Source organism: Tenrec ecaudatus, chromosome 2 (genome assembly GCF_050624435.1).
Source record: "Tenrec ecaudatus isolate mTenEca1 chromosome 2, mTenEca1.hap1, whole genome shotgun sequence".
NCBI lineage: Eukaryota > Metazoa > Chordata > Mammalia > Afrosoricida > Tenrecidae > Tenrec > Tenrec ecaudatus.
The window spans coordinates 293,612,521-293,684,609 of NC_134531.1; the positions used below are offsets into that span (position 1 = coordinate 293,612,521).

The following is a 72,089-nucleotide window of genomic DNA, read 5'->3' on the forward strand; positions in this document are numbered from 1 at the left end:
GTCTTTCTCAAACGCTCTACTTTTCTGCTGGCTTCGTCTTGTTTTAATGACCACACAGTACCCACAGAAAATATCCATGATTATGATTTTTCGGTTGTGTGGTTTTATAGACCCACCAGCAGGCGTGTCTTTCTGGTACTCAGCCTCTCGGGCACATGGTCCCCTGGCCTCTCTCTATTCTGGAAAGTGTTACAAAGCTCATTGAGCACTGATAAATGCCCCAAGGGCAATTTACTTGGCAAACCAATCTATCGACACAAGCTTTACTTATTCTGTGGACTGGGAAGCTCACTTCTCCATCTCAAAATCTTGCCACTTCCTCTTTGCTGTCTCATGGTCTCCATGCCGCAACTCTCTGGTTTCTGTCAACTTCAGCAGTTATTTGGGCTCACATAGAACCGGTATAGGACAAAGAGGCAATCTTTCAAAAAGAACAAGGGAATCAATGAAAATCATTTTTTGTCTTTATACTATTATGCTTTTTCCTTACCACCTTAGCATGATTTTGGTTTTTATTGTTTCTGTTGGACCTCCTAGCTGTGAAGCATAGGAGTGGATGCATAATGCTAATAACAGGGGCTAGAGGGGACATAGAGAAAGAATATAGGGGATGTAAGGAATATAGGGGTGGGGGAGGATGATAGGAAGGGAAAGGGATTTGGGGAGTACATAATGCAGGCGTAGTGGGGAGGAAGCACTAGAATGGGTTGTGATTGCATAATTCATTTTAAAGGTGCTATTACCATGTGGGGGAGATGCTCTAAAATTGATGTGGGGGTGAACAAACAATTCCCCTTGATATGACCAAATGACTGAACTACTGAATTATATGATATGTAAATTAATTTCCAATGAAACTGTTGGAAAAAATAAAGATAAAGAACACAGAGACACAAGAAGAACAAGGGACTACGGCCTGGTAAAATCAGGAAAAGGACGCATCAGGATTGTATCCTTTTATCATATTAATAAATTTGTGTGAGCAAATACTCTGAGAAACTGGACTAGACAAAGGAAAATTCAGCATCAGAATTAGAGGAAGAATTATTAACAACCTGAAATATGACCTGACCTTGTTTGCTGGAATAAAAAGACTGAAAACACTTGCTGTTGAATATCAAAGAGAATGGCCTACATTCTGGATGCAAATCAATGTAAAGAAAACCAACACCTTCATCACCAGACCAGTCTGCGACATCCTAGTGAACTCAGAAAGGATTGGAATTGTCAGGCAAGTTCCCTTTATTTGGATCCACAATTCATATTTACAGAAGCAGCAGTCAAGAAATCAAATATGTAGCACCTAACAATAACAACACATTTGATATGGCAAATTAACTTTGATCAGTCTTGGCTTCCTCATCTGCACGATTGAGATTATATAATAATATTGCCCCTTGAGTTGTCCATATAATTAAATTATATATTCAGGTTAAGCACTTTTCTCAGGGTCTGGCATTTAGTAAATGTTTATTAAATCTTGGCTTACATTGCTATGATTTTTACCAAAGTCGTTTGAATAGTCATGGAATACTGAGCTCCAATCAAAACCAGCTACCTTTATGGACTGACTTTGTTTCTGACCCTTCTACTTGTGCTTTGTTTTCTAAGCTCAGACTCTATCTTGCAGTGTGTTCATGCCTCTGCCTCCCATGATCACTGTCCAGTCTCTTGTATATAAATTGGTTCAGAAGATGAATTGGCTTCCTAGATCCGGGTTTCCACTTTGGATACAGTCAACTATACTTTCTCTGTAGTAGAAACTGTGAGTAAGTAGAATAGTTTCTCTCAGATAGTGTGAAGGGAATAGCAGGGTCTGTATTTTTTCGTGTTCCCGTCTCTCAATCTTGATGTTCCCTGCTTTCAGTGCCCCAATATAAATTTCCTGTTCCTCTATTCAAGTGTAAGCAAACCTTCAGAGGGAGATTTAAGCATATTTTCAAAACTAATCACATTGACTTTACTCTGCCAGAAATAAGCTCTTTAATATTACAGGGAAATGAGTTATGACTCCTTTTCTTGAATTGTGAGTTGATATTTGGGAGATTTCAAAATACTCTCAGTAAAAATCTTAAGACTTAGGGGTTTGTCTGTTTTCTAGCCATACATTTTTCTTTATGTTCTGTGCATTTTTATTGTTTGAAAACCTTTTTATTATAGATTACATATGCAATGGGATACCATACACCATATGTTTTAAAGATAAGCACAAGGATGGGCTGGCATACATCGCCTATGTACAGTTTTCAGTTGACTATAAAAGCTTATCAGGATACCCTTCTGGAACATTAAGCCTGACAACTGTCACAGGTGAAGCATGTATCCGTGCCTTATAACTCATAATTATCAGTGATTTATATATAGCTTCTTACACAATATTTAAAAGATTGCTTTTTAGCTTTTACATATACAGAATCACATTTAAAATGGTATGAAGATTTAAACTTCTATTTCTGGTCAAAATAAAAAAAACATCTTGGATTTGCCCTCCCTTCCACCCCCACCTGCTATGTCAATATATCCACCCATCCACCTGAAACAATTGAAAAACAAACAAACAAGATACGTCAAATAATGACATTGAACCTATTGGATATCCGGCAATGAAGGATAGTGATCCCTAGCAGATGAAGAACAAATTTAGCTAACTCTACTATTGCCTTTATTCATTATTTGGAGAAAATTTTCAGGCTTTAGTACAGGCTGATGAGTCTCAGGCATAATCACACCATCTGTGTGAATTGAGATGAAGCTCAGAGTTAGGAAAATCCAAGAAGACTAAAGTACAAATTGAAGAGTCCTGGAGATGAGTAAGCCCCAGAAAGATAACACTGCAGGTCTCAAAAGGGTCTAGAGCAGCGGTTCTCAACCTGTGGGTCACGACCCCATTGAGTGTCAAACCACCCTTTCACAGCCTGTGGGTCATGACTCCTTTCACAGGGGTTGCCTAAGACCATCAGAAAACATACATTTCTGAGCTGCTCCTCTATACATTTCCAAGCGGGTCCACCCAAATGCAGATATGTCCACATAGGCGTACCCAGCATGAAGATTGTTAGCCATGCTACACCATGCTTTAAGACAAAAGTTTCATTTATTTTTAATTAGAAATAAATATTTCACAACATGCAGTTCCATATTGTTTTTGTGATTACTCACTATGCTTTAATTATGTTCAATTTGTAACAATTAAAATACATCGTGCATATCAGATATTCACATTATGATTCATGGCAGGAAAATTAGTTATGAAGTAGTAAGGAAATGAATTTTATGGTTGGGGGTCACCACAACATGAGGAACTGTATTAAGGGGTGGTGGCATTAGGAAGGCTGAGAACCACTGGTCTACAGGGTTAGTTGATTAGTGCCTTGCATGTGAAGTAAACTACCCAATCCAAACTTAGGGAAGACCTATTTGAAATAATTAGAAAAAAGAATGCCCCGTCAGGACATGTTGTTTCATGCTGTTGAATTGGTGATGCTATGGAACTTCTCCATCAGCTTTTAGGCTGTAATCTTTCCAGGAGCAGACTGCTAGGCCTTTGCTATTATAGAACAGCTGGTGAGTTCAAACTATCACCAGCCTTTCAGCTAGCAGATGAGTGCATAGTCATGTGCTACCAGGCTGATAAGAGTGCCTGGTTCCAAGCATTGGAAATTGTCTTGATTTGGGGGAGGGGTGTGAAATTATATTAAAAGAGGCTTTGGTTTTACAATACAAAGTTTAAACACAAGACGCAAAAGGATCCAATTGAAAACCACATTGAAGAACAAAGCTGGAGAATATTTATAGCATGCCAAAAACATTCAACACAATGAAAAACTCATAATATTTGTTATCCAATAAAAAATTACCAGCCAGGAAAGAAGAGGAAAAATACAACCCACAGTGGGTTAGAAAAATCAATGGAACCAACCACTTGAAATATATTCAGAATTAAAAATGTGATATAATTACCACATAAAAATGTTGTTGTTATTAGGTGCCATTGAGTCGCTTCCCACTATAGCCACCCGATGTAGACCAGAACAAAACCTGCCTGGCCCTGCAGTGCCCACCCCATCATTCTTCTGTTTGAGCTCACTGTTGCTGCCACTGTGTCACCTCATTGAACCACTACAACACTGCATCCCATAATATCAGGAAGCCAGTGGAGAGAGATAACATGTTTAGAAGAGACTTGGATGATGTAAGAAAATACTCAGTTGACCCTATTGAGATTAAAACAAAATCAGAGACAAAAAAACTGGGTAAAATTAAAATTAATGGCCGATTTAAGAAAAAAAATTAGGAAAGTAGAAGACGTAACAAGAAAAGGACCCAAACTAAAATATAGAAATGATACTGAAAAAGTGAGAAAATATGTGAGCTATGAAAATAAAAGTGAGAAAATTGACTACTAATTGGAAAGCTTGAAGATGAGAGTGAAGAAAAATTTTTACAAAAAATATCAAAATTTTATAAATTCCATGAAAACTATAAATACACAGATAAAAGAAATGAATAAATCTTTAGTGTAAGGCATAAAAGATACACACAAAGGAACAATAAAATTAAGTTGTTCAAAATTAGTATTCTCTAAATATCAAAATTATATGTATGAAGAATAAATGAACGTTTGATGAGCAAATGTATACGAATATAAATGTATGAAGAATAAGTGATAAGTATGACATATTTCTTGCTAGAAATAGTACAAGTGAAAAGAGTGAATTAGTACCTGAAAATATCTACCTGAAAATTTTTATCCAGCAAATAAAGCTTTCAAAAATAAAAGCAAAATAAAGACTTTTTAAAACATAAAAGCAAAAAAGAATCTATCACCAGTAGCCCTACATGACAATAAATGTTAATGGAAGTCTTTGAAGCCCAAAGAAAATTATACCAAAGGAAGGCTCAGATTAATATAAATTACTGAACAGGGCTAAACATTGTAAATACACAGAAAAATAAAAAGACATTTACTAATTATCTTTTAAATATTGGCTATTGAAAGCTAAAAAAGAAGAAGAAATACCTTATATACTCGAATATAAGCTGAACTGAGTATAAGCTAAGGTACCTAATTATCACCTGGGAAACCAGAAAAACGGATTGACTCTAGTATAAACCTAGGGTGGGAAATGCAGGATGTGAATTAACACAGAGACCAGAGGGGAGAGACGGAGCGCAGCCACAGACACATCCTTACCAGTTCAGCCGCAGGTGTATGTGAATCACTAAGGGTGCTTCTGTGAATTGGAGCCATTCACGTCATAGGACGGCTCTGAGTGGTTAGATGTGAGTAAACAAACATTCAAAGCCCTGCAGTGTCAGGGGGCTTTGAATGAACAGCGGAGAAACGGCAGTCATCCGCGAGATGTTACACCTAGTTGGGGTACCACTGACCCATGTATAAGCCGAACCCCAGTTTTTCAGCACATTTTGGGGGGCTGAAAAACTCAGCTTATACACGAGTATATACGGTATGTAAAATATATGAAAATAATAGCACACAGACCAGGAAGCAAGGAATATAAGTTCACTGTTTTATGGTTCTTAAAAACTACACAAAGTACTATTTTCCTGTTTGGATTTAGACTGTGATAAATTAAATACATGTATTGTAAACCCTTAGTAGCAACTTACATAACACAAGAAAGACATGTAACCAGTAAGGCAGCGGTGGAGTTAAAATAGAATCATAAATCAAAAGTAATCAAGAACCAGGGTTTTTCATAAAAAGAGAGAGAGAGAGAAATAAAAAGATGACTAGGCAGAAAAAAGAGAAAACAAATACTAAGCCTCAAATCGTTTTTCATAGGCAATTTTTCAACAGTTTAAATGAAACTTCATAGCTCTACAGGTAAGTAGTTCAATCATCAAGAAGAGTTGCATAATCATTATCACAATCAATTTTAAAATACGTTATTCTTCTGTGTTCTCATTGTTATTCATGTAATTATTATTTTATTGTGTCAAAAATATACACAACCAAACATTGTCCAATTCAACAACTTCTACATGTGAAATTCAGTGCCATAGATTACACTTGTCATGTTGTACAACCTTGATTGATATCCCTTTTCAAATTATTCCACCACCATTAACCAACGCAATACCCCTAAGCAAAAGCACTACCTCCTTCGCCCATGGTACCCATTGGTCAAGTTTGGTTTCTTTTCCTTTTAGCTTTGTTCTTGATATAATATTCACATATCATACACTTCCATAATTAAATCACTTTTTAAAAGGGATATATACACATCATCAGTTCTAATGCAGTCAGCCCTCCCTCCCGCATTCATTGCTAGCTGCCCAAAGCCCCATTCCCTCCCTCCCCCAGACTCCATAAACCATTGTAGCAGCTATTGTCTCCACGCATCCAGTCTTCCTGTGCTTCATAAACTGGAAACCCTAACAGAAATAGTAAAAATCCCAAATAAATGAAACAGAAAGAAAAAATGATATAAAGATAAAAATTAACATAAAGTTCTGCTGTGAAACAAGCAAGAAGCTTTTGAGCCTAGAGCAAATTCAGGTTGGGTCGAGAGAGGTCAACTGATCAAGTGTCATAGTTTTACAATAACTTCTCTCTGATAGTAAAGTTGTCCCTCATTTTACACCCTTGATGAAGTCTTTGATATGCCTAAGTATTTTAATTTCACCAATAGGGCCCTTAAGTTTGTTCCAGTTTTCTCATTGATTATGCTTACAGCTCTGGGATTTACATTTAGGTCCTTAATCCATCCTAAATTCGTTTTTTGCATGGGGAGAGATACTGGTTTTGTTTCATTCTTCCATGGGCAAAGTTTTTTTTAATTATTATTAAATGTATAGAAAAATCCTTCACTTTAAGTTCCAAAAATTTCTTCACTTCTCCCATGCACCAGAGTGTACACACTGACTGAAGTCACCTACACTATCATTTATGTATATATATTTTACATATAGGTATAATTATATATATAATCTGGATGTTATTTGTCTTTTTTAATAATTAAAAAACTGTTAGCAAAATAATTCAAGTCATGTTTTAATTACAGAGAAAACAAATATGTATCACTTTCAGCAGCGATGAAAACAAGGGCTATATTTTAACTTAAATTCTAAGAATCCTGTAGATTCTTATTCACTTAATCACTAATAACCCATTTTTAAAAAGAAATTTTGAAAAGAACCTCAAATCACAAATTAAAAAACATGTGCTCTAAACTACGTTTTAGATAAACCCCTCAGGACCAATAATGAGAGTAGTGATACTAGGAGGGAAAGATGGGAGAGGAAAGGTGGAACCAACCACAATGATCGACATATGGGTGAAGGGAGATAGCGATCAGCGTAAGACATGACAAAATAATTATAATTTATAAATTATCAAGGGTTTGTGAGGGAGGAGGTGGGGGGAGGGGGAAATGAGGAGCTGATACCAAGGGCTCAAGTAGAAAGAAAATATTTTGAAGATGATTATGGCAACAAATGTACAAATGTGCTTGACACAATGGATGGATGTATGGATTGTGATAAGAGCTGTACAAGCCCCAATACAATCATTTAAATAAATAAATTTTTAAAACTACATTTTAGTTCTGCATAGCTATGCTTTTCGGTTTTTTCCAAACCCCAGAAAAATAGCTTTGGGGTTAATTTCTTAACAATATTTCACAAAGGAAGTCAGGAAAGACAGAGTAAGTGTATCAGGATTTGTTCTAGGGAAAGAAGAGAAGAACGTTTAACAAGTGACATGTTTTCTTTGACTCTCTCCTGAGTCTCTGTGGTAAACTCCTCTCTCCCTTCTCTGCACCCCCAGTTCAAATCTCACTCTCCATAAGAAAGTCCTTACTGAGAGAGCCTTGCAGCCTGAGAACTAAGTAGCCAAATGTCCTTGCAGAATTAATCAACTGGCACAATTCACTCGCCGTACCATAGCTGGCAGATACATAAACGCCCTGAGACAAAGCAAAGAGTCCTGGAGAGGAAAAGAGTCCGTGATGATTATAGAGTCAGGAAAAGACAAAGGACGGACTACAGAGAACCACTCTACTGGCCACTTTGAGGAAGTGACGCCTAAAACCTTATGCCGAGCTTCAACTCACAGTCAGACACTGAAGGCCTAATGAAGGGAAAAGAAAACAGAACATCTTTCAGGATGGCGCCCAGGATGGGCCTCTGGGATTGGAAGGCACTGAAAATGTGACTGAGGAACTACTTTCCCCAAGTAGACTCTCCCTACCATCATGGTGATCTGAATGGAGGAAAGCCTGTGGGAGTGGAGCCTTCAGGTTGCTCATTTGCTGATGGGGTACAATCCAAGGAGAGAAGAAACAATGGTAAAAATCTGATAACCGGAACTTGGCCTACATAAAGTATGGATGTAGGTAAGTCGTTGCTGTTAGATGTCATCCGGTCAGTTCCAACCCAGAACAACCCTCCACACAGTGGGACACAATACTATCAGCCTACACTATCCTCACAATTGTCCCCATGTTTGAGCCATTGCTCTAGTCACTGTGTCAATCCACGTCATTGAAGGACATCCTCTTTTTCAATTCCCCTTCACGTTATCAAGCATGATGTCCTTCCCACAGGGCCTGGTCTCTCCTGAAATGATTTCCAAAGCATGTAAGAAAAAGTCTTGCCACCTTTGCTTCTTGGAGAATCTTCACTGCAGTTTTTCCAAGACCAATTGGTTTGTCGATCTCTGGTACTTTCAATATTCTTCTCTAGCATAACCATTCAAATGTATCAATTCATCTTCTGTCTCTTTTATTCAAAGTCCAACTTTCAAATGTATCTGAGGCAATTGAAAGTAAAATGGCTTGGCTCACCATAATCCTCAAAGTACATCCTTAGATTTACATAATGCAATTTTTTGATCTCTTTACTGCTGCTTCCATGAGCATTGACTGTGGATCCGAGCAAGACAAAATTTTTTGACAACTTTAAACTTTCCTCCATTTCTCTTAATATTATCTATGTTTGGGTCCCGTTGTGAAGATTTTGGTCTTCTGTACATTGAGTTGTAAGACTTACTGAAGGCTACAATCTTTATCAGCAAGTGCTTCAATTCCTCCTCACTGTCAGTAAGCAAGGTTATGTCATCTGCATATCCCAGGTTGTCAATAAAACTTCCTACAATCCTGTTGCCACATTCTTCTTCATATAAGCCAGTTTCTCTTATTGTTTGCTCAACATGTGGACTGAACAAATATGATCAAAGGATACAACCCTGATGCACACCTTGCCTGATTTTAAACTATGCAGCATTCCCTTCTGATGTAGACACAACCACCTCTTGATCCATGTACAAGTTTCCCATGAGCACAATCAAGGGTTCTTGAATTTCCATTCTTCTCAAAGTTATCCATAATTCTTAAGGCCCACACAGTCGAACGCTTTTTGGACAGTAAATAAAACACAAGCAAACATCCTTGTGGTATTTTCTGCATCGAGCAAAGATCCATCTGACACAAGCAATGATATGTTCAACGTCCTCTTCTGAATCCAGCCTGAATCGCTAGACATTCCCTGTCAATGTACTACTGAAAATGTTGTTAAATGATCTTCAGCAAAAGATTGCTTGTGTGAGATGTCAGTGATAATGTTCTATAGCTTGAAGATTCTATTGGGTCACATCTCTTTGGAATGGACACAAATATGGATCTCTTCCAATCAGTTGGCCAAGTAGCTGTCTTCCAAATTTCCTGGCATAGACAAGTGAGTGCTTCCAATTGGAATATTTTTGAAATGTTTCAACAAGCTGGGGAAGCACTAGGAAAATTAGAAGTTGTCATAAATTAAATGGAACACATATAGATTCATATCCTAGGTATTGGTGAGCTGAAATGGAGTTCATTGACCATTTTGAACAAGAAAATAGTATGGTTAACTATTCGAAGAATGACATAATCAAGAGGAGCAATATTGCATTAATAGTCAAAAAAGGCCATTTCAAGATCTATTTTGAAATAACAATTTAGTATATGATAGTATTATATCTATACTCCTTCAAGAAAATACCATTGATACAACTATTATTCAAATTTATGTACCAAGCACCAAATCAGTAATGAAGATATTGAGGTATTATGCCAATGTCTTCCCTGTGAAATTGAACAATGAGGCACTCAAGATGCAATGATATCCACATTTTTAAAAAGATGTGTTGATAATTATTGGTGATTGGAATTCAAAATTTGGAAACAAAGAGGAAGGGACAGAGTTGGAAAATAAGGTCTTCTTAATAGAAATGGAACTGGAGATTGAACGATAGAATTTTGTAAGACTAATGAATTGTTAATAGCAAATACCTCTTTTCAACAACACAGTAGGTGTTCTTTGGATGGTGAACATGAACTTCTCCAAAGATGGATTACACAGAAATCAAATGGACTACATCTTTGAGAATAGGTGATAAAGAAGCTCAATATTAGAAGCTAAAACCAGGCCAGGAGCTGACTGTGGAACAGACCATCAATTGCTCATATGTTAGTCCAGGTTGAAGCTAAAGAAAACTTAAACAAGTCCATGAGAACAAAAGTATGACATTGCGTCTACCTCACTGAATTTTAAGAACAGCTCAAGAACTGAGTTGCTACACTGAACACTAATGGCAGAAGACCTAATGAGCTGTGAGAGGACATCAAGAACATCATTCATAAAATGATTTAAAAAAATAAAGGTCATCCTTCATGAAGAAATCCACAGGTTATTAAAGAGAAAAGATCAAAGTGGATGTCAGAAGAAACTCTAAAACTTGCTCTTAATCAATGGCAACTAAGGCAAATGGATGAAAGGACTAAGTTAAAGAGCTGAATAGATTTCAAAGGGAAGCTCCAGAAGACAAAGTAAAATATAATGGCATGTACATAGCCCTAGAGTTAGAAAACCAAAAAGAAGAAAATGTTCAGCATATCTGAAACCGAAAGAATTCAAGAAAAGCCTCAAATTTCAAGATGGAAAGATTCTATGAACAAAATATCGAATGATGCAGAAAGCATCCCATGGAGGTGGAAAGAATAGTCACTGCCCTAAAAAGAACTAGTCGAGCATTTTAGGAGGTAGCATAATAGCAATAAATGATGGTATGGAAGCAAATTCAGGTAAGAAATATTATTTGTTGTGATAGTTACATAATCTCTTGTCAATTTGAGACTATTAAGAGTGAATGGGGTTGGGTTTAGCCCGTCAATCAAGTCGTAGCTTGATGACCTCATTTGGAGGCATTAAGGAGATAAATAGCTCGCTGGAGGTGGGACACACGTTCACTCCCTGAGAGCATTCCTGTTCAGAAAACACGTGGAGCTACACTTGAGCCCTGGAGCTTCATGTGGAGACCCACGCCAGTGCTAAAATACTTGCACCACCACTGGATCCACAAGACTTTCCACTCACTGTCCTGTGATCATCCTGCACTCAGTATCATTGCATGAGACTTGTGAGTCTGAAGAGGACTTTAGAGATTGATATTAGATATATGGGCTCATATTGGGCTTATGGACTTGATCCGGACTGGGTTGGGATGTTTTCTCAATATCCAATTGCTCTTGTATATAAAGCTCTTATACACTTAGAAGTGTCTATTAATTTGTTTCTCTAATCAACCCAGACTAACACAAAAGGTGACCCAACAGAAGGCTCCAATTATAGCACAATGTCATTGATAACTCATGCAAGTGAAATTTTGCTAAAAATCATCCAACAAACATTGCAGCAGTACATTGACAGGAAACTGCCAGATAGCCAGGCCAGATTCAGAAGAGGACATAGAACAAGGGATATCATTGCTAATACAAGATGGGTATTGGGTGAAACAAGATAATACAAGAAAAATATTTGCTTATGTTTTATTGACTATACAAAGGCATTTGACTGTGCGGACCATAATAAATGATAGATAAATTTGAGAAGAGTGGAAATTTCAGAACACTTGATTGTGTTCATGGGAACTTGTACATGGATCAAGAGGCAGTTGTACAAACAGATTAGGGCCGTACTGAATGATTTAAAATCAGGAAAGTTGTGTCTCAGGATTGTTTCTTCTCATGCTTATTCTGTATGCTGAGTGAATAATCAGGGAAGCTGGATTATATGAAGAAAAGTGTGATATCAGAATTGGAGGAAGGCTAGTTAATAACATGCAATAGGCAGATGACACAAATTTGCTTGTTGAAAGGAGGATTTGAAATGAAGATGATGAAGGTCATCTACATCTTGATGATGAAATCAAGGATTGCAGCCTTCAGCATCTATTACAATACTGAAGTATTACAACTTAATATGTATTATATAAGTATATATTGTATGTATTATAACTCAACAGGTATGTATCACAACTTCATTACATATTACAACTCAATATAAAGACCAATATCCTCACAACTAGACCAATAGATAAATCATGATAGATGGAGAAAAGATTGGAGTTATAAAGCATTACATCTTTCTTGAATCTACAACCAATGTTCATGGAGATAGTAATCAAAAGACCAAACAAGGATTTCATTAAGTAAATCTACTGCACAAGACCTCTATAAAATGTTTAAATGCAAAGATGTTACTTTGAGGACTAAAGTGTGTCTGACCCAAGTCATAGTATTTTCAGTGGCTTCATATACATGTGAAAATTGGATACTGACTAAGGAAAAAGGAAGAAGAATTGATGCATTTGTATGGTGGTGCTACCATGAACTGCCAAAAGAACAAACAAATCTGTCTTGGGAGATATACAGCCACAATGCTCCTTAGAATCAAGTATGGCAAGACTTTGCCTCACATATTTTGGACACGTTATCAGGAGATACCAGTCCCTGGAAATGGACAAAATGCTTAGTAAAGTAGAGGGGCAGAGAACAAGCATGTATTAGTCTGGGTAGACTAGAGAAACAAATTCATAGAGACACACATATGTGTATAAGAGATTTATATGCAAGAGGAATTGTACATTCAGAAAACATCCCAACCCAGTCCAAAGCCATAAGTCTGATATTATCCCATATGTCTGTTGCCAATCTATAAAGTCCTCTTCAGACTCATGAAACACATACAATGAAGCCAAATGCAGGATGATCATAAGCCAGTGGGTAGAAAGCCTTAGGGTCCAGTGTCATTGGAAACATCTCAGTGTTGGCAGGGGTCTCTCTGTGACTTCTCTTGTGTCTGAGGTCTAGCTGAGTCCATGTGGCTTGCCTTCTGCAATTTCTCCTAGGGAGTGAGCAGAGAGAGAGAGAGAGGTGTCTCCTGCCTATAAAGGAGGAAGTACCAGATTTCCCAGAATTCTCAGGAGAAGGCCATGCCCACACAGAAATCTCATTGGCTATCTCGGAATTGACAGCCTAGAATCCACCCCTACACTCTTAATCCTTAAAGTGACACCAGATTAGGTGACTACCATAAAGAGGAAGACACTCAACAAGATGGACTGGCACAGTGGCTGCAATAAAGGGTGCAAGCATAAGATCAATTATGAGGAGTGCGTAGAGTGGTGTTGATATGAGTCAGAACTGATTTGAAGACATTTAACAATAACATCCTAAGGAAGTGTGATAGGGTTTATTTTTTATGTAGTTTGATGAGGTTTCTACGTGGTTTGGCAGATGGATCTAATAATCCATCGAACCTGTGAACTAACACAATGCAATCACTTCCATAATGGGATATGATATAGGCAGTTCCCATCATTTGCAAGAAAATTAGGATGGAAGGCAACATCCTTACGCAGATGATGGCTCTGATGAAAAATAATTGAAAGGGGTTTCCTAGGACGTGTGGCCTGCTTCCAATGGGAGTGAATGATGTGGAAAATCTTCCTTGCTCTTTTGCTGAGTCTGGATCCTGCATTTTGCTCAACAAGCTTCCTTTTCCTAGGCTTGAGCCAACAGTCTGCCATACTGCCTGCCAATTGAGCTGCCGACATTGAATTGACTCATTTTTGCAGCCACTAGTCTGTTGTGTTCCTTCCCATCTTGTACCCTGGAAGGTACGCGAATCAGGAGAAGTCTTCAGCCTAATATATTACCCCTAGACTTGGAGCCTACATGGACTTGGGCTGACACACTTCTATGAATGTGTGAACATTTCTTGATCTATACCTATTAATCTATCTATGTATATTCCACTAACTTCACTTCTCTATAGAACTGAACCTAAGTCAAGAGGTATACATACATTTGTGCTCAAAGATGTATATGATTATATAAATAATGGGACCTACATAGTTTATATATCCAATAACAGATATATTGCATATATAAAAGAATAACATACACATATGTACTAACATTCAAAATCATTGAGACCTTTTATTATGTATCAAAACAAAATGTAGAAATGAACATATGATAGTTTACTTATGCGAAAACTTTCAAATATTTGTGGAAAAATTCCATCTTTGTATTAGATTTTTCCATCAATTAAAAAAATCCTTTTTGGGGGGCATAATCCACATATCATATAATTCATTAGTTAAATCATAACAAGAAGAACTATACAAACATTACCACTGTCAATTTTAGAATATTTTTTCTTTCTTTTACTCCTTGTTATTAACTCCCCATTTTCCCCTAAAAAGTGAACGTTGGACCCCCCCCTCATATGTATTTCTATATCTATTTTAACTGTATAGAACAACAATGAGAGAAATATAAACTACTCATTATTTTTGCTGTGAGCCTGTGTAGGAGGCCCGGCTTTACCTGTCATATTTGTATTTTGTTTGTCAGACCATAAGAATATGAAAAGGCTTAAAAAGGTTAGAAAAAAATTGGAATTGAAAGATAATGGTATTTTTCCATGAGCTGTTCAAAACTCTGTCATATATGTGTATGCTAGGTTTTTTTATATCTTTTTAATTAACATTTTAAAGTAATAGATGCAGGACGCCAGCCAAAACCAAAAACAAAATTAACACAGAAGGATTACAAAGTAGCATACTTTGATTAAATAAGTTGCTTCTGGTCTATGTTGGCCAGCCCAGAAACCACATTTTTCAATGTACCATGTGTTATTTGGGCTGTAAAACATTAATACACACTGCCTAAATTTAGAATTTACTGACAAATATGGAATAACATATATTAATTTCAAATGAAAAAGAGATCATGACTGGCTGACAAAGGAACCATCCAGGGTAATGTCTTATCGATACCAAGGTTAGTGTACTGTAAAGAGAAGTGTGGAGGTGAAGGTTATAACATTATAAATTAGGATAGTGAGGTATAGTGTCAACTTCGTTGGGTCAAAGTTCTCAGCAGTTTGGCAGTAATCCTACCTGATAAGATCTAGTACAATGTAATAAACTCTATGATGGGATCTAACATAATGTCATCAAAATGAAAATGTCATTGATTTTGCTTCTCAAGAGAACAAAGAGAAGCTGGAATCTATGAAGAAGAATGTGGTATCAGAATTGGGAGAAGGCTACTAACAATCTGCCACGTGCAGATAACACAGCTTTCCTGGCTGAAATTAAGGACTTCCTGGAGATCAAGGATCACAGCTTTAGTATGCATTACCACTTAATCTAAAGAAGATCCAAATCCTCACAACTAGACCAATAGATAACATCGTGATAAATGGAAAATAAGTTGTAGTTGTTAAGGATTTCGTCTTGCTTGGATTCACAATAAATGCTTACGGAAGCAGCAGTTAGACCAAGCAACACATAGCATTTGGATAAGTCTGCTGCACAAAACCTCTTTAGGCATGGAAAAACAAAGAGCTAAAAACCATATCAGTGGGTGCCCATCTTCCTGACACAACCACTGAAGACAAACGTGTGCATAAGCAAATGTGGTGAAGAAAGCTAATGGTGCCCGGCTATCAAAAGATATACTGTCTGGGGTCTTAAAAGCTTGAGGATAAACAGGTGGCCATCTAGCTGACAAGCATCAAACCCCACATGGAAGAAGCAAACAAGCCTGTCTGACCACAAGGTGCAGAAGGGACCAGTTATCAGACATCAAAGAGCTAAAAACCATGTCATTGGTGCCCACCTCCCTGATACAATCAATGAAACCAAACATGTGCATAAGCAAATGTGGTGAAGAAAGCTGATGGTGCCCAGCTATCAAAAGTAATACCATATGGTCTTAAAGGCTCAAAGACAAACAAGTGTTCATATAGCTCAGAAGCAACAAAGCCCACATGGAAGAAATCCACCAGCCTGTGTGACCACAAGCTGTTGAAGGGATCAGGTATCAAGTATCAAGGAACAAAAAAATCATATCATTGAAAATGTGAGTGAGTGCAGAGTGGAGACTCAAATCCCAATGGTAGCCAACCGGACACCCCTTGCTGAGGGGCTGTGAGGAGGAGATGAACCAGACAGGGTGCAGTGTAGCAACAATGAAACATATAACTTTCCTCTAGTTCTAAAATACTTCCTCCCCCCAACTATCATGATCCCAATTCTCCCTTGAAAATCTGGCTAAACCAGAGGATGTACACTGGTACAGATACAACTGGAAACACAGGGAATCCAGGACAGATGACTTCTCCAGAACCAGTGATGAGAGTGGCGATGCCTGGAGGGTGGAGAGAATGTGTGATAGAAAGGAGGAACTGATTACAGCAATGTACATATAACCTCCTCCCTGGGGGAGGGACAGCAGAGAAGAGGGCAGGGGGAGACATCAGACGGTGTAATATATGACAAAATAATAATATATGAATGATGAAGGGTTCATGAGATAGGGGGAGTGGGGAGGGAGGGGGAAATGAGCAGCAGATATTAAGGACTCAAGTAGAAGGCAAATGTTTAGAGAATGATGATGGCAACAAATGTACATATGTTCTTGGCACAATAGATGTAAGTATGGATTGTGATAAGAATTGTATGAGCTGCAAAAAAAAGAATATATATATACATATATATATATACCATATTGAATGAAGGGGGAAGTGCAGAGTGGAGACCCAAGGCCCAAGTGTCGGCCACTGGAGATCCCCTCATAGAGGGGTTTAGGAGAGGAGGTGGGTCAGTCAGGGTGCGAGGTAGTACCGATGAAGAACACAGCTTTCCCCCAGATCCTGGATGCTTCCTCCCCCCAACTACCATGATCCGAATTCTACCTTGCAGGGCTGGATAGGGCAGAGGTTGTACACTGGTACATATGAGGGCTAGAGGCAGGGAATCCAGGGTGGATGATACCTTCAGGACCAAGGGTGTGAGGGGCGATGCTGGGAGAGTGTAGGGTGAGTGGGTTGGAAAGGGGGAACTGATTACAAGGATCCACATGTGACCTCCTCCCTGGGAGAGGGATGGCAGAGAAGGCGGGGAAGGGAGACTCCGGATAGGGCAAGATATGACAAAACAACTATGTATAAATTACCAAGGGCACATGAGGGAGGGGGGAGCGGGGAGGGAGGGGGAAAAAAGAGGACATGATGCAAAGGGCTTAAGTGGAGAGCAAATGCTTTGAGAATGATGGGGGCAGGGAATGTATGGATGTGCTTTATACAATTGATATATGTATATGTATGGATTGTGATAAGAGTTGTATGAGTCCCTAATAAAATGTAAAAAAAGAAAAGAAAATGATTAGGCAAAGAATGTACAGATGTACTTTATACAATTGATGTATGTATATGTATGGATTGTGATAAGAGTTGTATGAGCCCCTAATAAAACGTTTTAAAAAAAGAATTGTATGAGCCCCCAATAACATGACTAAATAAAAAATTTTGAAAAAGAAAATCTAATTGCTCTTAAACAATTTTTTTAAAGCAAAGATGTTACTTTGAGTTCTAAGGTGCACCAGACCCAAGCTGTAGTATTTTCCATCGCCTCATGAACATGTGAAAGTTGGAAATTGAATAAGAAAGACTGAAGAAGAATAATTGTTGTGAGGATTATTGAATGTACCATGGACCGTTACAGACAAATCTGTCTTAAAAGAAGTACAGTCATCAGAGTGCTCCTTAGAAGCAAGGATGGTGAGACTGTGTTTTAGAGACTTTGGGCATATTGTCAGAGATCCGTCCCTGAAGGACATCTTTTTAGGTCAAGTATGGGGCCAGTGACAAAGAGGAAGGCCCTCAATGACATGGATTGACACACTGGCTGCCACAATGAGCTCAAGCACAGGAACAATTGTGAGGATGGATCAGAACAGGGGAGTGTTTGGTTCTCTTATGCATAGTTAGTTGACTAAGGGGCAGAACTGACTCGATGACACCTGAAAAAAACAACAGCTAACCCAGCCCAACAGAGCCTTCTTTGACTCTCTCCCTTTGTATGTCTGACATGCAGTATACTATTACATCCCATCAGTGTTTCCCAACTCTATTTCATACATAGTGAGTTAACAGATTTGCCAAATTTTGTGCATTATTATGTTAAATACACTAAAATAGTTAAAGAATATTGTTGGTGTTTTACTCACCTTAAATTAGTAATAAACAGAAGAGCTGGTTTTCATTGATTTATCTTGCTTTTCATCTAACAGCTGATTCTTCACACAGTAAGGCATATTAGTAAGCACTTAGTAAGGCATATTACATAGTTTTGTTGCATGTAATATATGTGCCATCATACAACTTTCATCTTCCCACTCTGACATTCTTTCTCAAGGATGCTTTTGTGACTATGAATTATTAAATGCTGCTTGTGGATTCTGGATTAAGAGAGTTACCAAAATGTTTATTTTATTTAAATATCTTTCCTTAGCTACTCAGCTGTTTCCTGATCCCTCCAATTTTTTAAAGTTGTATACAAGGCCTTAATAATTATGATAATTTCATGTCCCAGATATTGAAATAGATATCTAAAATAGCTTTTCTTGACACTTTATCTTTTCTATAGTCAGACCTTTATTTCTAATTTGCTGTTCATCTACTACATTTTTATTCCAAGTCCTAGTTCCTACTGCTAATAAATTCCTGAAGGAGAAAATAATAAAATTAAATTGAAAACAGAATATAGAAGCATAAATCTCAAAACATAAAAATGTTAAGCCTAGGGAATACAACATTTTGGAAAAATAACTATATGATTGACATGATCCTAAATTTACATTTGACCATATGCTCTAAAACACATAGAATATATTATCTTGAACCAAGGGATGAAGTAATTATTAATAAAAAGGCTCAGTCTTAGCTTATAGAAAATAAGTTTCATTTTCAAGTAGTAGAGAAACAACCATGGACAAACGTTTACTCAGGTCAAAGGGTCAACAGTTAGGAGAGAATGTTTATAGAAATGAATTCTCCTGAAGAATATTTGAATTAAATTGACCACAATCCACAGTGCTCAACAAATTCTATTGAAAGAACAAATAACTGATCAAAAGTCCTTATGAAATATTTTGCTTCAATCTGGTCTTTCAAAGGTTTGATCAAAGGGAAATAATTCCGTTCCAGAGAGCCTCACAGTGTTTCCAGAGGTGAGGCCACATCCGGCTTACTTTCTGAGTACTCTCCCAGAGAAAACCATTTCATACTCTGTCAATACTGACTAGCATGGAAATCTCTCATGTAGCTTTCTCAAGATCTTTGGGACACTGGAGACTCTGTAAGGCTGGAAAAGACCTTAAGGGAAGAGGATGATGCCTTTTCTGACTCAAAATATTTTCCTGGGCTTCGAAAAAATCGAGCAAAAAGTTCCTTCATTATAATGATTAATAATGTGAAATACTTAGAAATAATTTTCTAAAGAGCAGACTTTATTTGAAGAAACAGTGCTATATCACGTTCTTGAATGATGAGTATAAGAAAACACTTTTTTTGTTTAGGTCTTGTTACAATTATGTTTCAGTGGTAACATATGAAACTATTGTATAAATCCACCTGAAATAATACATACCTGAAAATAAGAAAATCTTAGAAAATCAGAAATGAACGAAGGTATGTGTTATTACAAATTTAACATTTCTGTATTCATGAAAATTTAGCAACAACTATTATAGCACTGGTTCCAGAAGACAAGTGAATGAAAGAGCAGAAATAGCTCTAAGAATATGTAGGAATCTTATAAATGATAAAGAAGATATTTCGAATCAGATGTCAAAGAATAGGTTACTCAATAAATAGTAATTAATTGTAACAATTGGTTAAATTTTGGGAGAGAAATTGAGGTAAGATATTTCTTACATCTGAATTAACTTGAGATAAGTAAATATAAAATTCAAATCAACACCTTGACTTATAATTTTCAGGTTAGAAACCTTTTCTGATCATTATGGCCAAAGCAGAAAGCACAAGGGAGGAGTAACATGTTTTAAATGTATTTGTATAAAAATATTAGAAAAAAGCAAATTTAAAATATAAATGACAGACTAAGAGGAAAAAAATCAACATTTTGTAAAAAAGGTGTCCATATCCTTAATATGAAAAGAGCTTCAGAAATTAATAAGAAAAATAATTTATGAGACAAAATGGATAAGAGTAGGCAAGTCACAAAAGAATTACAATTGACTAATAAGCATACAGAAAACAACCATCACTAAATTTAAATATATATTGTCAAAATTTTCTATTACACATCCAATGATATATGATAGAAAAGAAAGATGAAGCTTGGTATTTAAAAAAGTATGGGAAATTAGACATGCTCTTAAAATATTAGAGAACATTTAAATTGCTTTAATTTTTCTGGAGGTACCTCATAGTAAAAACATGAATAGATGAATATCTTTTACCGTAGCAATCAATTATTTTTTGAAGAATTGAGCCTAAAAATAAATATTAAAACATGCTCATGACAATGTTATTCATAACAGCAAATAAACAAAACACACAGAGAAGTTTAAAAACCACCTAATTATTCTTCAAAAATTACTTAAGTTAAAGTGATATAATCATAATGGAGATGTTCTGAACAAGTGAAAAATGATGTATTACTACTTATTATGTAATTTAATGTATTTTTAGTTTTAGTTATACTGAAATGTAAGGATAGAAGTGAATCCTCAATATATTCTTAAATGAAAAAGCTTCAATAATATATATAATACCTTTTTTGTAGTCCAAGAAACAACTAACTTACGTTCATGAACATGTTCAGAATACTATCTAGAAATACTTATGAGAAAGGAGCATGCATTAGCTTCATAAAGTTATTTCCATTTGAGGAAGTGCGAAAAAAATCCCCCTTCAGTTGGAAATGTGTTTCAGTGTCTTCCACACTGTATAATCAGAACTGTCTTCCAATTACGATGCATTCCACATTGGTGAAATTTTTAATTTTTAATTATTGAGTTATGTTCCTCTCAATGTGTTCCAGAACACACCACGCTTAAAATAAAGATGTTTACATCCCTGATGATGAAGTATTGTTGATGAAGTTGTGACGTTGTTATCACAGCAAGTTCGATTTCATTTTAAATTTGCACGCAGAGGCATTTTAAAAACAATATTCACAACACTGAATTTGGTTTGGTTCGTAGGACCAAATGCCTTAGAGATAAATCACCATCTGAACACATAACCAACCATGAAAAATGCGACCATCGCTCTACCAAGTCTCCCGGTGTCACGTGGGGAGCTAATTTCCTCTAACAACCACCTCCAAAAAGCGCACAATCAGTGAGCACAGTCCAGCTAATTCACAGGCTCTGTGTTTGCTCGGAGTAATCCAAATAGCCTGATTGGGTCATCGTGTATGTTTTCCTCTGCTTGGCTTTCCGGCGAGAGATCATCTACCAAAGACTTCTTAGAAACCAGCTGCTCGGCTTCGTCCTTGAGTGGCACGGGATCCTGTGTCCTGGGCTTTCTGAGCTTCGCCTTGTAGCTGGCATCTAGAGAGGCGTAGCATATCTGCGTTTCAGCGGGTGTCTAAAAAGAAAGGCGTGTTAATTTCCCACAACTAGCCCATTCTTAGCCACTAAGACTCCTGCGACTGTCCCATGAAAAACGAGGACAGTAGCTTGTTGGCGGGACTTCAGATTCCTTTGTTTGCTAAATCTGCCAAGGCAGAAGGAAGGGGAGAAAATTATCTTGAACTCAAGACTGCATGCTACAAGAAAACACTTAGAGGGCACTCTTCCCTGTGTTGTTTTCACTTTTACTTTATTAAACTTGACATACACATGGACATTTTAGGTTCACTGCTTCCACCCCTGCTGCCATCTCTGGTCGTTGTGGCCCTGCTGTCACCAAGAAACAGTATCAAGGTTGTGAATACGCATTTTACTCTTTTCCAACTACCGTTGAGTCAATTCCAACTCAACGTGGAATTGGACAAGGCAGGACAAGGTAGAACTCCCCCATGGGGTTCTGAGACGCTACTGCTTGACTGGAGTAGAAATTCTCGTCTTCCGCCCACAGAGCAGCTAGCTAGCTGGTGGGCTGGAACTGCTGACCTTGCAGTTAGCAGCCTATTGCATAACCACCATGCCACCAGGGATGCTACCAGAATAAGCATCGTAGGATGGAATTTAACAAACAGAGTATGTGTTTTACATAAGCTTAGTAAATGGTCATTTTTTGGTACCTATAAAAGTCCTCACTTTGCATACACTTTTAGAGATCCAGAATGATATAAAGATGGCAGTGTTCACTAACACGACTGGCATATATATAGCAGATCCTTAAATTCTACACCTTCCCCTAGTATTTCCTTCTTGCTTGTCTGCCCTCATATTCCTTAGGAACTCATTCTACATTGACCGTAGAGATGCCCATTCACATACCTAAGAATGTCTGGTGGCTCCCTCTGCTCTGTTGAGGGCTCTCTAGTATACCCCCAGTGTGCCAGAATAGAACTTCTTCGTAGGGTTTCTTGACGACAATCTTTATGAAAGCAGACTATCAAGACTTTTTCTTAAGGAGTTGTTGGGTAGGTTTGAACCGCCAATCTTTGAGTTAGCAAGAGATTGCTTAACATTTGAGCCACCAGGGTGCACTGAACTCCTGTGTTACGCTGAGTCAATACCAGCTTAAGAAGACAAGACACTAAGGAGACTCTGCAATAGAACAGTCACGGAAGTAAGGTCTTTATTTTGTGCTGGGGAATTTAGGATTGAAACTCAGTTCTGTGGCAAACACACACCATAGGACCACGGGGCTTTGGGCGGTGTTTCAAAGCTGTTCTGAGTTTTTGTTTTCTTGACTGTAGGATATGAGTATTAATACCTATCTCACAATGCTGTTATTATTATGAAACAGAGGTTATAGGAAAGTCATAGGTGTTGCCAAAAGGAAGGTGGTATTCTAATTGTTAAAAATTATAGACTAAAACTTTAAGATGGTCATGGAATAGATTTAATATGTCCACATGAAGGCTTTATGTTTAAACCAAGGTGAAATTATTATCATTTGTCAAGAGATGGGGGAGGGGTGCAATGAAGAAATAGCACTTTATTCACATAATGCGTAATGCAATGATAAATATCTTCTAATTGATGCTCATTTCCATGCTAGAGTTGAATACTTTATATTTTCTACTAGGCATATGAAATGCCTATTACAGTCTCTCAAATACATCTGACTGATGATTTACTCCTAAAATGATCATTTCTGCAAAATTACAATAGTTGCCTAGCTAGCGTTTTTGCCTCCAACCCGTTCCCTCTGCCATAAATTCTCTACAGTGTCTTTACATTTTTTCTTATGAACTTTAATAGTTTCATTGTCTTCCTATAATACGTATCCTATAAACTCACATCTGAATCCCACTATGCAAGGTTTCCCGTATTTAACTGTCCTCACTATCTTTTCAATGTTAAATCCCATTTCTCCCTGCATAAATCCATATTCGAGAAAAATTGGACAAATGGCTGTTTTCGGAACACTTCATGCTTTTATTTGTTTTTCCTTCTCTCAGAGAGGAGATGCCAGTGGCATTCAAAACAAACAAAAGGAGACCCTCAGAATATAAGGGGTGAAAACTTTGTTGACTTCCCTGCACTTTGTCCCGCCCTCTAGTTTTCCCTCTGGAGAATTTCTCTTCTCCATGTGGTCCTCTGCGAGAGGTGGTCAATCACTACTCTTGTCCAACCCAGGCAGCCCAGGCAAGTGGCCTGGACTAGGTACAAAACCCACACTCTTGGCAGCAGAGATTAGTCCCAGAGTAGATGTGTGACTTAAGCAAAATGAATTAGATGACAATTCCTGGATGGTGCAAATGGTAAACATGCTCAGTTGGTAAATAAAAGGTCGGCATTTTGAGTTCTACAAGAGATACCTCAAAAAAACAAAACCCCAAGGAGTTACTTCAGAAACAATCCCGTAAAGAAGGGCTTTAGTGTGTCTGAAGCGGCTCAATAGCAACTGTCTTGTTTGTTAGTTTTAATTAGATGTCTGGAGGGTAAAAAAACAGATTCGAGAATAGAGAAACTACTTAGTCCCTCGAGTTGTTTGGTGGAAGGATGAAAATCTGCGACTGTTGATGGCTCGCTGATGGTATGGAGCAAAACGTTATTATAAAAAGGATAAATTCAGCAACAGAGAAACAGGGAGGAGAACTAGAGATTGCCTCCAGGATCAATCATCCCCAAATCAAATATGCCCTTCTGTCTCCCGATTTCATGAGCCACTAAGTTGCCCTTTATGGAAAGTGGTCTGAAGAAGGTTCTGCACTTTTAAGGGAGAGCACTCTAGAACGTGCATATGTAGTCAGAGGTGATCAAGTTCAGCAAGTGCTAGAGAGTTCAAACAGTTGATGTCCTGAGAAAGGACCGAAAGTTGGAGGGCCTCTACCAACTTCGGGAGGGTGATTTCAGTTGAGCAGATGGGTAGAAGACATTATTTCCAGATGTAAAGAAATGTGTATTGATGGAAAGAATTGAAAACATTAAAGGAAGGTGAAAATCAGTTCATTCGTCAGAAATGAAACATGGTTAAAGTAAGTTTTGTTGTTTTGCTTTAAATGTTGAGATTGGTGCTTATCTTTTAGCAAATTATAATATGCATTAAAAGAAAAAAATTAATGTATCAACATTAAATAGTTGAGGATACAAGATCCTAAATGAATCGGGAAATATGGACAAGGCCATGTGTAGGAGCAATAGCTTTATAAGAGAGAAAGAATGTTGATGATACAAGCAGTGCCATGGGAAAGATTGATTAAAATATTTGACATAGGGCTAAGGGAAAGTGAGAAGGCTCACATTAGTACCCCGATATTATTTTAGAATGTCAGCACTCTTGTGAACCTTAAATTCAGGGGTCCTCAAACTCCATCCTGCGGGCCACATATGGCCCACCGAGGACATTTATCTGGCCCAAGGATGTTTTTGCCCCATTTGTTGTTTTACTTCAAAATAACATATGTGCAGTGTGCATAGGAATTTGATCGTAGTTTTTTTTTTAAACTATAGTCCGGCCCTCCAACAGGTCTGAGGGACAGTGAATTGGCCCCCTGTTTAAAAAGTTTGAGGACCCCCGTGACTCTGGTTAATGCTAATTAATCTTTGTAGTAGACTGAGATACTAAAATGTCAACTTCTCAAACATACATATAATTTCCAATTGGAAAGGAGCTTTTTCAAAACTTTTTTTCACCAAATAAACACTTTATGGATCGATCTACATGTTGTAGATTCCCAATGTTTTTGTAATTGACTGAAACATCAAAGTAAGCATCGTACTAGCAAATTGATACTGTTCTTGATCATCATGATTATTTTAATCAGATGGGATTGAGCAGCTATAGATTCCTTCTACTTTATGAAAATATAATGTTGCAGGATAAAGACCATCTTCCTAATAGTATTTTTAAATATCCGATTTCTAAAATCACAGACTTTGTGACATTTCAAGGCTTTGCAGAGTTTCCACTTGAGTAACACCAACTGTAATTCAAATGAAGTTGGCCTGCACAATGCACATATATTAAACAATAGCTTCTATTCAAGAGACTCTTGTCTTTCACAACTGAGAAACCTCATCATCTCAGAGGGTGTGATTTTGTTTGAACCTCCTTTGATACGTTTTCTTTGTAATCATAGATTTGACATATATTATATCATGCAGTTCTTTCCATTCATTTTGTCTAAAAATATGTTTCACAAGGAACTGAACAGACAGCAGATTTGCCTATCACAGAGGGACTATACAGTTTGCTTAAATTTTATGATATCTGGGTCTCTTAAGAACATTTCAAGAGGTCAGATTTCTTGCAGGATTAAGTTTAAGAAAACTCAACCACCATGGGAAATTTCCATGGTGTGGCCCATCTTTGGGAAGAGAACATTGCCTGCAGTTAGGACTAAGTGTGGATTCTGTTTCTCCATCTATAAAAAAGAAAAAGAAAACAAATTGCCACCAGCAGAGTTGATTTTGACTTAGAGAAACCTAAAAGGACGCAGTAGAACTGCTCTATAGAGTTCCCAAGATCATAAAATATTTAGGAAGCTCACAGCTTCACTTTCCACCCCTCTTGTGCCCAATGATTGGTTCATGGGTTTATCCCCTGAACTTGAGATAAGCAGGCCAATGCTTAACCCATTCTGCTACAAGGACATATTTCTCTCTGTCTGGATTTTCTAGATAAAGTATTTATCTCTTAGACATATCTACATAACTTTTATAAAACAACATAGTGAGGACCTGATAGAGTGACTGACACACAATGACTGCTCAGGAATTGTTGACTCTTTTACTATTTCTAGACTAAGAAAAGATGACATAATTAAAAGGAGAGATCTGGGAGGGAAAAAAAAGAGTTAAAATACTCAAATGTATACAACAGTACCTTATAGGCTAAGGACTTTGAATGGCATCAATGAAATCAATGTTGTCGTCTAAGAAGCTATGCAGATTATGGTAGGGGAAGAAGCTAGGTGTTCCTTCTTGGGTTTTTGTGTTTCCACTCATGGGTTTGTCTTGCCAGTTCCCACAGACAATCTGTGGGTGGTCAACGTGTCTGGGTGCTAAGAGAAAGTTGGGTGGTTTGAGTCTACCCAGAATCAACTCAGCCAAAAGGCCCAGTGATCCAACTCCAGAAAAAGCCATCTTTAGAAACCGTATGACCCACAGTTCCACTAGGACACACGTAGAGTTGCCATGAGTCTGAATCAATTCAATAGCCATTAGTTTTTCCCCTTATATACTTCATAAGTTCTTGCCTTAAGGCTACAGATATGGAACTTGTATTAAAATGTGCACCCATTTGTCTTTTGAAATAAGTATTTGACCTTTTCTATCTAACTAATTTCTTATCCAACATTCCCGATCTCTCCCCTGCTCTCCTATTCTCCCCTTCTTCCCCCTCTCTCTCTATCTCACTTGCTCACCTTCAAATTCCTAGGCCTTGTGAGTATTAAATGCATTGATTTTTATATGTATCTTTGTGAGTCACATACATTTTTCCACTTGAAAGACTTAACTTAATTCCTTATTTGAGAATATATGCCACTCCCTCTAAAGAAATCAGGTCTCAGAATTTGACTCCCGATTCAGAACATAAAATCTGTAACTGCATCAGATATTGCATCAGGCTCTGATGCTTTCATGCTCCAGAAAGGTGATTTTATCAAGGTGTAGGCTGAATTTGACCCTTGAAACAGAAAAGAAAACACACCTGTCCATATGGGGTAGCTTCTTGAAGTTTATTCATAGACCTCTGTGGTTGGGATTTCATCTGTTCATAGCAATTTTCATCTGTTGGTTCTTCAAAATCAGAAAGATGACAATTTCACAATGGGGAAATGAAGACAGTGGTACAAACAATACATGATTTAGACAACATTTAATGGTAGGTATGAGGCCCCAAAGAATCACGTGATAGTGGAATGGCAAAGAGGTGGGGAATCCCAAGCTGCTTTCTGCAGGTCAGATGATGGAGAAGTCTTTTGACCCACAGCTTTAAAATAACCACCAAAAAAAATTTTTTTAAAGACATAATTTGAGAAAAGGACTGGATCATATTTATTTTTCCAGCTCATTGCAGACCATAGCACTGTTATACAGATGAGATGTTACAGAGATCCTGTGATGTTAAGGAACTGCCATTAGAAGTTACAGAGATCCCTTGAGTTGAAGAACTGCCTGTGTTCTCTACTGCCCAGGTATGATTTCCGATGGCCCGCGTAACGTGAAACGCATTGCATATACGGCCATTGTTACAATTTGGTCATTTATTCTCAGAGCAGGAAGTTTTTCTCAGAATTTTCTACCCTACATTCCATCTGCTAGAAAGACAGTTGAGATGACGAATTTGCCCGTCATTAGAGGACAGCTTAGCCAGGCTGCCCTAAGGATCTGAGCCTGAGCAATGCTGGTCTTAAGTATTTGGGACTCTTTTGCAGGATCCAAGAGCCAGAACATGTGCGCCAACTTCGTCATGTGGGGTCATGCTTATTAACTCTTATGAGGCCTTTGCATTGCCTCCTACTTGAAAAGCAAGAGAAAACGTAAGTTGTGACTCGTAGCATGGTCAGCAGCCTAGAAGGAAAGTGGGTTTTACCATTTAAATCCTATAGAGAAAAAAAAACAACATTCTGTCTACACTTCCTAGACAACAACACAAAGTAAAGGTCTATAAAGTGGTATTCCTCAAAGTATGTAACACCTACATCAGAATCACCTGGAAGGTGATTGAATAGCAGACTCCCAGACACTAGGTAGAAGTTTGAAGTCACCCAGACACAGCTTTGAATACAGGCCTGGTGAGTGACTCTCAAAGGGTCACCTCTCTGAAAGCATCATGGGATAGCTCTTCCTTGTACAAATGGAGTCGCCACAAGTCAGACTGGATTTGCTGGCAATTAACAATAGTCCAGGCCTACTAAATTAATATCTGAGGAGTAATCCCCGTGCCTCCTTGGGAATGGGAATTCCAGATCTGGTGGGAAATTCCAGATCTGGTGGGGTTCAAGTGACTGAAATACATGAGAATACACACAACCTCAGATGTTACATGCTACCACCAAAATTCCGCAACGTCCAACAGCAAGGCATGTTCCTTTTACTAGAAGGTTGCTGAAAACGCAGAGACTGGGGTTTATTCTCGATAATGTAGTGGGAAAATGAGAAAGACAAAAATTAAATAAACGCTGGAATTCCAAAAGTAAATGGTCCCCATTCCCGATTTTAGAATGTCTTATGACTTTAATAAACAAAAAAAGGTAAAGTTAGTACATTACTAGAAGTCCCTGGGCAGGAGACCTAGAAATGAACAAGAATTAACCAAATTTCCTATCACAAATTACGGGAAGAAAGTTGGCAGGGAAAGAGCCCATTCATAGATAACGCTTAGGCTGGATTGTCTGCTGCTAGATATTTAGAGAGATTTTGTTTTCAGGTGGTTGGGATGCATCAAGAAACAAAACATGTTAGAATTGAAGAGTACCTGTTCATAAGAACAACAACAACAACAAAAAGTGTGTAAGTCACTCGGTGATTATTTAGCTCTCTCTTTCCTCCCACCTGCCATCAAACCAGCCCCAGGCTGTCTACTTAGAACATAGGCATTAAAGCAACAGAGATCCGAGAGAGTGCTCATTGTTCCAGATTATTTGCTTTTGTATGTGGAGCACAAAAGCACTATTTCTGTGGACCGTTTGCTGTTCCAGAAATAGCTTTATTTCATAGAATTTGGCTTGTTAAATTTCATGGTAATTGACTCTTCCTGTAGCCTCCCTACCACCAAAGTCAAATGATGATAATACAGAAAAACAGGATGTTGATTTACACTGAACATTGCAGTACTGTTTACAATATGCTGTTTGGAAATATATACTCAGGGACTTTAACGTCTTTTAAATTTATGGTTACAAGTGTAATTATGATAAAAATAAGCCACTTGAAAATCCTTTGTCAAATAAAGTGGCTTATTACTTAATATGTTGAAACATTTAACTTGTGGGAAAGAAAACTTACCTGGGACCACGTCATCCAAATTACCATAAATTGGTGTGTCTTCAATATAATATTCATCATCCCTATAACAGTAGAAAGGAATTCATAAAGTATTAGAATTCACTTTATAGCAGCTGTCTTAACTAGATCTGATGCTCAGTGAAATACTACCTACCCTTTTTTTAGATTTCTGTAGATGTTTATGTGTGAGGGAGCATGTGCGTATACATGTGGATCTGTGAGCTTTTAAATGCTGGTCTCTTCGTCTTTCTCTTAGTTCATGATGCTTATTCAGCCCTTACTAAGTGTTAGACTGTTGAAATACGTTCCACATATGTCTTCATTGAGTCCTCATCTCCACCTGGTAGAAATGTTTCAGGTAATCCGTCTGACACACAGCAAGGTTAAGTACCTCATTCAAGGTCAGAACACCGGTAAATGACAGAACTGGGATTAGAAGCTAGATGGTCTGTGTTCTTAGCTATACACGCTTTCTTTGTTGACCCTGAGTGTCTTTAAGCTATGGTTATTAAGTGAATAATAAATAATGAAAAATAAGAGGCTGAAAAAATTCTCATAGACATAGCACAGGAGATGCGATAAAATTAGTGATCACCTATTAGGACTTCTATCTATGCCTGCATTTTGCATGTGTTATATCAAGAGTCCAGGGAAATAGTGCAAACATTAGATTATTAGTCTTCACTTTATAAAATGAGAGCCAGAGACTCAGGTAGACTAACTTATTTTTTCTAGCCTTATTTGTAATGGGAACACCAGTAATAAGGACTACACGTGAAACCTTGACTCCTTCTCAAGTTCAGTGTGCATTGAATTCTCAGAAATACCCTGTGAGATGTGTATCTTATTCTTAAGGAAGTATTCAAATTTCTATCATGCAGATAAGGAATTGGCAGCTCATAGAGGTTAATTAGAGACCACACTGTCCCAAAGGCACCGGCTTTAATGGGGAGTGTTTGTTGGCATCAGCTCAGCTAACACTACAGCAGCAGCCGGGCTGTGACACAGGTGGGACCCGGCATTCCTAGGCTGTGTCCACCACTCCAGGAAGTCAGGTGGCACAAGCCAAGGACTGTAGGGGAATAGTCTAGAAGACGACACAATGTTGACTGGCCTCAATTGGGAGAACTGATGAGAATTCATAACTATTCTTGCCATTTGATTAAAGTTCTTTCTCGCTTCATTTTAGTGAGTCTATTAGGATCAGAGGAGCCGTCCTGCCATTGTTACCAGCGAGTTCTAATGGTCTCAGTGACCAGAGTTCACAATGACCGCGGAGGAACAAAGAAAAATGTCAGACAGAAAGAGTGACATTTCATAAAATGGGACCAACTGCTTTAACTCTGAGATGACATATCCCCAAGAGCAAATGGGAATTCAATGAAAAGAAAAAAAGGACTCTTATCTCAAAGCATAACACCTATATTACACTCCGTGTGTCTGAAAGAGGACCCCGAATATATAAGTAGTAAGCAGGTGTCCTTTAAAAAAAGGAGCAGATCAAATGATACTTGGATAAAATGGTTAGAAAATCCCAGCTACTGGCATGTGTTTCACTTATCTGACAACAAAGGACTCATCTGTAAGCCTTTCTTCCCTCAGTAATTCAATACAGCTTAATACCGGGATAGAGACTGCTCATGGTGTTTCCTCTAGCTATGCAGTAATAGGTGAGGAATTTTTAATAAGGCAACCCAGTCATTTCCCTAGCCCATATAGACACCAGATGCAACCTGCATATGATAAATCACGTCCAAAAATGTAACATCATTTTATTCCCTATGAATGAAAATAAGATGTGATTTATAATGCCGTGCCCTATGTCTACAGGCAGGTCTCAAATGATTAATCATCTGAGATAAACTATTATTCAGGAGCTATTGCCAAACCAACAAATTATTTTTTCCCCTTAACAATGGCAGATCGTGCTGGTCTATTGCAAATATCCAGTACTCATCAAGAATAAACGTGTGACAGTGCTTGATTCGGAATTTCAGTGTTAAACAGGAGTAAATGAGAATGTGTTACACTTCTGAGTTTTAGGCCTAACCAAACTCCATTTCTTTGAACATATCCGAAATGATATCTTAGTTTCTGAGTGATGCTATAACAGAAATACTACAAGTTGGTACTTTAATGATTAGAAATACATTAAAAAACAAACTAGTGGGGTAGAAGTCTGAATCCAGTTCTCTCGTTCTGGTGAAATTCTTTCTTTCTGTGTTGCTTTCAGAGGTGATTGCTGTCTCTTTTCAGCTTCAGTATCTTGCCTCCTTGGTATCTTCGCATGGACTGGCATATATACATATCATCCCCCATCTGTGGCTCCTAGCTTCTAGACCTCATCTGCTCTTTCTAAATATCAGAAGTGACTGGCGTAAAACATGCCACACACTGATAGGAGGACTCGTGATGCAGGGAGAGCCCTGGTGGTGCAGTGGTTAAGTGCTCAGCTGCTAATTGGAATGTCCATGATTCAAATCCATCCGCCACTCCACGGGTGGGTTTGAAGATGTGGTGAGAGAACTGTAACAGACTGCTTCCATGAAGATTGCTGGCGTGTGCCCTCAAGTCAGTCCAGACTCACAGCCCACCCCATCCCCATAAGACAGAGGAGAGCGACCATATGCTGTATCCAAGACTGTAATGATTATGGAAGTTGACTGCCACATCGTCCTCCCTCCGTCCATCCAATGCATTCAAACCTCCATCCTGTCAGTTAAATGCTGTGCCAGCAAGGTTCCTCTCCCTAATGATTACAGATTTGGATTACAGATCCTATGGGGCCATTCCACTTGGTTTTATAGGCTTGCGACGAGTTGGGATGGTTGCAATGGCAATGTTTTCTAGGCTGATGAACTAATCTAAACCATCAGCTGATCATATACGGATCTAATGTTGACACCCACCGATGACTCCATGAGAGCAGAGGCCTAGTAACTGCTTCCTTAATGATTACAAAGTAGGAGTCACCTAGGGCAGTCCTGCTCTCTTCCATAGTCACTGATAGATAGTGGGAATCAACTCCATAGCACACAACAGCACAAGGATATGGCCTCAAAAGCACCCACTTCCCAAACGGAACTCCTCCACAGTAACGTTGCTGTTCTTATGTAACTTCCAGTCAGTTTCAACTCATAGCAACAATATGTACGACAGCAAGAAACACTTCCTGGTTCTAAATTAACTTCCCAATTCTTGGTTTGTTAGACCCCCATTGGGTATATTCTGAGGAGCCCTGGCGGCTGCACACTGGGCTGTGATCTGAAAAGTCAGCAGTTCAAACCACCAGCCAGCTCTCTGAGGAAGAAAGATGGGGTCTTCTACTCCCATAAAGAATCAGTCTTGGAAACTGACAGGGGCAGTTCTGCCCTGTCCTATAGGGTCCCTAGGAGTCGGCCACAACTCAATGGCAGTGAGAGTGGTATACACTTTGTCATTTCATCTCTTTAAGATCCTCTTTTTCACCGATCCTCTATCTTACTGACCATGATGCCCTTCTGCGGAAACTCGCCTCTTCTGAGAACAAGTCAGAAGCCCAGGAGAAATCTTACAATCGTTCCTTTGAAGAACCATTCTAGGTGAATATCTTCCACGATAGAGCTCTTCATTCTCCTGGCAATCCATGCACCAACATCAGAGTGCGAGTCCTCAGTTCTTTAGCCATCCTTGCCCATGGTCCATAGGAGGTCATTGAAAATACCTTTGCTTGGGTCAGATTCACATTAGCCGTCAAAGTGAGACTTTAACGAAATCTTTTGCCAAAGATTTGATGATGATTTTCTCATGTTGCTGATTCCACCGGCCTTGATTTTTGGTCCAGGTAAAATTAAATCCATGACAACTTGAATCTTTTCTTACTTCATCATAATTCTGCTGATTGATTGTAGGAATGTTAGTTTTCTTTACAGTGTGGAATAATCTATACTGAAGGCTGTCATCTTTGATCTTCATCAGCAAATATTTCAAATTCTCTTCACTCTCAGCTGTTAAAGGTATATTATCTGAATGTGGCAAGTTGCTAATGACTCTTCTGAAATCTTGAAGCCAAATTCTGCTTAAAATAGATAATTTCGTATATTATTTGCTCAGCATACAGATTGAATAAATATGGGAAAGGATACAACCCTGACACACTGATTTTAAACCATGCAGTATCCCCTTGCTCTGCTCAAACAATTGCCTCTAGGTATATACCATATATATTCGCATATAAGCCGACACAAATATCATCTGAGCCACCTAATTTTACCACAAAAGCTGCATTAAAAACGTGCTGAAAAAACTCAGCTTATACACGAGTATATATGGTATATATGTACAGGTCTCACCTAAGCACAGTTAAGTAATCTAGAAATCCCATTCTTCACAATATTACCCAAAATGTATTATGATACATATAGTAGAATGCCTTTCCATAGTCAATAAAACACAGGTAAATGTCTTTGTGATATTCTGTTTCCAGTCCAAGATTCATGTGACATTAGTCATGATATCCTTTGTTCCACGTCCTCTTCTGAATGCAACCTGAATTTCTTGTAGTTCATTTTGGATTCATTTGTTAATTCTCCCTAGGCAAGATTTTTTATGCAGGTGACATCCATGATATTGATTGATCATTTCCTTATTACATGGGATCACCTCCCTTTGGTATGAACACAAATATGAATATATTACAGTTGGTTGGTCAAGAAGTTGTCTTTCAAATTTCTTGACATAGACTAGTGAGGACTTTCTGAGCTGTATCTACTTGGTAAATATTTCACTGAGATTCCATCAGTTCCTAGAACCCGTTTTCCATCAATGTCTTCAGTGTAGCTTGGATTTATTTCTTCGACAGCATCAGCTCTTGGTCCATATTTGTACTTACTGTCATTGAGTTAATTCTGACTTATAGCAATGGGACAAAGTCGAGCTTTCCCGGTGAGCTTCCAAGGCTGTACAACTTTATGTAAGCTGAACGTCTCAGCTTTCTTCCATGAAACAACTGGTGCATTTGAACTAATCACCTTATGATTAGCAGCTGAACCCAAAATCAACTACCCTAGCCTGCTCACTCACTCCTATAAATATAGACTATATATCTATATTCTATATATTCCTGTTCTTTACAATGTTATATATAGTTTTTATGATCCACACAGTTGAATGTCTTCATGTAGCCAATAAAATACAAGTGAAATCCTTTCAAGAATTCTCTGTTTAGCCAAGATCTATCAGACATTAGCAAAAGAGGACTTGGAACAGAGATATCATTCTAGAAACACACTGTAAAGATTAGGAATTCCAGAATCCTTAATTGTGCTCATGTAGAATATTTACACAGACCAATAGTAGTTATTTAGATGAGTAAGGGAGAATGGAAGCAGTAGTCGAGAAATCAAAGAACACATTGCATTAGGGCAGCAAATCTATTTCATAATGGTCTTGGTCTCCCTCTCTTTCACTGTCACTCAGCCAGTGGTGACTCATAGTGACCTTATTCGACAAGGTAGAACTGCCTCTGTGAGTTTCCGAGACTGTAATTCTTTGTGAGAATAGAACACACCCCCACCCCCGCTTTTCTGCTGCAGAGTGGCTGATTTTGAACAACTGACCTTGCAGTTAGCAACACAGAATATGCAACCAAGTAATTGTATTTGCAATTGTTTCATATGCACTTAAAAGTTGGGCAGTGAATAAGGGAAACCCTGGGGTAACTGATGTATTTGAATTAAGGTGTAGGCAATAAATATGTGAAGTATTCCCAACTGCCAGAAACCAAACTAATCTATCTTGGACAAAATTTAGTCAGGATGAACCTTCGAAACAAAAATGGTGAGGTTTTTGTCTCTCATACTTTGGGCATATGAAGACAACATGTTTAGTAAAGTAGAGGGTCAATGAGAAAAGACAATGGCCCCCCAGCTGGATTGACAAAGTGACTGCAATTATGGGCTCAAAAAGGAACAAAAATTGTGATGATGGCACAGGACTGGGTAGCGTTTCATTTTCATCCGTGTGTTTGCAGCCCACTTGACAAAACCCATCAACCATAATGATCTTGCAGCCCTACATTTTTTATAGAGTTATTCTATTTTAAAAATCATTTTACTGGGGGCTCTTACAACTCTTGTTACAATCCATATGTCAATTGTATCCAATATATTTGGACAAATATTGCCATTGTTCTTTTCTATACACTTACTTTCCATTGAGCCCTTGGGATCAGCTCCTTTTTTTCTCCCTCCATCCACCACCCCCCAACCCTCGTGGCCCCTTGTTAGATTATAGATTGTTATTATTTTCAAATCTCACATCAACTGCTGTCTCCCTTCCCCTCTGCTTTCTGCTGTTCCCCCTGGATGGGGGTGTGTGGTTATGTAACACTCGTTGTGATCAGTACCTCCTCCCTCCCTGCTCCTTTCCACCTTCCCCCTACCCTTTTGGTGTCCCTATTCCCATGTCTGTCCCTGGGTTCCGTGTGCCATGAGTTTTCGCTCTTGCCTATATCTATGTCCATGCTCCCATCTAGTCCAGTGTGGGAAGCAGCAATGAGGTCACGATAGTGGGGGGTGAGGAGGCTTCAGGGATCAGAGGTAGATTATGTGATCCATCAGTGCTCTACTGCACCCTGATTGACATCCCCTCCCTGCGACTCCTCTGTGGGGGATGCTCCATTATCCACCGATGGGCTTACGTTTTTACTTACCTTCGTTCATAAGATCACTAGGAGACAAAGCCTACTTCATGGCATCTAACAAAAACAAATAACCTTTAAAGGAGCAGATTGCCACATATCATTTACCCAGTGAGCTGCTTAATGATTTGGAACATCTGCCCTTTGGCTTAGCTGCCAAGTGCTTACTCATTCTAGGGTCCCAGAAGAGCAAGGTGAGCCAAACCCAAACAAAGGCACTGACATCAAGTGAACTTCACCTCATAGAGCCCCTATATATAAGGTGTTTGCGGCTATAAATCTTCACAGGAGCAGACAGCCTCATCTCTGTCCCAGGAAGCAGCCAGTGGGTTTGAATCACCAACCTTACAGTTAGCAGCCCACTGCTTAATCCACAATGCCACAGAGCTGTTATAAAAGCAAGATAGCATCTGGTATTTTCCTGTGTTACTTGAGAATTGTACTGCAGGACCCAATTTCAACTTACCTTGGAATGTAGTCATTGGAGTAGCTGTATATTTTCTCTGAAAAATATTTAAAATAAACAAATTAAAATAAAGTTTGACATAATTTTTTAATGTTTTTCTACAGTGTTCTGATGGGAGCCCAGCCTGTTTTAATTGATATCTGTGATCAAGCCACTCCAGCAGGGCTGACTCGTCTAAGGAAAAAGGTCTCTAATTTGGGTCATTCAGATTCTTTGTTGGTGGTTTGTGATGAACATGTGCTATAGTTTGGAAGTGATTTAGATTATGATGCATGGTCATGTTATGCACTGGCAGCCCTGAGCAAAGAAAGCTGGAGTCTCCATTCTTGCCTTTGCTGTGGGCCAGGTGGATATAGATGACGGTCATACTTTCTGCTTTTGGTCCCATGAAGTAGCCCTTCATCCTCATCCATTGTCCTCTTTATCTAAGCTGTTTTGTAGAGGTTTTGGTTCATCACAACAGGAGATGCCAAGAGGCATTTTATTTTCTTTATTTTAAAAAAATATGTGTGATATTTCTTGGTATGTGAGTAATGACATAAACATTATGCTGAGCGGTTGTTCTGTTTGTGAGACCATTCTTCCACACAGTGCAAATAGTGGTTGGGAAAGAGAGGACTGGTGAGAAGGGTGCTGAGGAGAGTTGGGAATTCAATATCTGCAATAATCGAAACAGCAAAATGACTTTTAGAAGAAACGGGATGCTTTGAGCTGAACAGGCAAGATGGACCACAGAAATCATGTAGAAGTCACAAGTCATGAAAATATGATGTGTCAAATCTTAGTATGTAACAAAACTGATGAAGGCAGGAGGGCCAAATAAAAAAGGACTATGTTTACTTCACGTAAAATTTATATAATACAGTGATGCACATTCGTGCACACACACAAACTATTGGAAAAATTAGTTTTCAGAGGTCTTTTTAGGGGAAAGTGATGGATTCCTAATGAGTTGGTGAGTGATGGAGGGGAATTAATAAATAGCTCAAATTTTAGGAATTTCATTGTGGACATCTACTATTGTTCAGTTTCTGCTCAAAGGGAAGATAATTCTTTATAAATGTCCTAGAGAAATATAGTAGCTTCTGTTCAACCTTCGCAAGTACAAAGGGTGGATCATTCCACTACTGACACTTAAAATTTTTAAGAATTTCAATCAATATTATGAAGAAATTTATACCATATTATCTTTTCATTCATAAATTTTATGTGATGTTGAACATGATGTAAATATGTGGTGTGATATTAATTATGCTGTTATTACATATTACTAAAGTTGGCATTAAATAATAGTCCAAACCATACAAAAGCTATACAGAGATAAATGAAGACCAGTGATAGCTAGGCTTAAGAGAATAACCCAGAGACAAAAGCAATCACATAATATATTCTTTAATATTTATATATTAAAAACTCGGTGTGTTGGTAAAGAATTTGAAATGTCTGAAAACAGTTGAATCAATCCACAACTAATTACAAAGATCATTTTTAGTTAGGTTTTTGTTAGACACCGTTGACTAATTCTCCAGAGAGGTCATTAACCGTTATTAGAGAAACGTTATTGGAACAATTTATGAAATCATCCCAGTAGAGACTAAAATGGAGATTTCACATGTCTGTGGTTTAAGGAATTCAGTGAAAGATCAAGTGTGGGATGTTTTTGCAGAAAATTCACACTAAGCTGTCATGAGATCTAAAGTGATGGGTATCACTCTTTGGAGCTATGTCAGAAATACACTTCTCCTAGCCCACAAAAAATATCCTTCCCAAACTCCATAGAGAACACATGGCTATTTTAAACTACCTTGAGATTCATTTTGGAAATATTTGTATGAATGCACATAGAAGGAAGCCTTGCCACAAGTTTATGAAAGTCCAGAAAAATGGGAAAACTCGAGTTGTGTAAGTGGCATCAATAACCAGAAAGAAAAAAAAATTATGGAACAGGAAACTATAAACTCAAAAATGAAATATGGTATATATTAGGTGTTAATATCTTATTATATGAAGGAAATGGTTTTACTCTGTCATTAGTTATTATGCATATTTTCTTGAATCCAAGTCCATGGAAAAGATATTAGTCAAACTATACCCTAATATATCATAGAACAAATTCATGTTTAAGACTCAGAATACTGGGAGAGTGGTTTGGAAGGAGGGAACTGATTACAAGGATCTGCATGTGACCTCCTCCCTGGGGGATGGACAACAGAAAAGGGGGTGAAGGGAGATGTCAGACAGGGCAAGATATGACAAAATAATAATTTATAAATTATCAAGGGCTCATGAGAGAGGGGGAGCAGGGAGGGAGGGGGAAATAAAGAGGACCTGATGCCAAGGGTTTAAGTGGAGAGCAAATGCTTTGAAAATGATGAGGGCAATGAATGTACAAGGGTGCTTTACACAAATGATGTATGCATGGATTGTGATAAGAGTTGTATGAGCCCCTAAGAAAACGTTTTTTTTTAAAAAGAATCAAAATATTGATAGTATGACATCAGATTGGAGTACTACCTCTGCGAATTATCTTCCGTGAGACAATATGAAAATCACTTAAAATTTCGAATTAGCAATATATCTACAAAATAGGGATAGCAATGTTTTCTTATGGAATGTTTGTGGGGTCGAGATATTTCCCACCAAAGCAGTTAACAAAAGCACAAAATTGTTATTGACATGCATCAAAAGCATACATAGCAAACCATAATTTAATGTGCAGATTTCAGTCAGCAAATTTCATTAAATGAGTTAACTGGAAATTAACTGACATGATTAAGATGCTGCCTTAAAGCAAAAAGAACTTTTAGAAGAGCCTGACTTTAACTGAAAATGCCAAATCTCACTTTTAACAAGAGGGTCGTCACCAGCTAAGCAATATTCTGAAATCAATGGTAAAAATAAACTATCGAAAACATTTTAAGCAAAAGTAAAGAAAGATCATTTGATTAGAATAAGAAATATAATCGTGGTGTAAATATATAGAAACATCATTTTTTTAAATAATGTGGATTTTCCATTGTAATTTCTTAGAGTATGAATGTTCATAACTGGAGAGTAATTCCAAGGCAAAGTGTGTAAAAGCATCTATCTATTCAAAGGCACCTAATGGCAATATTTTATCCATTATTAATAGGCAAAAGCAAAAAACGAGAAACCAAAAAGCTCTGTGGAAAAGAAGTATTAGACGCAAATATATAAAACATGTAATCTACAATGGGATGCTAGGATGGAAGAAAAGAGGCTTAAAATAATAAAGAAAATACAAAAGAGACAAGGAATAAGGGCCATGGTGTTTCCATAGTAGAATTCTCACCTTCCATGCAAGAGACCAGACTTCAGTTCCTGGCCAATGTATCTTACACCAGTCTGGCACTCAACTGTCAGTGAAGGTTTGCAAATCACCACTTTGCTGAATCTGTTTGAGTGGAGCTTCCAGACTAAGACAGACTAGTAAGAAAGGTCTGGTAATTATCTTCCAAAAATCAACTAAAGAAAACCCAATGGGTGACAATGGTCTAATTTCATTGGACATTGTACCCCATTGCTCAAGGTCAACCTATGGCAGATAGCAACAGGGGATGAAGGCATTGTACCCGTGTATCAATGACTTTCAAGAAGCACCCTGAAGGGGTACTTTAAAAATTCAGGGACACCACATTCCATGGTACCTTAGGATTTAAATATGTAACCTGAAGCTGAACAATTTGTCTTGAGGGGGTTCCACTTTTACAATCTTTACGATGAGAAGTTGAATAGAGTATGCTCTCTTTAGATGGGGTCATAATCAAACATCCAAAGATGACATCTGAAGCAAAAGGTCGGTAAGCTCATCCTCCTTAAAAGAGCTTACTTTTTCATGAGAGTTTATGAGGGAAAATAGAAAATATTGTTACAAAATCACAAACACTTTTATGAAGCAGAAGTATAAATTCATGAAGCTATGGTCTCTTTACATATCCTTCAGAGTTACTATATGCACGTCTGAAGATGGTATTTCTACCGCTCTAACCCTTCCCCAAATGGAGCCTTGGTGGTATGGTGGTTACGTGTTGCGCTGTAATCTGCCCGATCAGCAGTTCAAAACCACCAGCAGCTCCAAGAGAGAGAGAGACTGGGCTTTCTACCCCTGTAAACAATCAGTCCTGGAAACCCACGGAGGGTGGCTATGAGCCAGCATTGACTCAGTGGCAGTACGTTTTTAGTTTGTTTTTTTTAACACTTCCCCTAGCCATTCTACCTCTTCAGTTTACTCCACATAAAAACAGTCGTTTTGGTATAGACTCAATAGTGTGTTCAGTCTTCTCTGAGCTTTGAGAATAAAGAGAAATTGGAAGGAGCAAGGGCAGGCTTTCTCTAGTCCATGGGGTTTCCCTAGAAAATGCTCAATTAAAACAAACCGAAACACTTGTTAACACTGATGAATGAGCAGATCCGTCATATCATGATTGATTAAAAAAGTAACTCAGCCCATCTTTTCTAGCCTTTTTCTCACCAATGCAGTGTTCAAATTTCTTAAAACAATTCTCACAGGACATTTTAATCACCATCCTGTGTCCTTTAGAAGACCTATTGCGATTACCCTTGGAAATTCCAAAACACAGTCACTCCAGCCTTTTGAGCGTGCCACTCTCTGAGGTCCTCCTGACCTTCCATGAAGCCATCGGTCCATCAAAACATGGTTAGTTTATGTAGGATGACATCCCCATATTGTTGCTAAGCTTCAGTGATTTGGGGAACTGTCCATTTGAGTTTTGATATTAGTCCTCACCTCAACACTCATCTTTTTCCATGGCACAAAAGGGTTCAGTCTTTGAAGGTACTCTCTAAGACAAAGACAAGTGGTGTATTACTAAAAGAACCAGTCTACAGGTCTACACTGATTATAGAGACGTGTTTAAACTCATTTGGGGGAAGCGGGGTTGGTGAAGTGGGATCAACCGAAACCCCAGTAGCAATATGTTTTTACTTATCCTCATATGAAAGTTTATTTTAAAGTAAGTGGCTTGATTGTGTGGGTGCCTCTGTGATACAAAGTACATGGAAAACTGTGTGGGTTGCTATAAAGCAACCACATTAGCAAGACTCGGGGTGAAGGGAGCTGGGAGAGCTCTCATAACCCTCTCCTGGGATTCAGATACAAATCTTTGTGGTCAGGTTCAAGGTGAGATTGTGTGATGCAAATACGCTTGCCTGTGTCTCCTCCTTTAGAATCAACAAGAAACACCATCACGTGGTTTAAACGACACACTCAAGCCCTCTGGTGTATTTTTAATGTTACAATGTGGGAGGTAAAGACGGGCCTCAACTTTCTAGTGAACAGAGCGTAAAGTGGTCAGATTTTGCTGCACGAGGAAAGTATACGCTGATTTATCCTTCTTCTCAAAGCAGAGATGAAAGCTGGGATAAAGAATATAGTTTCAATTTAAAGGAGGGAGAAAGTCAATACCTTTCCTATCAGAAAAATAAATAAAGATCTGTTCCTCTAAGGATCAGATTTGGACAAAGAATCATATAAAAATGAAAGATTTGTTTTCCGGGGCAAGGGAGAGTCCCGTTTCAAAGCTTCTCCCTAGCACCGCTATAGAGAACTTCAAGAGGAGGCTTATTTTGCCTCTCTGATTGTATCTGTAGATATTGCATTGTTGCAGAGATGAAGACTTTCCTTTGTGAGCTATTTAATACCCCGGCACGCTTTATTCACTGGTTTTCAAGGTGCAGTCAGATCTTGCAAGTTTCTTAGCTACAAAGAGTAGCAAAAATAAAAAGGTTGCATGAGACCAGTTATAGGGGGATGGCATTGGCAGTCCAGGGGCCAGGAAAACTGTTCAGTGTGATGGAATCTCTTCTAGTTTCTCTGTCCAGGAAAAACAAGGCAAAGCAGAACCGTTGGGAGAGCTGCAAAGCAGCTGGTTTACAGAGATCATTCCAAAGCCACCTGGTACATCTGGGTGAGACACAAAGATGCTGTACAGAATGCTCAGATGGGATGGAAAAGCTGTGCGAGTTAGTACTATTACCTGGGGAGAGCTGCCACCGGAATCTGTGGTGGTTGGAAAGGGCAGCAGAGCGAAAGTAGGGCGGAATGGCGTTACTAGGGCATCCTTGGCAGCTGCTCCAGTTAGCCTGTGGTAGCTCTTGTTACTAGCTGTGGTCCAGTTGAATCCAATTTAGGATGACTCCATGTATGCAGAGAAGAATAACAACATAGGATTTTCAAAGCTTTGACCTGTGGGAAATTGTTATGCTTATCTACCAACGACAGAAGTGCCCCGGTGGTATAGAGGTTATGTGTTGGGCTGCCCACCTCAGGGTTGAAAGCTACAGCTTCTCCCTGGGAGAAAGATGAGACTTTGAGCTCCCATAACCTGTTGTTTTTGTTAGGTTCCATCAAGTTGCTTCTGACTCCCAGCATCCTTCTGTACAACAGAACAAGACATTGCCTGGTCCTGGGTAATACTCACAAGTATTCTCATGTTCAAGTCCATTGTTGCAAGCCACTGTGTCAACCCACATTGTCAAAGGTCTTTTCCTTTCTCACTGCCCCGTTGCTTTACTAAGCGTGATGTCTTTCTCTATGGACTGATCTCTCCTGACAACATGCCCAAAGTATATGAGTCGATGTCTCGCCATCATTGCCTCTAATGAGCATCCTGGCTGTACTTTTCCCAAGATCTGTTGGTTCTTTGGGCACTTCATGTCACTTTCAATATTCTTTGCCAGCGCCATCAATCAATCGCATCCATGCTTCTTTTGTCTTATTCAATGTCCAACTTTCAGATGCATATGAGACGATTGAAAAAATATCATGGGCTATGAAAAACTTTCCAGATGCAGATGACACAAGCTTGCTTGCTGGAAGTGAGGAGGACGTGAAGGTCCCGCTGTTGAAGATCGCGGATTGTAGCCTTCAGTATGGATCACAACCCAAAGTAAAGAAACCAAAAATCCCCGCAACGGGGGCAGTAGGTAGCATGATGGTAAACAGAGAAAAGACGGAAATTGTCAAGGATGTAATCTTCTGGGATCCACAATCAAAGCTCCAGAATTAGTAGTCAGGAGTTGAAAGGGCAAAATGGTGCATGAGACCACTTTAAAGTGTTGAAAAGCCAGGCTATTACTTTACTTTGAAGACTAAGATGAACCTTGCCCAAGCCATGGTACTTTCAGTCACCTCAAACAGTGATAGTCTTAGAAATCCTCAGGCGCAGTCCACCCAATCCTGCAAGATTACTGAGGTAGTTAGTTTATTGTGCCAACCTGGCCGATAAACACATATGGGATTAATTGATCATTGGACCAGTGTGCTGCTGCCTTGCCTCAATTTGCAAGCTACACTACCTGTGGGACACCTAACCCGTAGACTGTGTCTCTGTAATTTGAGGTTCCTTCAAGACCTGCTTGGCCACACCATTGGATTTACATCTCTTGAGCTGGGGACTTTCAGACCCTGTCATCTGGCTGACTGTTGGTGACCTGCCCTGCTGTTTGCTGCCTGTGCCCAGCTAGCTCGGCTGGTAGAGCACAAGACTCTTAATCTCAGGGTCGTGGCTTAGAGCCCCACGTTGGACACCAAATGCAATCAATAGCTTGTCCTTCATTTTAGTAAGAATATCTAGACATATTATGTTGATGGACCCACTAAGGAAGATGTAACATAGACTCTAGATTCCTTGGTACATACCTGCATACAAGAGGTTGAGAAATTAACCCAATGAACATTCAGGCACCCTCCACCTCAGTAAAATTTCTAGGAATCCAGTGGTGTGGGGCATGTCGAGATATTCCTACTAAAGTGAAGGATAAGTTATTGCAATTACTGTGTGCCAGACTTGACTTGGGGGCAAGAAGCTTGGTTTTATGTTCTAAGGAACTTCTGGGTGGGTTCAAACTGTCAATCATCTGAAAGTTGAGTACTTCATCATTTGAGCCACTCAGTGACAGATAAATAATAAAACTCAGATACTGTGTACTCCATTTACAAAGGATATATTTCTGCTTAGGTGGAATTATTGGTGCTAGACTAATGTTTATAAAAAATTCTGCAAGAATCTATATAAAATCTCCAACGTGGACCCAAATATGATTAAAATGAACACAAATACAACAGTTAATTGCTAAACAGTTATTGCACAGATATGTTAAATATAGAGATGGTGGAGGCTGGATGAACCCCTGAAATTACTGCCTTAAAATAATTTTAAACCATAACCCCAAGTATCCCCAGACATTTTCTTACAATCAAACAAGGGTTTCACTTACTTAGTGAAACTTGTCTGCCTTGAACTTCATACTCCTTTAGGATTTACTTACATAGGATTAAGTCAGTGTTGGGATTCAAGTAATTTAGCAACTGGTTCGCTACCCTAATGGCTGTTTCAAGCATAAAAAAAGATATACTGAAAGGTGTTTGTTAGTTCATACAGTTAGCACCTAAATAAGAACAAAAAGAGTACACAAAGTAGATGTTTTGAGAGTTTTACAATATCTCTGAAAAATATTAAATAATACCTGACAAAACAAAAACGATTTAAGCTATGTCCATGTTGCTTCGTGATGGGCATCCTCCCTTGCAATAATCTTCACAGTTATCTGAGCATCATCAGCTGCGTGATTTCTCTTTATCCATCTTTGCAGTGCGGGAGGAGGATCCCCAACCTCTGGATTCAGAACCACTAGACAGACGTCCCTGTGTTGGATACATTCGAAGCAGGCAACTTCTTCTCCGAACATGGGATGCCCATCTGTGAACAAGCCCTTTCCACTTTCATTCAATTGATAACAATTGTCCTGACAATCTGTGGAGCTCTCTGAAGACTTTCAAGAACTGCCAAACTCACTCGTGTCTCATGGGAATCCAGGGAGTGCTACAAAATGGTGATGAATGACAGCGGGTCACCCTCTGGGTGTTCGGAATGTTTCTATTTATCTGAAATTTTTGTTTACTGAAGTATCATACTCAAGGGAGTGGATAAGGAGTTTTACGAAACGAATAAATGAATATTACAAGTGTAGGTCTGTCACACTTTCAAAGCTGCGGACAGAAGGAACATCACTACAGGCATTTCCAATCCGCCGCTGTGCAGAGGAACGCTAGCAAACAGTAAAGAAAGAACATTTGTGATTTCCACTTTGGGCAGCAGCCTAGCCACCCCACCTTAGGTAAAATCCTGGTTATGAGTGCCAAAAAAGTAGGAAACCGTTTTGCCGAACTGAGGAGAACCTGCTGAACCCCACCACTGGATGAAGTTGGCAACAGCAATTGTAAAGATTAAACAGGAGCATTTATTGAGCCATGAGCTTATATTAATGTAGGAGAAACAACTCAGAAAGGAGAGTGAAAATAGTCACTCTCTTTGATTACAACTCAAAGCATGTAATCAATGCCATGGATATTCTGAATGGGTATATGGTTTGCCTGCGTCTCCTCAACAACAAATAAAGCTTTTGAAATAGTAATATAGGGCTAGGTTGGGAGGAGGAAGTGGCTTGGGAACTGGAGAGACCCAGTTGGTTGGAGAATGGTGGAGAGGTGAGGAAACCCCAGTCACAAAGTTCGTCATAATAAGTCATTAGGATGGCACGTAACTATAACAGTTCTTTAAGAAATATATATTTTTAAACAGAGAAGGAAGCATGAACCATCAGTTAGTGATACGGGCTACACAGGGCCAAGATTGGCCTCCTACATCCCAGCACTGGGCTAAGGTATACAATTCCCACACGTACCATAGGCTAAGATATTTTTGTCCATAATGTGTGAATAAGAAAACAGAGAGCAGTTCTGTTACTTATACAAGGGCTTCCAGACAAATACTGAAAACAGAGTTTTTATCACATTACACTGACTTCAAAAACATGCTGTTCAAAATCATTGAAGAAACTGAAATTAGCTTTTGAAAAATACATCAATAATGTTAATTAACTATTTCTTGCTATTCAGAAATGTTCCTTCCCACAACTCTGTCTCTAGAGCAATTTACAGCATGCCTGAGGCAGCAAGAGTTTGTACAGTTAATAAGAAAATAAGAAATCGGTCCTGATGTAAGGGGGAAAGAAATGGTACAGCTTTCTCTAATTCTCTCTCTCTCTTTTTTTACCCCTTAGGCTATGCTGGTATAGCAGTGGTCAACCTAGCATTATAAACAAACAACTCCTAAGGATGTTTTTAGATAACATGGATGCTCTAGCTACGGCAAAATAAACTGTAATGTGCCAACTACAAAAATAAGCAACGGAAAACCCACTCATACTGAGTGTAAAAATATTATGCAGCCAAACATGTTTGGAAGGGAAGTAATAAAACAAGATAAGCAAACCGCCTGCTATCAAGTTGATTCGGACCCACAAAGAGCCCATAGAACAAGTAGAACTGCCCGATTGGCTAATCGCGAAGGAGCCCATAGAATGAGTAGAACTACCTGGCAGGGTTTGCACTGTTGCGATCTCTATAACAGCTGACTGGCATATCTCTCCCCTGATGGAATTGTTGCTGGGTTTCAACAGCCAACATCGTAGCTGGTGAAATCTTCAGGTTCTATCTCACCAGGTCTTCTAGCAGACACAATACCCGCTGCCCTCAAGTGGCCTCTGGCTCACAGTGACCCTGGACAGGGTTTTCGAGAATGTCTATTTTTACAGTGGTAGATAGCCTCATATCTCCCTCATAGAATAGCTAGTGGTGTTCAACTCCCAACCTTGTGGTTAGCAGTAGAAAGCTGGCCCAACGGCACCAGCAAGGCTCCTTTGGAGAAGGAACAGGTAAGATTAGACAGGTCCATATGTTGAACGTGTGGATGGAAATTGGTTCTAGAATTCGTAGTCACCACAATACAATACAGTCATAAGCGTGAAGTGCTAGTTGATAAACATTTGGGCTCAAATTAAAAACGTCAGTCCACTTGGTGTCAGGCCTTAAAATACTTCTAAGGGATTAATACAATAATGAGGTCATGAATCTTACTTTCCACCTTAAATTATCCCATGTCTCTACTTACCAATTCCCCCAATTTTATTCCAAGTCCAAAGATTTTAGTAATGTAAAATATATTCTTTATAAGCTATTGCATAGAGAAAAAGGTTTCTTTCACCTATTTCCCCTATAACCAAAGGAAACTTTATAGAGGTCTGATGAGGGATCATTTATATATCTGACCTATAAGTTTGTTACATTTAGGTGATTGGATATCTAGCCCACCTCCCAGGGAAACGAATGACAGAAATGTGGGTGAAGGAAGACAATGGCCAATGTAAGACACAAAATAACCTTAATAATATGTAATTGATCAAGGATTCACGAGGTTGGGAGGTAAGATAGTTAAAGTTTATTGTGCCAACCTGGCTGATAAACACACGTGGGGTTAATTGAAGGGTGGGGGATAAATGGCTCAGTGAGCCTCGCCTTTCTAGTTCTCCGGTCTCTTGCTTTCTGATGGTCGCACGAGGGTACAGCTGCCTTAGCCAGTTCCCCTGCTTAAGCTGGCAAGGCTCACTTTCTGCAAGATATCCCCAAGGAGAAGCCGCATGGACCCACCCCAATGCAGCCCTGGATGCTGGAGCAGCCGTGCAGAGACCCCTGCCAGTGCTGAAATGCTTACACATTCACTGACTTGGCTTTCCTCCTGCAGTTGGCATCATAGTGTGTGTTTTGTGAGATGGAGGAGGACTTTGTGGATTGGTGTTGGACATAAGGGTTAATGGGTTAATGTAGGACTTGTGGTCTTGGGCAGCACTGGGTTGGAATGTGCACTTCCCCTTTATGTAACACTCTCTCATACATATGAGTTTCTTTATTTGTTTCTCTATATACCTAGACTAATACAGGAGGATAGAGGAGAGAGGGGAAAAAGAGGAGCTGAATCCAAAGGCTCAAATAGAAGTAAAAAAATTTTGGAAATGTTGAGAGCGACATATGTACAAGTGTGCTTAATACAATTTAATGATGGATTGTCATAAGATTTGTAAGAGCCCCCCAACAAAATTATATATATATATGATGCTTTGCTAGATGAAACTAGTCAAGAGATCATTAGAAAAACAAGACACTTTTTCTTGAGTAATTTTGAATAGTTAGGGGACTTTAGCCATGTCAGTTTATTTCCCAGAAACTCCGCTTTAGTTGTTAAACTTGTACAACAGTAATATCTTCCTCCCCATCTTTTATGTCAGCATGATTGGTTCTGAAGGAAACTCTCCTAAGAGGCTCCAGGAGATTCCTTGGAACAGGACCATTTTTTTCTAAATTACCTTCTTGCAAAGTTTCTTGGGCCTATGCTGCATTAACTTTGCCCTATTTGTTTTCGTCTGCTGGAAGAAAATGCGTTCACCTTTTCGTGTACGTTCTGTTGTTATCAGTGGCCTTCCTTGTCCCTGATAGTGACTCAGTTCTATGATATAAAAATACTACCTAAAAATACTGTAACTTTCATCCTTATATTCATACATTTGACACGCCCAAAGAAGCTTCGTGGAAAAGATGGTACCATCTTTTTTTGATGCCCTTGGTGTGTATTGAAAGGAGGCCTGGTGGTGTTGTGGTAACTCAGTGGGCCGCTAACTGTCCCATCAGCAGTTTAAAACTGCCAGCCGCTTCTCGGGAGAAAGAAAAGGCTTTCTATTCCCGTAAAGAATTAAACTCTTGGAAACCCACAGGTGCAGTTCTACCTTGTTCTCTAGGGCAGCTATGAGTCTGAATCATCTTGATGGCAGACAGTCTTTGTTCATTTGGTTTGGGGGTGAGTATGGACTCAAGGTCTACAGCATGCAAAATCTGGGTCTGTGGGTGAGTATTCCACTACTTCAGCCACAGACTAGCTTACTGAAAATTAAAGCCATGGTTCAAACCTCAAAATTCGCTGCCATTTGAGACAATTACAACTCACAGCAGCCAGTCGATTGAAAAAAGTAAACCTTGCAATGCCAGGTCATCCTGATCTGCTCTCGTAGAGTCTCAGAGTTTTTCTTTAGAAGCAATGCCTCAGGCTGTTACTTCTCCAGTCAACTTCCGAGTCACTCCAATCTGCGCTATCACAGAGGCCCCGAGAATTCTGGGCAGATGTGAGGCAAATTGTAACAAGCTAGCTTTTACTTTTCACATCATGCTTCAGCTAAAACCTTTATGATTCCCCTGGAACAGAATGCAGTACCCATGGCTTGTCCAGTTAAAGGAGGAAACATATATGTTTAGCCCAAGACAGTTCCTTCCAACTTTAAACCCTAACACAGGTGAAGGGTCGACTAGTGGATAAAGTTCAACTTGGGAGTTTGCAAATATTTCTAATATGATTCTTAATGTAAGACAATGTTCTGGTTAAAAAAGATTGTGTCAAATCGATTTTCTACAGATAAACATATCCTATTGTATAATATTTCCCCAAATGGTCTTTGACCGTAGGTTTTCCTGTGACTCTACAAGTTTCGGTTCAAGTGGGTTACTATATGGATACAGGTCTCCTTGTTTCAAATGTCTTACCTTGCCGATGCTTTTCCACACAGTGAGAAATATTGAAGATCAGCGATATCACAAGGGCCAAACTCAAGAAGGCTACAAGTGTCCAGACAAGAAAATGACATTCAGGATTTTCTAGAAATAAAGGTAAAGGTACCAATAATATAGTTGCTGTTGACCTTTTTCCTACAATTAGAAACATTGCATTTCTTCCTAATAAAAGACATTACTCTCCTTTAAAAGAAAGTACACATCTTCTAGTTAAAAACATTAAATATTTTTGAGAGGGGGATACAAACATGACTTGATAGTTGTAGGGTAATGTATCCAACAAGAACATCATCCCACTGGACATGTATGAGAATCCTATCACATAGTAATTATTATTTTAAATATACTAGAAACCAAATTTAGCATGATACTGCATACTCATGTTCTTAGAATTACTTGATTTTTATTTGTTCTATTGTTTTCAAAAGGAAACAAATTCATGCTAATTAATATTGAAATATAAAACATGTATGGTCCTTTATAAAATATACACAAATATATTTTAGTCCCAAACGGTATGCGCTATACTAACCAACATTAAAAAAGAATTTACTGGTATGTTTGTGGGATGTAACCATTTTATAAAGTCATTTTTAGTGCCTGCATAGTATTTCATAGTGCAGTTGAAACAGCATTCATTTCTCTCAGGCGGATGCAAACAGTGCCAGTAATCCCAGTGTGCCAGTGTGGACCAAATATGGAAGAGCCTCAGAGAGTAGGGTTACTGAGTCTATGGCATGGCGGGGAATTATAAGGGAAGTTTTCATCAAGAAATATTCTCTACATCATCCCAATTGGTGACAGTACTCTTCAGGAGGTTGAGTTAATTATCATTGTGAAAGTTGGAGTCAGTAAGCTGCCTTGATTTCCAGATGTCTGTTTCTCCCTTTGCTGTCACACCTGGTGGCGGAAGGGTGGCTTTCTATTACTAAATGTCTTTGTTCACTTCATCTTGTATGTAGTACGAAAGCCCCACAGTTCATCTACTGAGTTAAGTCCTATCACATTTTATAACAAATTGAGGAACGTGACAATACTTTCTAGTTCAGTTTATTCAATCAGCTACCGTCAGACCTTAATCACATACCATCTACTCTCCCTGTGTTTTATTGACAATCAAAGGCTTTCAATTGCATTGCTCTTCAGAAATTATAGCTAGCATTGGGAAGCATAGAGATTACAGACTATGTTCTCGCAAAATCTGTATGTTTTGCATCATTGAAACGGGCAATGAGACAGAATGAGGTGACACTGTATGCTTTAAAACCAGGAAAGTGTGCATTGGAGTTATTTAATCTATATGTTGATCAAATAATCCAAGAACATGGCATCAGGCTTATAAATAACCTATGATTTGAAGATGAGACACTCTTGCTTGGTGAAAAAACAGGGGATTTGAAGCATAGCATTTAGCATGCGCTTCACCTCAACATAAAGAAACCCCAAATCCTTACAACGGGGCCAGCAGACCAGCATGACGAACAGAGGAAAGATTTAAGAAGTCAAGGGTTTCATTCTATAATCGGTGGTCATGGAAACAGCATGCTCTCAGGGACTCAGGTAGCATCTTGCACTAGAAAAGTCTGCTACAAAAGAACTTCAAAATGTTCAAAATTAAAGATGTCACTTTCAAGACTAAGGTGCACAGGACCCAAGTCGTGGTAATTTCATTGGCCGTAGATGGACAGTAAATAAGGAAAACCAATGAAGAATCTATGCATTTGAATTATGGTGCTCGTTGAGACTATTGAATACACCACCCCTGTGCTAGTTAGGTATTATGTCAACTGGACACTCGTGGGTAACGGTAGGGGCAGCATCCAACCTGTCATTCAGTCACAGCCTGATGACACCTCCTTGGCTGCGACCTTTTGTATGAGGACAGCGACTGAACAGTTTTAAGTGTTTGGTCTTTCACCTTCTGCTGGAACTGAATCTCCGCTCTGGTTCCTTGATCTCTCATAGTATCTCCCCTGCTCCCCACCCCCAACCCCCAGGACTGTCATTTGACTACCACTGGTTGATTAATTGAGGTAATTTATATTCAACTAAGCTATGTGAGCTCAACCTCACTACCAGGAAACAAATGCTTGCCCAAAACCCGAGTGGACTCACACTGAAGGCGATCTCCTGAAGGTCACATGCTGATTTTGAGAAGTATAAAAGTGAGGTGTTCGTTTTTTCTTTCAGTTCTTCTACTTTTATCTTTGCTAACTAAATGCACCCTTGTGATGATAACAATCAATCTCCTAGGTAGTGTTTTTTTAATTTTTGTTTTTCCAATCATCTTGAACAACTTATAATTTTCAAAAGAACTACGGTTACCTTCGCATGTCATTAGATCCCTGCATATTGATCTAAAATACCCTTTTCTATTTAACCACCTGGAAAGTATCATTGTTTTTCAAGTCTACCTTCTCTTTTAAGAGTTTCTTGAATCCCGTCTGCCCTCCATGGAGTAACATATATCTTTCTATATGGCCCAGAGTTTGAGGTCATCATTTATACATGGATCTCTCTCCTTTGTTGTCAACTTCCAAAAGGGTAGATCCATAGGCTTATTCCTCTTTGTCTGCGTGCCTAAGTTTCTTCATATATAAAAAGGATGTGCTTATTTTTAAAAAAACATTCTGATTCCGAGCTACCCCATGTGTGTTAGAGTAGAGCTTTGCTCCCTAGGGCTTTCAATGGGTGACATTTTGGAACTAGGTTGACAGAATTTTCTTTCAAGACACCTGTAGGTGAACTCAAGCCTCCTGCCCTTTGGCTAGTGGCTGAGCCCAACCTTACTCCCAGGAAAAAAATGCTTGCATAAAACCTCAATGGAGTCATGCAGAGTAAACACAAGCTCCTGAGGACCACATGCACATTTTGAGAAGTATAAAAACTGAGGGTTGTTTTTCCCTCTTTTAGTTTTTCTACTTTCATGTAAAGGACGTATAATGTTTATTTTTGCTAACTAAATGTACTCTTATGACAGTAAAAATTAATGTCCTTCCTTGGCAGTGTTTTTCTGTGTTTGTTTTTCTTCCCAGTTTCACATAGTATCTAACATTTGGAATAACCTTAATAAATAGTTATAGTCTGGACAAATAGAATACAGTACAGTATAAAAGGCACATTTCATACTTCTAATTTTTTAATTAAAATTAGGAATCTAGTTAAATGTATTTTTACCATTGTCATAACATTACAGTGCAAACAAAAGTTCCACTTCTTCTGAATTAAAAGGAACGTTAAAATAATTGCATTCATCTGGAAATTGTTGCAAGAAGAGTACTTTGCTCTCAGAAAACAATCGATATTATAAGTCTACATTTTGCACTAAAGGCTTTAGGGAAAGCTCTGAAAGTTTCCATTTAAAAATATGTCCGCAATGCTAATGAAAGAGCTTGAACCATGCTGGACATTCATTTGGGATTGGGGTCTGTCATTTATCATTAAAGGAAGTTTATGTCCCATAATCAATTAAATGCCTTTTCAAACACAGGCTAAATCCTAATGTGTATGAATCTGTCAAAACAGTCTCTAGGTTTTGGGGGGGGGGCAGGGGTTAGTTCTAGGAGTGTGCTATTCTTGTCTTCCTAAACTGTTTCCCTTTTTCCCCCTTCTCTTTTGTAATGTGATTTCAGGCTTAACAGTGGGATTCTCATGTAGGAGCTTTCTATTTCATGACATTCTTGAACTCCTCCATGCCTTCCTGATAGCCCAAAGTGAATGCCACTCTTTTAGGAGCACACACACACACACACACACACACACACACACACACACACAGTAGAGGTATCGATAGGTTAAATGTTGGGAAATTTCCGTTTGAATGGTTGATCTATATCATGGACACCCCCATGTACAAACATATACTTCAGACCACTCCTTGTTCACTCATTCTTTACTCAGGTGGGTATCTATTCAGGAGATACAATATCTCTTACAATATTGGATGCACAAAGTGCTGAAATTCTTCTTTAACAAATGTAATCTTTACAATGATTATTTGTAAACTGTAATTATTTTCATTTATATGTTTCACCAATTTAGTAACTCCCTCACAATTTGAATTTCACTATTTACAAGGGTAAACGCCAAGGCTGTGAGACGTTAGTACTGAGGCAAGGGCAACTAAGAACATCATGGTTTAAGTTTCTGTCTAGCTTTCAAGTGCCAGAGGCTACCAATAATGGGCTCAATTATAAGACCCCTGGCTCTCAGAAAGCCCATAGTAATTGGCAGGAACTGTATTATAATGAACAGTTGTTTGTGCTATGGAAGAAAAACTAAGAAAACACATTGTCTTACTTCTAAGAGGTCTGATTCATCAGAAGTCTTATTTAAACAAATAACTATAGAAAATCAACAAATACAGCCTTAATTGATTGTCTTTCAGGGAGTTTTAAGTGAAGCCCGTGTCTGAGGTTACAGTATATAGCATATGACTTCTCTTGGCTTGTGAACTCTGACAGGTAAGTGGCCGTTTCTTCTTTGGATTTCATAAATTACCCATGACATGGTGGATGTTTATTTTAGGGATCCAAGAAAGTTCAAAGAAACGTACTAATATTAAGAGCCCCCTAATTCTACTCATGTGTATACCCACCCTACTCTCTACCATGGAGTAAATAAAGACTCATTGATATCCTCTGAGATCAGCTATGGATTTGAACCACCGACCTTGAGGTTCGCAATCTAATGCTTACTCAACAGTGCCACCAAAGCTTATTCTTTTGTGTGTTTGCATGATTTTTTTTCCTACTACGGTGATGGTTTGCTGCTGAAAAAGGCATATTTTTGATGATTCTGTGAATGCAGCACATTACTAATATCACTAACTCCCAAATCCCCCTCCAGCACCCACTCCCTTGGCCACTACCATCCTCATCGTCCAAGGACTTTGTAATCATAGACATTAGCACCGAATGTGGCTGTCCATGGCTGTTGAGCTGATCCCTACACGTGGCAGTCCTGAGTGTCACTGCCTGCCATTCCTACTCATGGCAATCCTGAGTGTGCAGGATTGCCTGCCCTCGGGTGTTCAAGCTTGTGACCTTTTGTGACATCGATTGAGAAGCCTGGCTTCCAGGGCTCCTCTGGGTGGTTGCAAGTACCACCTACCAGGTGGCTCACAGTCAACACTTAGCTGTTTGTGCCATCCAGGTGTGTTATTGGCACTGAAAGAGACTCTAAGTCATTCTCAGAGTTGGAAGTAAATGTAATGATATTTTTAAGGAAACACTCAAAGGCCACTAGCTTTACATGAGTGTGTGTTACTAACTGGGGGCTATTTGAGAACAAATAATGTACATTGGGGTGGAGCCTAACCTGAAGGGGCTCTCGGAGGGGTCAAAATCAACGTAGGACTTTGGGAGGAACTGTTTCCAAACCCTGTGGAGGAAGAAAATGGGAGGAGTTGCTTCCTAGTAGTTGGCTTTCTTCAAGACGCCCGGCCAATTAGAAACCTGAAATCCAAGCCTTCACCTGTCTGTCACCACACCTCCAAATGAAATCCACCGCCCTCGAGTTGATCCCCACTTAGATTGACCTCCCAGGGCACAGTGAAGGATCCCTGGTGGCATTGTGGGTGAGGCGACGGCCTACTAACTGCAGGGTCAGCAGTTTGGATCCACCAGCCACTCCATGGGAGAAGGCAGGGCTTCCTACTCCTGAGTGAATTCGTCTGAAACCCACAGAGGCGGCGCTAACCTGTCCAATAGGGTGCCTAGAAAGCAGAGTCCACTCAATGGCAATGAGTATAAGGGACAATAAACCTGCTCCTTATAGTTTTCATGGATGCCTCCTACACATGGCATCCGAGATCCCTATTTATAGCACATGGTGATTTTTCTCAAAATATTCAATGGAGGAAATCATGAACAGCAATGAAGTGGGAGATGGGTTTTTAAGACAGTGTTGATTCCTTGAATGCTAGACTCCTTGTCACTTTAAAAGGTGAGCATTAATTGGAACTGCTAAACTACAGATATCCTAGTGGGACTGAACTGTTGCTCAAATCCCTGCTGCACTTACATCAGCCCCTCTGAAGGTCGTGGGCTCCTTTATTTAGTACATGTGCTGGCAGTTCACCACAGAGCCCCTTGCTAAGAACCTGCAGAACAGTGTGGAATAGTGTGTGGGCCCCTTTCATCAGACAAAATAAGTTTGTTTCTTGTAATATTTTTATAATAAATGGTATTTTTCCTCTCCTTTTAATCCAGGGGTGTTGAGGGAGTTAAATGAAACTAAAGTGCTTAGACGTTCTCAACAATGATACCTATTATTAATGAACCATTTGTAGATATTTATTTCACAAATCTGGCACCTTTAAATCTTTCCCGGATTGACTTTTCCTAAAATCACAACCAAATATTACCCAAGCGAAGTGAAGAAATATTGCTCCGTTGACCCATTTTCAAGAGTATGTTCGTTTAAAAGACGATTCACAAGTGAGGCCCACCTTTCCATTGCCAGTCTCTTCAAGAAAGACTATATTATTCTCAGAATGGTGACTTAGCCTCATAGGACGGCAAAACCGAGCAGACCTTAAATGGCAACGACCTGTAAGCAAATTGTGAATCATTCTTCACACTGAATTAAGGGTGGCTCGAAGAGGTTGTTTTCGTTGACTGATTCAGTAATACTAATTTTATGTGAATGCCGGGGAGCAGGGGGAATTCGATGTTGGCACGTTTGTTGATGATGAGGGCAGGAAGAAAGGGAAAGGAAAGACTTGGGGCTTCTTTCCCATGTTTTGATTTACTTTGTACTACAAATAAGTTTTTTCTTTGTGTTCAGACATTATTTAAAATTAATTACTCTCTTTTTTGCTTTACCACTCTAAACCTAGGTATACAATATAACCTACTCTTTTTCTTTCATATCATGTTTTTGTTGATAATACTTTGAGCCTGCAATGTTAATGACTCCATTTTTGTCATCTTGGAGGAAACGTAGGAACGCTAAGTTGGCCATGGGAGAACGCGCTCTTACATTACACTTGCAGGGGCAATCGAGACTAAGAAATTTTGAAAGGACTGTGATCGTATTTCTTTTAAGTTTAGAACTTTTCATTAATTCTGGATAGACTTAAATGGCAGCTTCCTGGCCTCGGAGTTTACAACACGGTCAGTTTCCCATCAGCCCCGAGCAGTAGTTGCCAGAGTACCGCTCCAGCTATTCCATGCGAGCCACTAAGCAAACTGCAACCAGAGCTTTTGTTCTTGGACAGTCTATGAACTTGGCAAATCTGTGAAGACATATGAAAAGCGTAGGTCCCCTTACAGTCCCTGTATGATTTTGCCAATCGATTTTAAAATGGAGCAAGTCAAACTCCAGGAAGTAAATTCACAGAAAGTATAATATGTAATATCTTTACTCTATATGGCTTTTACATATTAATTTTAAATATACTATAAACACAATAATTAAATAAGATCTATAATTAGACAGGTCAAAGAAGATGTAATTATAAACAGTTTAAAAATCCACACAGAAATGTTTATAGTCATTATAGTCAAAGTAATGAATATTAAGCAATGGGTTAGCATATTATGCTTATCAAATTAGTAACGATTTTTTTGAAATGAGACCAGGTTGGTAGGGAGAAACATGGCGAAGAGAGTGACTTCACAGCTCTCTCAGAAAAGCAATTTGGCAATAATCAGACTTAAATGTTCATAATTGATGATTCAGTAATCCTAGTTCTAGGAATCTTTCCTAAGAAAATAAATTGTAAGGCAGAAACAGTTCGGGAGAGGTTTATCAGTATGTCATTTACTCACTCACTCCCTGCCATAGAGTCAGTGTGACGCTGAGGACAGGGCAGCACTGCCCAGGTGGGTTTCTGAGACTGCAATTCTATACAGTAGCAGGAAGCCTAGTATTCATAAAATCTTGATATAATATACGTTTCCAACTATAATCAGTTCAATGGGATACATTATGCACTCGATTAACATAACTGGCAGACGTTATAATAAAAGGCAGTTGTTAGAATGTTAATTAGAAAAGCTGACTATAAGTAAATCATGACTGATGTATACAAATAAAAACTCAGCAGAATAGGGCAAACATGCTGTGTGTTTTTTAAGGCGATGGGAAATGCATGAGATTTTGTAAAGATATAGTTCTGTTTTCCCACTGCGTATAATATGCATGCCCCCTTTTAAAATAAAATTAAGCTTATTAAGGAAACTAAAAATAACAACAACAAAAAAGAATGAACCATCAGTGTGGAAAAGGCACTCCCATGACCTGTGTGAACTGATGTGGACGCACCCCTCACAATTAATTTCAAGCAATTGCATTTCACTGGACTTCACAGAAAAGTCATGGCTCTGAATGTCGAAAACCAAACGGAATTGTTTGCCAGGAACTTAATACAGTGCCTAAAATCTAGTGAATTAGAATGAGGTTACTCCTACCCTGGCTTATAACCACTTATCAAAGAGAATATTCATGGTCAATGACTATGTTTTAAAATAAAAAATATATGTCAAGGTTATCATTATTGATTCATACTTTATAGTCATCAACCAACTTGTTTATAATTGAAATCCGTTCCAATTTCCTTCTTTCACAAGAAAATAATCCATAGATAATCGTTAATAGATTTTAAAATATTTACTTTTACTAAACTTACCTCACACTTTAAAACTGTGCCATTTGGAAGTTTTCAGGTGATATTAGACATGCGGATGGAACAAAAAAGTATGAAAGAATGCTTACCTGGCATGCTTGTTTGCTTAGACAAACACTTAGGTAACCATAAGGCAGTTTCACGAACTTAAAATCATCCTGCAAAATTTTCTTTTCTAAGTAGCTTTGTAAAGTCAGAAGCAGTGTGCCAGGAAAGCTTGGTCTCTGTCTGGGTCTCGGTTTTTCTCTCTCTGGTATTTCTTTTGTGTGTACTTTGTTCAGTTACAAACAGGAAATGTGGTGATGGAGGCTTTTAGGGTTTGATCTGAAACCAGCAGGTTCTGAAATTATTTTGTAATGCAAGAAGAAAAATCCCACAAGCCTCCATACTCTGGCATTTACATTTTTACAAATTTGCTAAACTGATTTAACAACATATCATCAAAAAACCAGCATAAATTGACAAGAAACTTCCATCTTCAAAAATGTAAGATCGCTGCAAAAATGGCTTAATCACACAAGGTCAAAATATGGTATCCTAATCTGCGTAGTGAGCAGTGCGCATCCCCGGGACGTGCTCAGAGGAAAAACGAACACCCTTTCGGTGTTTACTCTGCCGTGTGCTTTGTATGTATTGGAAAAGCGGCTGCCTTCCTTCTCCCATGCCACCCCTCATTCAGGTTTTCCTGTGCATGATTTTGTCGAATCGTGACCCCTCCTACCCCCCAGGCCAGGAAAAACTCTAGTTCTCAACTTGCACACGCCTATGTTGAAATATTAGAAGACCTCAAATGTCAATGTCGTATTACATTAGTTTAAAGTAGCTAATTATTGGGCCTATTGCATCAGATTCTTTTCAGGTAAGCATTCTTGGGCTATTTTGAAGTCATCATTCTGGATAATGCTTTGGTATATTACGTCCTCCCAATCCCGCTGCCACGGAGTCTATTGAGACATAGCAACCTTGCATACAGTTTCTGGGACTTGGAATCTTTAAAGGAACAAACGGCATTAGTTGTCTTTCACGGAGTGGCTTTTGTTAGGTGCCACTGAGTCATGTCGGACCCATAGCGGCCCTGTGAGCAACGGAACAAAACACTGCCCGGTCCTGTGCCGTCCTCCTGACCATTCCTCTGCCGAACGCAGTGTCACAGCCACGGCGACAATTCCTCTCATCTAGGGGCTCCCTCTTTGTCACTGCCCCTCCACTGTACCCAGGCAGGATGTCCTTTCCTAGGGACTGGTCTCTCCTGACAACATGTCCAAAGTATGGAAGATGAAATATTGCCGTCCTTGCCTCTAAGGAGCACTCTGGCTGGACTTTGCTCGAGACAGATCAGTTAGTCTTTTTTAGCAATCCGTGGTGTTTTCCAATATTCGTCTCCAGCACCATGATTCAAATGCATCAATTCTCCTTCGGTCGCCTTTATTCAATGTCCAACTTTCACATGCATCTGAGGCCAGTGGAAACACCACAGTCTGGGTCAAGTGCACCCTAGTCCTCCAAGGAAGATCCTTGATTATGAATACTCTAAAGACGTCTTTCAAGGAAGACCTACCCAGTGTAACTCATCTTTTGATCTCGTGAGTGCTGTTCCCATGAGCATTGACTGTGTATCCAAGCAAGATAACATCCTTGGCAAATTCACCTTTAAATCTTAATGTTACCTATTGGTCAAGTTGTGAGGATTTGGAGCTTTTTTATATTGAGTCGTAATCCATACTAAAGACTGCGATCCTGGATCTTCACCGAGCGCTTCAAGTCCTCCCCACTATCAGCCAGCAAGGTTGTGTCATCTGCATATCGCAGGTTGTTAATAAGCCTTCCTCCAATCCTGATGCCACATTCTTCCCTACATAATCCAGTTTCTCTGATGATTTGCTCAGCCCAAAGATGGAATAAGTGTGATGAGAGGTAAAAACCTTTTCTAATTTTAAAAAATGCAGAATTCCCTTGTTCTGTTCACACAACTGCCTCTTGATCCCTGTACAAGTCCAAAGGAGCACAGTGAAGTGTCCTGGAATTCCCGTTCTTCTCAAGTCTGCACTGAACCATACAGATGGGATGCCTTGATATAGTCAATAAAACACAATGCGGTGGCTAGTAGGTTTAACTGTTGACCTGTCAGTTAGCAGCCTAATGCTTAACTCACAGTGCCAGCAGGGTTCCACATAACTATGCACACACATATACATATATTTCAAATATATATTTATATATATATCCAAAAGTTTATGGAAATTCCAGTATCTTTTAATTTCTTTTTTATTAATGATTAGAAGAACATGTGCATGCATGCATGTGCGTGTGTGTGTGTGTTAGAGAGTACCTTGGTGGTGTAGAGAGTTATGCTTTGGACTGTGAACTGTGAAGTCAGTAGTTTGAATTTACCAGGTACTCTGCCAGAGAAATATGAGGCTGTCTGCTCCTGTAAAGATTTACAATTAAAAAAAAGATTTACAATCTCAGAAGTCCATAGTGCCAGGTTTATTACGTCCTATAGGGTCACTATGAATCAGGATTGTATTGTATTGTAAAGTCATTTTGAATTTTAAACCCATACCTATGTATATATGTGTATAAATATGTAAATGTATATGTGCTCACACAAATATATATATATTCATATATATGGGTTTCAAACGGTTTCTAGGAACATTCTATTATCTTTTAATTCAATTGTTCTATGGACTTTTGATGTACCCTCATGTGTGCATGTGTGTGCATAAACAAACACATGAGCACATACGCATTGGTACATCAGAAGCCCTGTGCAGTGCTTGAACCCACCCAGCAGCTCATGGGGAGGAACACCAAGTGATTGGCTTCTGGGAAGCTGGCAGCCAGGAAGACCGTATGAGGGAGCTCTAAGGTGGTGTGTCACCTACGGTTGCTATGAGTCAAAAATCGACTCTACAGCACCTGACAACAGCACATATATGACTGTGCGTGAGTCACCATTGAGAGCAAAGATGTTCCTCTAGCTGATTTCATTAAGATTCTTGAGGGCGTAGAAAAAATTGCTTTATCCTTCATTAACACTCAAGCATCACACACAGAAATGAATTACACATCTGATAATTTCAGAAAAATTAAAAAATAAAAATATTCCCCTAAATCAGTGGTTCTCAACCTGTGGGTCGCAAGCCCAAAGGGTTTCACAGGGATTGCCTGATTCATAGCAGTGGTAAAATGACAGTGATGAAATAGCAATGAAAATAATTTTATAGTTGGGGGTCACCACAACATGAGGAACTGTATTAAAGGGTCGTAGCATTAGGAAGGTTGAGAAACACTGCTGGCCTAAAGTATAATAAAATAGTTCATCCCAGCATATTCCAAATAATCAAAAGGTAGAAACAACTGAAATGTCCATCAATAGAAGAATGAATAAACAAATTGTGGCCTACATGGTGGGATACTACTTAGCTGTAGGAGAAACGAGGTCCTGATGTAGTCCACTATGAGCACAAGTCATGAAAACTCACTTGAAAGGGCTCGGATAGTCACAGAGGACAAAGACATGGGAGGAGGCAAATACACAGAAAACAAAGATTACTTGTGGTCGTCAGGAGGGCTGGGAAGGAGGGGGAAAGGAGGAGGGGGTGTTGCTTAAGGGGCATTGATTTTACGCTAATGGAGGCGGAGTGATTTAGAAAAGGATTTCAAGAATGCTTGCATAACTTGGAAAATGTAATCGATGTCACTGAAATGTGCATGTGGAACTGGTAGAGTTGGCATGGTCTGTTGTTGTTTATGTTTTCACCACAACAGAAACAACAAAACCCTCCAATCCAAGAACACTGCGTAGGACATTGTAAGTCTCAAAAAAAAAAAACATTCTTACAATGTGTGTATCTGTGAAAGACTGGTGTAATCTGGTTTCTCTTTTTTATTATGGAACACAGCTCTCCAGTCATGGGTAGAGCATAGGAATGGAGACTGCTGAAAGGCCAAATCTCAAGACTCCCAGACAGATTTGAGCATCTGAGAGCTCAATTGAGGATGAGAGGGACAAGGTGAGAGTGTTCCCATCCCCCAGCTTCCCACCAAGGGTCAAGCCTTGATCTTCAAAGATCAGAAGAGACAAGGGCACTAGAAGTTTCTATCTCAAGAGGGGACTGCACAGGGTTCCAAAATCAGGGGCGTGGCCAACGTAGACATACACATGGCTAACTGGACATACACAAGCCAAGAGAGAGAAAGGACTTCAAGTGTAGGGCAGGCATCGCCCGGCTAGAATAAGAATGTTGCAGAGCATCAATGGAGAGAAGAGAGATGGAAGGCTGACAGCTTACCCAGAAAGCACACTTCTAAGAACAATAGGCGTGCTGTAGTTGATGCTGACGGCACAGTGTCAGGATCAGAAAGAATGAATCAAGGGGTAAAAAGATGGAGAACCCCTGTGATCAGCACCGGAGGAGTTTGTCTCAGGACTATCCAGTGAGAGAAGAAGATGTAAACTCAACCCACGAGATTGGGCAGCATCTGAGTCTTCCTGCAGGCTCCTTGTCAAATCTGCAAGGACAGGATGGAGGAAGGCCAAAGCACTACAGGGAAAGGTGTGCCCTGCGTCAGGTGGAGAAGGTAGCAAGCCTGACCATTGGGTTAAAAGAATTACCTAATGGTCCAAAGAGTTCGTATATATCCTAAATGCATAATGAACATCTCCGAACTGATCAAATGAGGCTGATGAATCTAAAGCACTTAGCAATTTCTAATGAAGTATTTGAAAAGCTATCTCCATTATAACGTTCCCTATTCCACAAATATATATAATCAGGTAAGTTGTGAAAGATCCTTGAGAAAGTCCGTGCCTGTCCATTGGATACTTCCACAGAAGCATCAGATTATCCAGGGGGCAAAAAAGATAGTTTTTTAAAAATTAAATGTGGATGGCTGAGCACATGGAGACATTATCAGAATATAAATGAATTTATGGATATATGTTTGTTATTAAATATATTTATGAGTGCATTCCAAGATTTGAAGGCTTCACGAGCCATATTCAAATAATAAATAAACATGAGGCTCCGTAATACTTTTTAATGAGATGGGTTATCAAAATGAAGTTCAGAGCAAAGCCAGACACAGCAAAAATGTCCCGACAAGTTCAAAGCAGTTAAAAGTGTTGTTGAAGAATTTGGGTGAGAGTCTGTGTCTTTGATGGACAGCTGTCAGAAAATGAGGATGTTCAGGTCAACAAAATTGAAGTTTCCTTGCCAAAAGAAAATAAAAAAAACATCAAAATGGCAGCTGCCATTCAGAGCTTCCTCATTCATTAAAAAAGGGGGTTATAGAGTGTAGTGAGAGGCCTGGTTTTCAAACCTCTTCTATTATTATTATTTTTAATGTTCATTTGTTATTTCTATTATGACCCCATGTGTACAGAATAGAACTGATCTGCATCGTTTTTCTAGCTGTACATTTGCAGAAGCACATCTCCAGGCCTGTCCTCCAAGTTGCCTCTAAGTCGTTTTAAGCAACCAAGCAATCAGCCAGTTGCAAAGCACAGAACTCTTAGTGGCCCCAAAGACTCCACTAGATGGCAGCTAAAAATAATATTATTTTGTTAACTGATCTTTATCACCACAGAGTTTAGAAATGCATGTATATTTATATAAAGATAGGTGTTACTTATTACCCACAATTGTTGTTACTGCTGTGAGGTAGCTGATTTCATCTCATAGTAACCCCACATCTGACATAATGAAATATTGCCTGGTGGCGGTGCCATCCCCACCATCATTGCTGTGTTTGAGCCCACAAGTCGGGGTTTTTCACACTGAAAAAATGTCTATTGTATCATATTTGCCCCCATGTAATACATGGCTTGAGTGCTGACTGCTTTACAGAGGTGCTTTAAGTTGGAATCCACTCAAGGCAGTAAATTTGTTTGTTTGTTTTGTCTCTGTGTGTGCTTCCATAGTGTTGACTGTTGAGCCAAATAGAGTGAAATCCTTGACAAATTCAATAATTTCTTCACTTTTTAATGTGATTTTTTTATTCAGTTGTGAGGATTTTTGTTTGCTTTACGTTGAAGTATAATCCATATTGACATGTGATTTGCACAATGTGCGAGCACCATATTATATATAGACTAGGGATGTAGGAGGGTCACCGGTCAGGTTGAGGACCTGCTTACCAAAGCCAAAAGACTATAAGAAAACTTTAGCTCCACTTTGGATGGTCCTGAATAGTCACTTCTAGCCTCCACTGGCCCTTGACCATCCCAGAGCACACCTGCCATCCAGGTTGCTGCCCCGACTAGCTCCCATCCTTTCTTGTCAGCTGTCTTCCCCACCTTACCTTCATTGGACTTTAAATTTTTTCAGTACCATATATTTCTACACCTCCACCTCCATCTCCATCTCCTCCACTCGCTGTCTTTACAACTCTGCCCAAGCACGGACCTTTAAACTGTTGCCACTGAGAGAGAAGCTGCAATTTGGGGCCATGGAATCAGACACTGGGTACCTGACACAGGTCATCAGCCTCAATGGGATATCGCATCCAGGGTTCTGCAGTATCTATACAGTCCCTGCCTGATGTGATCTCAGTAGAGCAGGCAGCCCTGAATAGTCCCCTTTTTTATGCTGTTCCCTCAAGACTAAGGAGGACATGTGACCCAAAGAGCTAGTGAAAAACATATCGGACCAGAGTACTTAGCACAATACGCTTATGTCTGCTACATAAGTGGGAATTTCTTAACTCTATTATAATTTGGGGGACTTACATGTGGTCTAAAGTGGTCAAGAGTGGATATTATCCCATGTATGGTAGAGTAGTGACTCATGCATTGGGTGCTATGTGCAAAATTCTACTCTGCCCTATTGGGTATTCAGTGGGGTGCTGTGAGCTGGAAAAACAAGATGGCAATGAGTTTGATTTGGGCTTCATGAAGTTTTAATGTATGCCAATTCAATTGAACAAATTCATAACTGTAGGAACTAAAACATTCTGGGAGTTCCAAAGTGCTAAGAGAATTTACTAAGGTAGAACTTTTACCAGGGATGGACTTTGATTTAGAATTCGTATCTTAGTTGATTGATAAAATTTACAATAGCATGCGCAACTTTTATAATCAGAATGAAATATACTCCCTTTTTTATAAAGACTTGGAGAATAACTTGATTTCTAGAACTAAAACTCACTTATCTCTATAATTTCCTTTATTTTGGTGAATCATCCTTTAGTCAGACTGAAATTAATGCAAAAAATGCAAAAATTTTATGAAAGGAAACAATGTTATGAATATAAACAACGTTATGAAACAGGGCAGAGAGCTCTTGTGTTTTCAATTATTCTGCTTTAAAATGTGAAATCCTTGAAAAGTAATTATAATATTACAATGACTTCTAATCAGACTATATCAGTGATGCATATTTTCATTGGGGTTGTTACTCCAGAAAATATCATGTAGATGAAAATGGAAAAAACAAGTTTAAAATAATAGAAAAATGCCTGCATTTGGTATACCATTCTCTTATATTTTTAATATAGTCTTACAAAACCAGACATCTTGAAAAATGAAATACTAAAATAAAAGAGTATTCCACTGGTTTGTTAGCGGTCATCAACTATGACTCAATATGATCTGATGTAGAACAGAACAAAACAGTGCCTAGACTCGTATCCTACTCATGTCCACTGATGTGCTTGAGCCTACTGATGATGAAGCTATAAGGCCAGTCTATTGCATTGGGGGTCTCTTATGCCCTTATTGGGTTTACACGTTACTAAATATGATGCCCCTCCCTAGCCATGGGTCCCCTCTGAAGGCATGACCAAAATAAGTTATGTGGACAATGTTCTGTTGTGATGCATAGGATTTTCATTGACTAAATTTCACCAGGCAGGTCACTAACCTGACTTGGCTCTGTGTGACTTCTTTTTGTTCCTGAAAATGAAGAGGGACATGAAGGGATTTGACAACATTGAAAAGGTGAAGAAATAAACGAGGGAGGTGCTGCCAGCCATCCAAACCGATGAGTTTGAAAAATGTTTCCAAGAACGGAATCGCAGATTTGACAAATGAATTCAGTGTAATGGAGAGTACGGTGAAGGCGATAGGATTGTTTGGTTAAAAAAAATTTTAATACAGTGCTTTGAACAAAAATCTGGTTTTTTGGTGCTGGGAGTACCCCCTCATAGTCTAGTGTTTTCTTTCTTGGATTTAACCATCCTACAAAAAATAAAAAGGAAGGGTTTAGTACATACTTTTCTATGAGATGTGCTGTGTGCAAAGCAAGAGCAGTGTAAGAAATGTTAATTTTCAATCTTATTTGAAATATTACTAGTTCAAACCATGCAGAACATTTATGGTTTTCTCGTGTTAAACTTAAGAGTAGAAAGGAGAGTGTGCAAGGGGCTAATAAATAATTAAACAAAAGGAATGTCCTCCTATTTTCAAAGTATTTTCAGAACAACTATTCCGTAAACTATGTTTTAAAATAGACCAGATCAAGTAATTTATTTCCTTCCTGTTAAAATGGCCCGTATCCTCTTGCCTCTTCATACATTCGGGGCCTAGTTTACTTCAGGGACACCCAACGTAATGTCAATGTCACCATTGTGGATATATTTTCATTACTGTAGTGTTTCTCAATATTATTCAAGGAGATCTACTCTACTCACTGTAATAGAGCCAATTTTTACACCTAGCAACCCTAAACAAGAGGGTAGAGCTGCCTCTGTGGGTTTCAGAGGCTGTAAGGTTTTTATGGGAGTACAAAGCCTTGTCTTTCTTCCATGGAGCTGGTGGTGCTGCTGCATCTGGTTGACCTTCTGACTTTGCGGTTACAGCCCAACATGTAATTAAAATTTCCTAGGAAATGTATCAGGAATCCTGATGACAAAATGGGTCATGCACTGGACAGATACCAAGGAGTCAGTAGTTCCAACCCATTGGCAGTCCTAGGAGAAAAGATGAGGCAATCGGCTTAAAATTTACAGCCTCAGAAATCCTAGGGAGTACTAGTAATTCTCTTTTCTGTAGGTTTTCTCTGAGTTGGAATCAACTCTAGAGCAATGCGTAGTAGCTGGTCCTTATCATAACTGTTGTTGTTGTTGTTGTTACGGCCCATCCAGTCCTCTGTGACCCTTTGCACAACAGAACAAATGACTGCACGGTCCTGTGTCATCCTCTCAATTGTTTCCCTGCTTGAGCTCATTGATACACCCACTGCGGCAATCCATCTCATTGAAGGCCTTTCTCTTTTTTGATGCTCTTCCGCTTTACCAAACATGATGTCCTTCACAGACTGGTCTCTCCTGACACTATGTCCAAAGTATCTAAGGAGCTCTCTGGCCTTACTTCTTTCCATACAGATTGGTTTTCCCTTTTAGCACTCCATGAGTCTTTCAATACTCTTCTCCAATACCCAAATTCAACTGAATCAATTCTTCTATGGTCTTTTTACTCAGCGTCCAACTTTCATATGAATATGATGCAATCAATGGCTTGGGTCAGATGCACCCAATGCAGAAGATTTATGTAATGCAACACATCTTTTGATCTCTTGACTTCTGCTTCCATCAGCCTTGATTGTGGATCCCAACAAAACAAATCCCTTGACAACTTCAACCTTTTCTTCATTTGACATGATGTTGCCTATTGGTCTATTTGTGAGGATTTTGGTCTTCCTTACATTGCATTGTAATTCTTACTGAAGGCTACAAGCTTTGATCTTCATCAACAAATGCCTCAGTTTCTCTCCACTTTCAGCTGTTAATAAACTTGACTCCAATTCGGATGCTATGCTCTTGCTCTTCTTCATAGAATCCAGCTTCTCTGTTGACTTGTTCAACCTACAGATGGAATAAGTGTGGTAAGAAGCTACGATGCCGATGCTCATCTTTGCAGATTTTGAACCATGAAGTGTTTGCTTGTTCTTTTTACACAACTATCTCTTGATCCTTGTCCAAGTTCCGAATGAGCACAAGGAAGTGTTCTAGGACACCCATTCCTCTCAAGGTTATACCAGTTTGCTATGGTCCTCATTGTTGAATCAATTTACATACTCAATGAAGCATAGGTAAACAAATTTCTGGTATTCTCTGCTTTGAGCCAAGATCCAGCTGACATCAGCAATGATATCCCTGCTCCATGCTCAAGATCATCGAACAACCATTGCAACAGCCCCTTGACAAGCAGCTGCCAGAGTTCATGGAGGATTCTGCAGAGGATGTGGAACAAGGGATATCATTGCTGATTTCAGATGGATCTTGGTTCAAAGCAGAGAATGCCACAAAGATATTTATCATACTTGGCAACCTCAAAATACTTTGTACAATGAAGCTCTCCCACCAAATGACACTCAACAAATTAAATTTTTTATCAAAACAAAAAGGAGATGCATGGCTGGAATTCTTCAGGGAGATGACAAGTTCTAGTTGGAGGATTCTAAGTACTGAGAACCCAAAGGGAAAATGGAAACACCCATAAGTGACATGCCCATCAGAGATTGGGCTGACAACATAAAGAGTTGCCAGGGGCAGTTGAATGAACTTATTGAAGGGATTATTAACCTTGGTACGTGCAAGGCTAAGGATAAATACAAGAACTAGAGAAGCACTTCAGAGACATCAACAGCGAGACTCTATGAGTACCCTAATTAAAGGGTGGTCTATTGGAGGAAGTATCAATTACAGGAACCAGTCAGGTATGTAGCAAAAGAGAGCTGCTTGACAGGTACGATGGCATTCAGGAAATAGAAGCACCTCCATTGCCAGGCCAAGACCAAGCCAAGCAATGAGGGATCCCTGGGGAAAACATGCCAATTTTGTTCTCCTCTGCCCTCCAATGTCCTCGCCATCGGCCAAACCCAAATAAGGTCACAGTGAAAGGTAGTTTTGTGGATGCATTTCAGAGAAATCAGCCTCCTATCATACGAACTGGAGTGAAAAAGAGCAGTTCTTGGAAGAAGCATGATTCTAGATCGGTACGAGCTGTTCTGTGAGTGTGGATTTCTTAATTTAATAACAGACTCATTTAGAGTGCAGCAGAGGAAATATGAGCAGATATAGACAATTTTGAAATTGTAAAAGAATCCATCATTACAATTATGTTGACATTAAAATAATATATTTGATTTCCTAAATAATTAGCTTTGTTTTCCAAATAGTAGAACAAAACTAGGGATATCCTTTATTTAAAGATTTTGTACAGATGATGAATGTAAGATATAATAAAGCTATACATGAAAAAGGTTGTTATATGAGGAATATAACCCAGAGTAATATACGAACACTTTGTACTGTTTTTTGCAATTGTCTTGTAAAGCCTGAAACGATGTCAAATTTTCTCTTCAAAATGAAAGCAGACTAAAGCTAGTCCCCGTTAAACCATAACTGAGATGAGTCAGTGGTAACACCTGTCTTATGCAGAATACAAAAGAAATCTTTCAGGTTGAAAGGATATGATACTAGATGGTAACACAGATCCTTAAGATGGAATGAAGATCAGCATCGGTGTATGGGTCAAGGAAAAGGTTGTGTGTGTGTGTGTGTGTGTGTGTGTGCGCGCGTGCGCGCGCATGTGATATGTACACATGTGTGTACAATTTTCTCAATTAAAAAACAGTTTCCAGAGTAATAATTATAAAATTGGATTTTGGTTTAAATGTGCATTTCTGACAATAACACAAAAGAATGGGAAAATGGAAAGGAAAATTATTGGTGTAAACTTATAATACTTTGATGAAATTAAATTAGTATTAAGTAACTTCAGAAATTAAAAATGAATTATTTACTCTCTAAATCAACCATTTGGTTTTTTTTAAACTTTGTTTTATTTTTTCAACACTTATTGGGAGTTAATAGAGATATCATATCGTTCCATAGTTGAATCACATCAAGCAGTATTGTACAATTGCTGCCCCAATCAGTTTCAGCACATTTTCTTCCTTCCTGGACTCCCTAACACCAGCTCCCTTTCACCCCCCCCCCCAACCTCCATTGTAAAACCACACACACACTCGCTTCCCTGAAACTCTTATTTCTTCTTGTTCTCCCTATATGTTCATCAATCCTGGGTTTCATATACTGAAAAACAGAAAAATATATATCACAACTTCAAGAGGGTGACCCCCAATGACATAACACCTGAGATAAACCCCAAGATGAACAAACAAAACCCCCCAAAAATGCACAGAAGATGTAGAAAACCAGATCAGGCCTAATGTGTATCAGAATTAGATGAATGAACAAGGAAAGAGTACCTAATAGTAACACATACTGGTTCTGAACTTTTTAGCAATAATGGTCCAGGCTTTTTTAAGGGTTAGTTGTCTCCTGGGTCTTTCTGAAGATTTAAGGAAATTATGAGGATTTACACCATGCCCAGTTCTCTTTTCACTATTCTTTAAAAATCATTTTATTGGGGGCTCGAACAATTCTTATCACAACCCATCCATCCATCCATTGGGTCAAGCACATTTGTACATTTGTTGCCATCATCATTCTCAAAACATTTGCTTTCTACTTGAGCCCTTGGTATAAGCTCCTCATTTTACTCCCTCCCTCTCCCTTCCCCCTCCCTTATGAACCCTTGATAATTTATAAATTATTATTTTGTCATATCTTACACTGTCCGACATCTCCCTTCACCCACTTTGCTGTTGTCCATCCCCCAGCGAGGAGGTCACATGTAGATCCTTGTGATCAGTTCCCCTTTCTACCCCACCTTCCCTCCACTCTCCCGGTATCGTCACTCTCAGCATTGGTCCTGAAGGGATCATCCGCCCCGGATTCCCTGTGTTTCCAGTTCCTATCTGTACCAGTGTACAGCCTCTGCTCTAGCCAGATTTGTAAGCTAGAATTGGGATTATGATAGTGGGGGTGGGGGAGGAAGCATTTAGGAACTAGAGGAAAGTTGTATGTTTCATCATTGCTGCCCTGCACCCTAACTGGCTCATCTCCTCCCTGCGACCCTTCTCTTTTCACTATTAACTGAAGTAAATTTTAGAAATTTAACGATGGCATATACATTTTAAATGAGAGTCCAGTCAAGGACGAGGTACAGGCCAAACACCTCACCTCATTCTTGAGATGAGCAACAAATAACTGATATT

The 72,089-nt window shown here is 39.0% G+C and overlaps 1 protein-coding gene and 1 non-coding gene across 2 annotated transcripts; one reads left to right on the forward strand and one right to left on the reverse strand.

Moving 5' to 3' along the window:
- Positions 1-21,522: 21,522 nt before the first annotated feature.
- On the reverse strand, positions 21,523-59,112 carry TRAT1 (T cell receptor associated transmembrane adaptor 1). The gene is made up of 6 exons (XM_075542962.1): positions 59,106-59,112; positions 50,358-50,468; positions 36,890-36,926; positions 29,745-29,806; positions 27,445-27,533; positions 21,523-21,756 (listed from the first exon to the last, which is right to left on the reverse strand). Exons 1-6 carry the CDS (start codon positions 59,110-59,112, stop codon positions 21,523-21,525), a joined length of 540 nt encoding a protein of 179 aa, XP_075399077.1.
- LOC142441582 (small Cajal body-specific RNA 24) lies at positions 37,897-38,025 on the forward strand. The gene has a single exon (XR_012782950.1).
- Positions 59,113-72,089: the final 12,977 nt, after the last annotated feature.

What these genes read in the sequence shown, in the direction of transcription:
- TRAT1 (XM_075542962.1), bottom strand. An exon ending in TTTGGATGACGTGGTCCCAG is followed by an intron (nt 27,534 to 29,744) that starts GTAAGTTTTCTT and finishes CTGATTTTGAAG; the next exon opens with AACCAACAGATGAAAATTGC. An exon ending in AAGCTACCCCATATGGACAG is followed by an intron (nt 21,757 to 27,444) that starts GTGTGTTTTCTT and finishes CTTTCTTTTTAG; the next exon opens with ACACCCGCTGAAACGCAGAT.